At 41.8% G+C, this 72,089-nt stretch overlaps 2 protein-coding genes across 3 annotated transcripts; both read left to right on the forward strand.

Annotated features, from left to right (window-relative positions):
• Positions 1 to 9,715: 9,715 nt before the first annotated feature.
• Positions 9,716 to 18,152, forward strand: LOC147900600 (cytochrome b5-like). The gene is made up of 3 exons (XM_087376845.1): positions 9,716 to 9,874; positions 17,392 to 17,458; positions 17,550 to 18,152. Exons 1-3 carry the CDS (start codon positions 9,794 to 9,796, stop codon positions 17,801 to 17,803), a joined length of 402 nt encoding a protein of 133 aa, XP_087232971.1. The 5' UTR covers positions 9,716 to 9,793; the 3' UTR covers positions 17,804 to 18,152.
• Positions 18,153 to 33,545: 15,393 nt separating this feature from the next.
• LOC147900601 (NAD(P)H dehydrogenase (quinone) FQR1-like) lies at positions 33,546 to 51,546 on the forward strand. Of its 2 annotated transcripts, none has more exons than XM_087376918.1 (3): positions 33,546 to 34,452; positions 34,868 to 35,227; positions 50,818 to 51,546. In XM_087376918.1, exons 1-3 carry the CDS (start codon positions 34,259 to 34,261, stop codon positions 51,044 to 51,046), a joined length of 783 nt encoding a protein of 260 aa, XP_087233044.1. In that variant the 5' UTR covers positions 33,546 to 34,258; the 3' UTR covers positions 51,047 to 51,546. The 2 variants fall into 2 exon arrangements, with proteins under 2 accessions (XP_087233044.1, XP_087233045.1); XM_087376919.1 differs by having other exon boundaries at positions 33,546 to 34,205; positions 34,858 to 35,227.
• Positions 51,547 to 72,089: the final 20,543 nt, after the last annotated feature.

The following is a 72,089-nucleotide window of genomic DNA, read 5'->3' on the forward strand; positions in this document are numbered from 1 at the left end:
AGGTCACTATTGGCCCAAGCATTGTACCAAATCTTGTCCCATAAATACTTTTGCACATGCAGTGTTTTTAGAAATGCCCTAGTGAAATTCTCTTATGCCCCAAGAGCAAGAGCAGAAGAAAGGATAGAATAGGAATGGATTCTTGCCTTGGCATGGCCAAGTGGTTGTAACATGAGGAATAGGAAGAGTGGTGAGGAGGAGTAGGGTTGGCCCTCCCTTCAAAAGGTGCTATGTATGAAAGCTAGAAATTTGACTTTTGGACTTCACTTGTTGTAAATGTGCAAGTTTGAGGAATAGAAGACTTCCTTCTTTTTAAGTTTGAGGAATAGAAGACTTCCTTCTTTTCAAGTGGTTTTGTTTATGTTTCTCATGCTCTTACCTTCATGAATGCCTCTCACCCCCTTCCCCCTTTTCTCTCCATGCATTCCCTTTCCCTCTCCCTCACCCCTTCCCTTTCTTCCTCTCTCACTCTCTCTCCCTTTCCTCTTGAACATTCACATTGTTACAGCTCTGGAAGCCATTGATGTGACACTATGGACCGCATGGGCTTGCATTGCTCCCACAAGGAGTAATGGGATGAGGAGAGTTCCCTCAGCATTCCTCCAAGATCCTCTTCCCTTGTGAGTCACATTGGAGACCACACATTTTTGGTGCCATTGTCGGGGAGATAGATGTATGCTTTTGCTTGCACATGCTTCTTTTGTGGAGTTTAGTGTAGGGATAGAGCTGAGAAAGTGAAGAAAAATGAGTGAGAAGAAAGGAAAAACTCAAACGATTTTTTGGAAGTTTTTGAGTGGTTTGTTGTATAACCTAGCTTGTCATACCTTGCGGGCCATGATTTATCCTACAAAATGGCCTCCCGCGATGCCCAAGTGCGCTTCTTCCAACATCTCAATAAACTCATCTTCACAAACACATTAGTGCATACCATCTGGTATAGTTGTCTGGCAATTAACTGATATGGCACTACATCCTTAATGATTTTTGAGCCGTATCCTTGTTAAGGACATTGTCTTGTGGAAAACCATTGGCCAAAAGTTGGACAACCTCCTATGCCCATTTTGATATTAAATCAAAAAGAAATAATGGGGCATCAAGGTGATCATCATCGATGCTAGTTTTGCTAGCTCTCGCTTGGAAATCCTAGACATATGATCTGCCATAGAATGAGTTCTTCCTTGCAAACCACAACAGTGAAATCCAACTCTAATAATATAAGCATCCACCGCATGATGCATATGATCATACATGGTTTATTTACCAAATAAAGAAGTGCTTGGCGGTCTACAAAAAACACAATTTTGTTTGCCAACAAATAGTGGTGGCAAAACTTCTTCACAACATAAACCATTGCAAGGCCTTCCTGTTTCAAGGTTGAGTAATACATTTTGGCATCGTTAAGTTGGTGATTTCAAAAACATACAAAATAATCTAAATTATACTCACTTGGATGTGCCAACACTCATCCTAGTGCAAACTTTTAGTCATATATATGTACATGGAATATTAGATTCCAATCTGGTGCTTGAAGTATAGGAGTTGAAGCTAGTGCAAGTTTAAGACTCTCACATGAGGCTTGACATGCCTTGTTCCAGTTAAATACAACAAGAAGATTATACAAGGGGTGAGAAATCTTGGCATAGCTCCAGGTGAATCTTCTATAATAGCCTATATGCCTAGTAAAGTATTGTATAGCCTTGGCATTGGTGGACGGTGGTAGCTACAAAATGAGCTTAATCTTGTTGTTTAATGTCATTGTAGTCCGTGGAAATTCCATTTCTAGACACAAAGATGTCCTAATATCACCTCATGTTTACTAGCAGTTGGTTCCTCCTTTTGTCCTTATTGGGATTTCAACTCTATCTACACCTGAGAGGAGAAATGGAGCCCGTTCTTTTTTATGAGGGACCAGATGTTTCACTTGATGTAGGTGGCAGGAGTCGGATACGACTATCTTCCAGTTCAGTTTCTCACCAAATATATGAGGACTGGGTGTAGCATTGGTTGTGCTTCGGTTGAGGCCAGAGATTATGAAGGAAACATGGTGTTGAGGAAGAGAGAGAGAGAGAAGGTAGGCTAGGGTGAGAGGAAATCATACTCAAATGAAAACATAATGAAAGGATTTCATTCATCCATCCAATGATGTGACAAGTGAAGTACAAGCCTTTATATACTAGGCACACACACTCTAGTACCAAATGCATATGGGATAACTCCCAAGGTGACACGTGGCACTCACACATAAAACCACTACTAGAACTCCTAGTAATCACACCAACACACACTCTTGGGCTATGATTTCTCCAACACCCCCCTTCATAGTAGAGCAAAGAGTGTGAGACCCAACACAGCAATACCAAGTATATTCCGAGCAGAAGGGTCTCTCCAATTTGTCTCTAGAACTACTTGAATTGCGGAATCCTGGGAGACAGAGAGGGGCAAACGTCCCGGAGCCATTTGATCCCCCTCTAGTGCAATACTTCAAAGAGTAAGTTTGTGTGATAGAGACTTCTCAGTCAACTTGCAACCGGCAAGGGTAGACCATCACTCATCACCCCCCCTTACCATGAGCTGGGTGGTCAATACAATCATACCAAAGTAAAATAGAACACAATCATTTTTGGGGACATCCTAGGGCACAGTACCCTTATTGACTCCAAATACATTCATTTTAGAGGGACTACTCAAGGCTGAGAACCTTTATGGACTCAATTGAAAAACACACATCACGTAGGGCCTAGAAATCCCAAAAACCCCAATCATAATGTTCCTCAAGAGAGAGGCCATGAACGTCAACTATGGCTGGATGTATCTCCTCTGGGGCTCTTCAGGTTTAGCACAGTCCTCAACAATAAGATTGACATGGTGCTTCTCTTGTTCCCATTCCTTCTTCTTGAAGCAATTAGCCTCAACATGTACTTTTCTCTTACAACATCTACAAATAATATTTTTATTAGTCTTGCATTTGCTTATAGAAGCAAAATGCATGATCACCAGTAGAGGCAATGATTGCAGCTTCATTATGGTGGTCCTTTTCAATAAACAAAGCCACCATATCATCAAATGTGGTAGTGGCAAAGTGGAGAACTTCAAGGGTCTGCTCAAAATGATGTATCACTTGCATACTCTTCATAAGGACAACCATTTTCATCGGGCGGGCATTTCAACCTAGAGAGTTGTTGAACAAGAGACTGAAATCTTGCTAGATGGTCACTCAACTCTTCACACTCTTCCATTTTCAAATCATAGAACTTGAGCTTCAAAAAGACTTTAGAGTTGGTGATTTTGTTACCACATAATGTCTCAATGCAATCCCAAATCTCCTTAGTAGTTGACTTGAAGTCCACATGATGAATGAGAGAGTCAACCAAGCAAAGACCAATGAGAGCAATCGCTCTTGCATTCTTCTGCTTCCATATTTTGCGTTGTTGCTGATCATTTGTATGAACATGGGCTTCCTCAACGATCCCAAACTCCTTCATGTATAAGAAGCAACTGCATCTTTGTTTGCCATGTTGGGAAGCCTTCCCCTTTGAATTTCTCCACGAGCAAGGAGCTAATAGATAAGGAAGTCATGATGGAAGAGGGCTGTGTGAAGGCGGCCAGCAACTTGAGGTGAAGAACCAGCAAGTAAGTCAACTGTTCTAGGGCTCCAAAAATGCAACAACAAGCCCCATGTGTGCAAGCAGCTAATAAAGTGCTCTTGTATATGTTTGTAGCGTCTGGCTGATGTCTTTAGCTTCTCCAAAATGCAAGTTGTGAAGCTTTACTCTTCAGCTGAGTTTTTGTAAGTTCTTCTGCAATCCACGTTGGAAGTCCTTCCAACTTATTAGATTGTCTAAGGATCTATATTCTTTCCTCTCTTGTTCCAAAAGTGAGAATTGCGTGAGCTCCTTCCTGTCCAATGTCAAATTCTACATCTCCCCAATCAATTCCTAGTAGGGAATTGCTGAGTTTTTCGAAGGTCTGACTGCCACTATCTTCTACTACATTCCAATTGTTTCTTTGAGTTTTCTTTAAGTTGAGCTGCCTTTCAACTTGCTCCTTTACTTCCTTCTGGACCTGTGTACCTAAAGAGCTCTTTATCTCTCCTTTGAAATTCTCTTGAATCTCTCCCATAAGCTTCTTGTGCAACTCTTCCATCTGAGTAGATACTAGCTCCTCATCTAAAACTACATTAGGGATAGGATTGTTGAGTTTAAGCTCAACAGTTTTCACTCAATCTTCTAGCTTCTAGAACCTATCTTTTAGCTCACTATTCTCCTTGAGAAGGAGAACTTGCTGTTGAAGAAGGAGGATGACTTCATTCTTCCTAGTATTGGGCAAAGATGATGCTACTATTTGCAGCATAGGAAGGCTGCTTTTCTGCTTTTCTATCACTCATTGAAAAAATGATAGACCGCCAGGACCCCCCCTATTTGTGACATTGATATCGTGCAAATAAAATAGAATATGACTTTGACCTAGAAGGAAAAAATGTAGCTTAGCTTCTAAGGAACAAAATTGCGTTTTACGTTGAAGTAATCCGAGCAAACCTTGAAAAGTTATGCTTGATTCTTTGTCTGTGAAAAAACCAGTCTGGAGTAGCAACCTGGTAGAGCTTTGCCTGAAGGTGAGAAATGGCTAGGGGGAGCTCCTAAAGTTCTTCCTGAGTAAGATCACCTTGATGGTGACTCCAAGCTAGAATCTAACCCCCTAGTCTAGGCCATTGAGTTCAACCCAGCTAGGAGTGGGAGCACGAAGGAATAAGAGAAGGGAGAACAACTAAAGCTGAGGTTGATATTTCCCTTTAGTTCAATCAATTAAAATTTTGCCCCTTTTATCAATAATAGACTTTTAGTTTAGTGGTTCTTGGGTGGTTGGTGAACATTCAGTGGATGGTTGGAGTCCTAGGGGGGTGCTTTTCTACCTATTCTACCTACTACAAACAAGAAGCAACAAAAAACATTCAAGTTTAAAGAGAAATAGAGTATTTTTCTAAAAAAGAGGTCAGTTTGTCATTTCCATGACCTTGAAACTCTCACCCAATCATCACTTTTCAGATTTTCTATGAAGATTTGATAGCATGTAAGGCTTAGCAATGATGCCCGCCACCTTTCCTTAGATTTGTACAACTAGAGACCTCAAAAAGCAGCTACACACAACTCGAATTGACTCTCTCTCTCTCTCCTCACTCATTTTTCCTCTTTTTTATGCTCATATGCTTCTAAAACACCAAAACCAACTTCTTTGCACCAAGCTCGCACCAAGCTACTAAGTGTTGGGAAATGGGAAGTAATGGGAGAAGCACATTTGCAGCAAAAGCATACCTCTAACTCCCCGGCACAATGGCATAAAAAATGTGGTCTCGGTGGCGATTCACGTGTCATGGGGATCTTGGAATTTGCCAATGGAGCCTCCTACTTCAAAATACTCCTTGTGGGAGCTATGCAAGCATGAACGGTCCATAGGTGTCACTCAACTGGCTCCTAGAGTTGTTGCAAGAGTGAATCCAAATGAGAAGAAGGGGGCGAAGGGAGGGGAGAAGGGAGAGGAAGAGGCAGAGGGGATGGAAGGCAATGTCCAATGCCTCAAAAGCTCCCAACAGCCACTCTACTTCCAATGTCTGTGCACACACACCTCCTCTTAAACGCACAACAGCTACCACTCACGAATTTCTCATCCGTTTAAACACTCTATCTTACTCAGTGGATGGGGTGTACTCCACATTGAACATTTTGGGTTTGATGTAGCCCCAACATTGTTGAAGATCCATCTATGACTTTAGTGGGAATTCTCATCGAGACTATGGGCGAAATTCCTCCAAGAATTTCGAATACCATCTCATTCACTACGGTGACTCCATTTATCCTAAGGCTCTATTCTAGTTTAGTCCATATGATTAAACTTTAAGTTGCAGATTGCTTCACCCTCGCTTAGGCCTTTGCTTCATTGTTGCTCGATTTTATTTTATGGGTTCAAAAAGCTTCATCTACAAAGGGGAAGTATAATTGACCACTTAACGTCTTCAGAAGAAGACCACTTTCCCTCCAAATCAGAATGGTTTCATGACCAATTAGAACCTGAGAGGGAAAAGTGAAGGTTAAGTTATAGTCTCTGTACATAAACGTACTTTAGGGAAGTATAATCGACCACTTAACAACTTCAAGAGAAGACCACGTTCCCTCCAAATCAGCATGGTTTCATGACCAATTATAACTTAAGAGGGAAAAGTGAAGGTTAAGTTATAGTTTCTGTACATAAACTTTTTGTGCACTCTATGCACCAATTTATTCTTTAGCACTTTTGCTACCATAATGTAGCCTTTTTGTTCCTTTTGCATGCAACACTAAAAGTACAACACCTCAAGTAAAGCAAAAAACATTAGGCAAGAAATAACACATAAGCACATAGAGGAAAGCTAGAGAGAGAGAGGATTTCATGATTTCATTTTTACAATTAAAAGACTTTTATGTTGTTTACTTTCCTCTCTATTAAGATTTATAATATGCAAGGGGAATATGGGGAGGTATTTTGGTTTGGCTATAAGGTTTTGAAATAAAAATAATGCATGTTCTTCAAACGGTGTATCCTTTAGAATAACACTTGAATAAAAGGCTTTGAAATAGTTTTAAATGAAGCATCATGGAGGCATCACTCTTTTCAATGCTAGCACTTCACTCTTTAAATACACATGTTGGTGATTTTTCAAAGCTAGCACTTCACTCTTTAATGCACATGCTGATGTGCTGCGCTTCATGAAAAACCTAGTCATGGGTCTATTGTGCATGTTTCTTTCTTTGTGACATGATAACTACCATATAATTTGACTATTCAAGTATGAACAAGACACTTTTTAAGAAAATTGATGACTTCAAAGCTTTTAATAAGGCCACCAATTTTGAAATTCATGGCATATACAAAACATTATGCTTGTACAAGGTTGGCCTTGTTGGGTTTCAAAGCCCCAGTTAAGTCCCTATTACCAATTGTTGCTAAGTGTGCTCTTGCTTTTGGGAATGAGCTTTGCATATGCAAGGTGCTTATAAAAGGCTGAGCCACCTACAAGCACCAAAAGTACAACACCTCAAGTAAAGCAAAAAGTATTAAGCAAGAAATAACACATAAGCACATAGAGGAAAGCTAGAGAGAGAGAGCATTTCATGAATTCATTTTTAGAATTAAAAGAATTTTATGTTGTTGTTTACTTTCCGCTCTATTGAGATTTTATAATATGCAAGGGGAATATGGGGAGGTATTTTGGTTTGGCTATGAGATTTTAAAATAAAAATAATGCATGTTCTTCAAATGGTGTATCCTTTAGTATAACATTTGAATAAAAGGCTTTGAAACAGTTTTAAATGAAGCATCATGGAGGGGTCACTCTTTTCAATGCTAGCACTTCACTCTTTAAATACACATGTTGGTGATTTTTCAAAGCTAGCATTTCACTCTTTAAATGCACATGTTGTTGTTGCGATTCATGAAAAACCTAGTCATGGGTCTGTTATGCATGTTTCTTTCTTTGAGACATGATAACTACCATATAATTTGACTATTCAAGTATCAACAAGTCACTTTTTAAGAAAATTGAAGACTTCAAGGCCTTAATAAGGCCACCGATTTTGAAATTCATGGCATATACAAAACATTATGCTTGTACAAGGTTGGCATTGTTGAGTTTCAATGCCCCAGTTAAGTCCCTATTACCAATTATTGCTAGCTAAGTGTGATCTTGCTTTTGGGGATGAGCTTTGCATATGCAAGGTGCTTATAAAGGGCTTGATCACACGAGCCACCTACAAGCACCCATGTAAGGCCGAAGTAAAGCTCTAATCATGCTTTAATGATACTCCTTGAATACTTTTGACAAAAAAAGGGAGGACAATAACTAAATGTGTAAATGAGTCAAAGGTGCAACTATCTCCAATCAAGGTAACCAATGGTGTAGATGAGTCGAAGGTGCAACTATCTCTAATCAATTTGAACTTATCCCAATGTGTGCCAATTTTGGTGTTTTGGCTTATAGTAGGCATGGAAAATCTAAGAGAATTCCTAATAGTGGTATTGGGTCATGATGCCACCCTAGTTGCATTCTTGATGGTTTTATGAGTTTCTTTTGTAAACCCAAAACTAAGTACAAGGACTCTGTTGACAAATCCATTATAGAAACAGCACACTCCCGCGTGCTGTGCATAGAATTCTTTTCTCCTCATGTTTGGGTAAAGTAGTGCATGACCAATGTTCAAGTGACATCTTTGCTCACTTGTATAGCATTGATCCAAGGAGTGGGTTGTAAAGTGAGTCATGCATGGGGCAAAGCTTCAATGGAGAAATGAAATTGCACACGTGCCCGTGGAGGAAAACAAAGTGCACAGGTGTGTGTGGGCACTCCATCCTAGTATATTGGGAAGTATACATATCTTATGTATATAGAGCATCTCCTAGGCTTATTTAGGGCTTATGGTTTAATTTAGCTTGACATAACCTTTCACCTAAGCAGATCCTATTTTTAAAAATAACAAGACAACATGGTGCACATGGGCAGTGCCTCCTAGAATAGTGATAAAGTGGGTGCTTTTGGATGCAAAGGAGAAAGTAGATGATTTTTTAAGTATGTTGTGCTATTAAATGGCTTAAAAGATCTCCACAGAAGGTAGTTTGAGACTCATAATGAGATCAACCATTTAAAAAAATTACATGTGAAAATTCACAAAGGAGAATCCAATTCTCCAATACAATACCCCCTCCAAAGGACCTCCAAGGAGGTCGTGCTAATAGACCCCATGAAAGAGTCTAGGAGCATCCAATCTAAGATTGGGATCACACTACCGTGCGGCCATTCTCCAAAAGGTGGTGTGAAGGGTTGTCCTATTTGGCCCATTCCATCTCCAATCACATGTTGGTGACATAAATTAGTGCTTGATGAGTGGACCACCAATCATCAAGCTACTAATGTGATTGGAGATGGAATCGGCCAAATAGAACAACAACCCTTCGCTACCAATTTATGTCACCAATCACATGTTGGTGACATTTGTCGGGTAGTGTGAACCACACACTTGGTGGTGGTCTGAACCCATTGTAAGGAGGGAGTGCTACTTACTTTCAAAAGTAATGATCCATGAAGTATTGAGGGAGGATTAAGGATCTTGGAAATTTGAATAGAGACAAGAAACTTCTCAAACCGCTACATGATTGGCCCATTCCATCTCCTCCAATTGCTACACATTGGTGATTGGCACTCTCTTTTCTTCACTAAGTCTCGAACCTTACAATACTAAGAAAAGAAATGAAGAAAAATGTAAAGATGCAAAGAACGATAACTTAGAGCTCTTGATCAATTGCGGAGATTTTCAAAGTGAATCAAAGAGGGGGCATTTCTACACACCCATCAAAGGAGAAGGAACACAATGCCTCAAGGGGAGAGCTTAACCACCAAACAAGCCGGCCCTCCTCCAATTCAAGAGCTTGGGGGTACAAATGAGCCGGCCCTCCTTAAAATTCTATTTCCTCATCCATGGGAGGTGGGAAGGAGGAGGGATTGCTAGGTACAAAGATTCACGAGTCAGTACTGTATCTTGGGGAGGGTTGAGGATCTTGGGAATGGGAATAGAGACAAGAAAGGGGAAGAGCATCTGGGCGGGGATCTCAATGTCAAAAGGGGTTGATCAACGCGGTATGTAATTTTAATTTTAAAAAAGGGGGCGGCTTTGACCAGCAGTCTAGTCTGTGTCTATGTTAAGTTGTCACGATAAATAGCAAACAAGGGATCTTTGCTACACCATTCTTCCTCCTCCCCTCCTCCATAGCCATGTCCAAGACCTTCTTCACCCTCGCAGAGGTTTCCGAACATAGCTCCCCCCAGGATTGTTGGCTTCTCATTGGTGACAAGGTACTACTAGTACCCTTTGTTCCCTTCCACATCGGGTTTGCCTTTCCACCCTCTCTATCACTCCCTTCAGTCCAAGTCTCGTGTTTCTCCTGCTTTCTTGCCATCCCTTACAGGTATTTCATCCTGCACGCCGTTTTTGGGCAGTGTCTTGTTTAATAGTTGCCTTTTCAAGTTGTGGGCAGCAGTGATTTGCGTCCTTTGCCCGCCCTTTCGTCTATTCTACGGCCTCGTTGTTCCTCCTAGCCCAGGTACTGAGATCCCTCCACTTCTTTGATCCCCGTCCGTGAGTTCACCTCTTTCCAATCGATCACGCCAGGATTCCAATTTTCTCTGTTGCAACTTTGCCTGAAGATGCATGTGCCCGTGATATCTCACATGGATCCCATGCCTTGGTTTGAAACAGACAGATCTGGACTGTAGTGAGACTCATGCAACAGTTATTGGAAATCGCCTCTACGATTTACGATTTTAAGAAATGTCTAAAGGTCCCCGCTTGTTCGAGAGAGATAGTGGCGCTAACGTACCATTCCAACTGAGGACAATTCCGATAGAAGGCTAGTTCATCTTTGCTCGCCATCTGTCCACGTAGGGTTGGGTGCATTCTGGGCAACTCGCAACCTGTAGACAGGATGATCGCCCGATTTTTCATCTTGTAGGTCTTCCTTCGAGTTCCCTTTGCAAGGTTTTCTATTGCTTAAGCTAGTCAACTACGTGACTCACAACTGGGGACCATTTCCACAGAATCGTAGCGATTCATTTTGCTTTCATTAACGCGACGTACTCACCTTGAGTAGACTGCGGTTTGTGCTCTGGCATACAGGATCGTAGTCTGATTTTGCTTCTTATAGAGCACAGCCACTTCCTTCATATTGGACGACGCCGACTTACAGACTCTGACAGTAGCATCTTTTCCTTGGCGTTGTCACTATCAAGGTGATGCAGAGTAGCGGGTCACACACTGACGTTAGCATCCTTTCTGTATTTTTTTCTTACCTTACAATGCAAGGCTTATGTTACTTAAGCCAATTCGTTTATGTATCTTCTCAAAATTAGAGCAACAATCTTTGTGTTTGCATCTTGTTGGACTATGCCTTGTCATAATGTTCTTTAGGAAGTTACACTTTTGCCTGCTTACAGGGTTCCTTGAAGTTGCATTGATGGTGAAGGAACTTTGTCATGATGAAGCCTAGCAAATGTGACTTTCAAACATAGTGATCCTTGCAAACTGAGGTCAACTTCCACAGATTGGTAGTGATTTATTAACACATCTGCTCACCTTGTCTAGACTGCAATTTGTGCTCTCGCATATGTAGAGAGGATCACAGTCAGTTTTTTCTAGTAGAGCATAACTGCTCCCTTCATGTTGGGTGATACCTACTTAAATACAGGCAGTAGCTTCCTTTCTGTTATTTCCCCTTACTCGAGCAGCTTGCCTTGACGTTGTTGATGTCAAGAGGAGGCAGTGAAGCATGGGACATACTGACTTTAGCATTCCTTACAATGCAAGGCTTCTCTTGGTTAAGCCAATCCGTTCATGTATCTTTGCAAAATTTATCAAAATTAGTTACCTGTGTCATACTCCATACTTTTTTTTATCAAGATTTGAATTCCATCCGAGTCCCTTCGTGCTGCTCCTTCAGATTTATTTAGGTCTTTTAAACAAAAGTCCTTGTACTAAATGTCGCTTCTGCCCTCTCCTTTTCAATGTTGACCACAAATTTAAGGAAGAACTACACATATGTGAGCATTATCCTTTTTAAGCCAAGTGAGAAAAATCATGCAGTGCATATTGGGAGCAAAATATGTCTTGGGTTGTAGCTACACACACAGACCTGGAGCAAAAGGGGCTTTATACAATGCGTTTTCACCTCTATAGGAGGATTCCCTGCACACATCAGCAGTACCAAGCTGCAATGAAGGGTGAAATCGGGCCAAGTTAGTCACAGTGAGGACGAATCGGGCTAGTTTGGGCCTAGAAGGGCTAAAAAGGATATAGTTGAGGGGACTATATAAGCCCACCTCACTGCTGTTGTACCTGATGTTTTGATGTGACTTCTCCTACTCTAATCTACTCCAGCCCTCCCAATTCATAGATTCGGTGCAATTAAAAGAAATGGGCTTTGGCCTTTCTAGATAGTCGCCTGCAAAACAAATAGAAGAAGGCTCAAGCCCATGAGCCGTTGAGCATGCTGGAATGTGGGCCTTTGGGGGCTGTGTGTGGTCCTAACCCCCCTCGTGGCACCTTGGAACTATGTAATAAAAGGAAATAAAGGGGGCTGAAGGCCTCATTGCGAGCACGGGTAGACTTGGATTAGTGCCATAAGCAGAAGTGTAATTGACTGGACCTTGAATATAAGAAGGGACGGAAACCCCCTCTCCATGTCCTGCTGCCTCTTTTTGGACATGGAGAGGCCTATGCGCCACTATGAGGCGAGGGAGTGGGGACCCCCCGTACTTGGCACCTCCCTGACTCGTGGCAGCAGCAGATTGGCTGCCCAGCATTAGTATCAGAGTGGACTGTGACTACTGTGTGTTCATGGCTGTTACTGGACCCTAATCTAACAAGTGACTGTGCATCCCATGCGGATGTGATGACCTGCCCGTGTGCTCTGACTGCAGTCGTGCTGAGTTGGCAGCAGCCGACTGCTCTGTGGATTGGACAGGTACTGTGCACTGGTTTTCAGCATTGGTCGTTGCTTGGTTGGTCAAGAGATCTACTTGTGGCGTTTGGGGGGGGGGGTGGAATGTGGGCCTTTGGGGCCTTTGTATGTGGTCCTAATCCCCCTCGTGGCACTGATGTAGGGGCTGATTGCCACTTATGTAGGGAAGGTATTACCTTCTCCCCCTTTCTATAAGAGAGAGACCTCTCTCTCACAATCATAATAGAGAACTATCATCTTTCTTTCATTGTGCTTTCACACCTCTTGCAAGATGCATCTATTCTATCCTATGGGATTCTACAAATCAAACAAGAATGAGCCATACACAAACTTTGTTAGCACCTGAAACATGAACCCCATGAGATCATCTAAAACTATTGCATTGAAGCACTCCTATAACATGCCAATAACTCTTTAAAACACACAATCATCATCAATGACTCAAGTGTCAAACGAAGCCAGCAACCTTTGTGCCCAAGGGGGAATCTTCAATTGTACATGCATCCAATTCACCTCTTTTAGCAGCTTCATCCTTCTACTTTTTAATGCAAAACCTTTCGTTGTTGCCTAGCTTCCCACAATAAAAATACCCACGCATATCTTCTCTCGTATCCTTGGTTAACTTCCTCTTTTCCTTTGCAGTAAATGCATGCTCTCCAAGTAGTTGAAGTCCTTATTCCCATTTCTCCTCACTCCACAAGAGTGACACGCAATATGCGGATGAAAGGAAATAAAAGGGACTGAAGGCCTCGTTGCGCGTACCGGTGACACGTGTACATTGGGGGACTTGGATTAGTCCCATAAGCAGAAGTGTAATCGAATGGACCTTGAATATAAGAAGGGATGGAAACCACCTCTCCATCTCTTGTTAGCTCTTTTTGGATGTGGAGAGGGCTGTTCGCATCTAGGAGGTGGGGGAGTGGGACTCCCGTACGTGGTGCCATTCTTGACACTTGGTAGTAGCTGCCCAACACAACAGAACCACTCTAGCCCACCCCTACCACCTCCCGGTGCCTTCTTAACCCCTACCAAAGAGGAGCAAGACAAGTCGTCTTTTGTATCCGGTCATCAATCTACTGAGTGGCTACTAACTTGTCCTTAGATGCTAGCCCACCTTGTTACCGAGTTACCGAGAATGCCGGTCTTCGAGCTTGCTTGCTAATCGGTTGTTTGTTGCAATCGTTGGTTTACATAGCCATTTGTCGTCCTAGACCTGCACACAGCAGCAGCAGCAAGCAAAAAAATTTACAGCCCAAGGTTTAGACCCTTTGCTTCTAACCTACCTTGCAATGTAGGGTTTTAACCCAACCCTAGTTAGGTTAGAAGTAAAGTTCTAACTGTCCTATCTAATCCTAGGTGTTCTAAATGTTCTAGATGATCTAGGGGTGTTAGGTGTCTTAGGCGAACTGGGAGTCTTAGGTGATTTGGGGTCTTTGGTGATTTAGAAAAACAAAAATTGATTGGATATATTCTAGTCTTACAAATAGGGGTCTTAGGTGACTTAGGTATACTTATATTTATTATTTAACCCCTAGAAAACCATTAGTCCTTTCATTTAGTTGGGAGGCTTTTCTAGCCTTTTTCTGGGCCATTTTGGCCACCATAGTGAAGCCTCACTGTCGTTGGTTGAACTATAGAAGGCGTGCAATACCATAACCCCATGGGTGTCTAGAATACAAGGTGAGAATGGGATGGCTAGCACACATGTGGTGACCATGGGGCACACATTCTTGCAGTGTCGCTATCAAAGCATGTGGATCTCATGCCATAAAGGCAGATTGCACAGTCCTGCAATTCAGGAGCATACACTGCAAATGTCTGATCGTTATAGTTTATTACAGCTGCTAATACTCAAAGATTGTGTGAAAGAGTACACAGTGGAGCATGAAAACGACAACGAAAAGTTGATGATTGCTACGAGAGCCTCAAAGAGCAATAGTGATAATGATTGTGTAGATGGGCATAGTGATAACGGTGCTGAGCTATAAAAGAAGACTTCTTTACCTAGATAGACTAATGTCTCTGGGTCTTTTTTCAATAGAAGTTTTTGAAAAAAATAATGTCAAAGTTCTTTTCAAACTTCAATACACCTAGAAAACTTCTCTTTTGAAGATTTGAATCTAAATAAGCTCCATTATATACAACTTTGTTGGATCGCTTCTTAAAACTAAAAGCTTCCTTTCAAAGCAAAGAACTCTATCTAAATAAGGAACTCTTGATTTCTATTTTTACTTCTCCCTCTCTTGACAAGGTAGGCTTGAACTCAATTTTGAAGTCTCCTGAAGTAATGGATTCTCTCCCTCATTATGTGAGAAGAATTTGGAAGCATCCAGTAGTAGCTTGGAAGTATGTAAAAACTTTAGGACAAAAGGTGTTCAACTATGGAGAGATAGGTAAAAGGATTTCAGAGCATTCAAAAGCTTCTATTCTTAGAGAACCTTGTTGTTGTAAAAGTAAGAGATTCCAAAGCTTTATTGATGCTGATTTAGGACATGTAGTCACAACTGATACTTCAATTTCGTTTTGTAGTAACTTAAAAGAGACCTTTTCATGAAAGGCACAAAATTTCAATTGTACTCTTTTAAAGAGTCGTGCCTTTTAAAAGCTATTGATAAGGGAATCTCAAAGTTTGCCTTGCATATAGAAGAAAGTTTAGGAGTTCAAAATATATTATCAGAAAAGCAAAGTAACCATCTTTCTAAAGAAGATGAAACTCTTCTTCAAAAATTCCATAGGAAATTTGTCATGTCTTATAGGGACAATTGTTCCAATTAACTTTGTTTTTATTTGCAAAAAGTTTTCCTTAGAATGTCTTTTGATAGAAGTGAACTCGTCTACCAGAACTTAATGTCTTTTGATAGAAGTGAACTCGTCTACCAGAACTTACGCCCCTGCCTTAGTTTCTCAAAAGGATTTGGTCTCAAAACACCGGAGTTTTTGCAAGTCTTCTGGGTTTCTTTGCAATCCAAGTATCCCTTTTCTCCGTGCTGCTTGGATGAGTTTGGGAATGTTCCTGGATTCATCTAGTTATATATCCCTTTTCTTTGTGCTGCTTGGAAGTTTCACAAAACTCCAAAAAAGCCAAGATTTATTGCAGCTGCTTGTGACTACTTTGATGGATGTCTCTAAATGGCTAAGCTACTGCTTCAAAGCCATGTTGCCTACCGTCCATGAACTTGGGGGAACTTATTAAATCGAAGCATTCAGGAAAAAGAGTCTCCTACTCTCCTTCAAACCTATGATTTTACCACGCTTTACATAAAGATCGAGCTGGAAGATCTGAAGTTTAGAATAGAAAGCTAGTGGCTGAAGTTTTCAAACTGAGATTTGACAAAGATAGATGCAAAGTGCTAAAAGTTGAGAAAACAGCTTTATGTTTTGACTTTTTGTGGCTAAATAATAAAGATCACGACATCGATTCTAAAAAGAAAAGATACACAAAGGTAGTAAGTGTTGAAGATATTTGCTCTTGGATAGTTTTTCTTTTAGATAATCTTTACATCACAGTAGGTGATTCTTTGTTTCAACAAATTATAGAAATCCCCATGGGCACTAATTGTGCTGTCTTTTTATCAAACTTTTATATTTTGACTCATGAATTTGAGTTTATGCAGCGTCTTATTTCTATCAATACTTGCCCTATCATTTTACATAAGCTTAGCCTAGTTAGGCGTTTTAGAGATGATTTATTTGTACCAGATGTTCCTGACTTTCAAGACTTGATGTACAAAGATGCTTGTGCTTTTGGAGAAGGAATCTATCCTCCTGACTCTTGTGAACTGAACTTCACTTCGAGAGGGGATGCTTGTGCTTTCTTAGATCTTAGACTTTCTCAGTCTTCCGTAGGATTAGAGGTTCATATATATGATTAGAGGTGGTGTGGCAAGTGTGCTACAATGGACTAAGTATTAGGGTCTATTTAGTGGATCCATGTTTGTCTGAGTATTAGAGGCTGATTCGGCTTGATTTTAAGAGAATGCTTTTAGTGCCAAAGGGGTTGGAGATATTAATATTAGCATCAGAGTATTACCAAGCATGTGGTAATACCAATATATTTTAAGAGAATGTTTTTAGTGCCAAAGGGGTCGGAGAACTTGATTGGAGATATTAATATTAGCATCAGAGTATTACCAAGCAGGTGGTTACACATCAGATCAGGCTTATGGTTAAGATAGAGTAAAATTTCGTCAATGGGGCAGTGTCTTTACTACTTGTGTGCATTACTGAGGGTACAAGGCTCGTAGGTATGTAAATAATCATGTGGTCAGGAATGCATTTGTACATATCAGGTTAATGGTCTGTATATACAAAATGGAGCAGTTTTGCATCAGGTATAGCTTCAGCAAACAATATGGAAGAGTAGAAGTGTGGTGTATATTTCCAGAGATCTGTGGTTGTTTGAAAGTGACTGAATCTCCTTCAGTGTTTTTAAGGTCTGTTTGCTTGGAGGATTTGAATGGAGAGGATTATTTATTAACAGGCCAAAACCAAATGTTACCAAATAGTTTTCCTGAAATATTGGGTTGTAACATATTCTTACCAGAGAATTATGATATCGTTTGCCTCGTGAGAGTTTGAGGAGAACATTCATGGATCCAAAAGTACAACAGAGATAGTATCATGTGATAGGTTTCTAAACGCATTCTTACCAGAGAATTATGATATCGTTTGCGTCGTGAGAGTTTGAGGAGAACATTCATGAATCCAAAAGTACAACAGAGATAGTATCATGTGATAGGTTTCTAAACGCTGTTGAACTTCTGTGCAAGAAGTATCTCCCTGTGCCTGAGAAAATCTCCTGGGGGTGCAAAATTTGCAGGATATTTATGTGTTTGCTTTGCTTTTCATCTTTGTCAGGTATATGATGTGACAAAGTTCCTAGGAGAACATCCAGGAGGAGAAGATGTTCTTTTGTCAGCAACAGGTATCAAAGCTTCTACTTAAAGACATCCCCTTGCATTTATGGTAAGCAGGCTTAATACATTATTGGGTATCGTTTTATAATGACTCTGCAGGCAAGGATGCTACTGATGACTTCGAGGATGTTGGACATAGTTCAAGTGCGAGAGCCATGTTGGATGACTACTATGTTGGGGATATTGATGAGTCTTCTATTCCCAAGAAACCAACTTACACTCCTGCCAAGCAGCCTGCATACAATCCCGACAAGACCTCCCAGTTCATTATCAAAATATTGCAGTTTGCAGTTCCTCTTGCAATCTTAGGTTTGGCTTTTGCTGTCCGCTTCTATACAAAGACCACTGTGTAGATGAGAATTTGTGAAGGATTTTACATTCTCCAGAGAGTGGGTCAGGAAATTCTTCTGCAATGCTTCTGTCAGCAATGGGAATAATCAAAGTAGTGTATTGACCTGCCTAATGTTGACCTATGGATCTCTCTAAGAATCAGCGCATTGCAATTTATTGACTACATGATTGCAGGATCAAAGAAAATGTAAAGGTTATTTTTGTCACAAGGGATGAGGGTTTATGCATCCCAACATCGCGTCAACTTGAGGTCAAACTATTTGCATTTCCTTTTGATTTTTTCACGACCTTGGAAAGGCTGCATTATTGCACTTTGGAGTTAAGGAACTGATTCTTATGTGATTTTCCACACATGAGCCTTAACAGTTTAATGGTGTTTTGTGTTTTTTTTTTGAAGACGTCTTTCAAAAGCTACTGTTTGTATAAAGACTAAATAACAGCAATGAACATGAGCAAAACTAGAAAATGGACAGTCATAGTGTTGATAGAAAATGAAGTCACACCTCGAGAAGTTGTGTCGAGTGTTGTCTTGTGATGTCAGTACACATAATAAGTATTGTTGTCTGTTCAACAAATGTCTTGTGGGATGACCATCTTGCTGTGCAATAACATTTCTTTCGAAATCATGTTTGTGTGGATGTGGCATGGATGTCAAGTAGCTAGACAATTGACATCTGGACTGCGACCTTGCTGTCATTACTAGCCCTTGCTGTCATTACTAGCTCAAGCTTAAGAACTCAAAATTATTGCTTCATGGGTAAGTAAAGTGTTGGTTTCAACCACTTTGGATTAGCTCTGGCATATTAGCTGTAGTAAGTAAAGTTCTCTAGGGGGACATATTAGCTCTGGCATTTGTACGCAGGGATTTCTTCGTTTTGTGATACTAGTTGTGAATGTCACGAAGGAATGTCTTTGATTATAACAACGCTGCAATGGATTGCAAAAGAACTTATTATTGCATTGGCTCTGTCGCAGTTTTCAACATCAGCTTTTGGAAATTCAGAATAGTGAGATCAGCCATCATGAGTTTTTGGAGAATGTTCTTTGTTTTAGAGAATCAGCATGGTTTATCTCTGACTTTTTCAATAGATGAAAGCCCACGATGTCTCTGGACTTAAATTGGCCTGAGGGGATAGGAGGGACTTAGGGGATTAATGCTATGAGTATAAAGCTGGTAACATTGTGCTCAAATGAGCACTAAATTTTAAATCTAGTAAGAATTTGAGAAAACACCATTGCATGGCACGCAATGGAAAAAAAGCATGCACAAAAGAGGGCTAAACTTAAGAGTGCTTTTCATTTCAATTCCAACATATACAAAATTTTGAAAAAAGCAATACATAGTCCTCATGGTTTGCCTTGAATTCAAAGGAATTGAGAAGTCCGGCAATTTTATGGTACAAGGATATTTCAGAAAAGATGAACTTTTGGTATAGCTACACAACCAAAAAGTGTACATGCACTCTCACTTTGTGACTGCATTCTCTTTGGTGTCAACACCATCATTTTCATTATGATCAAGGTCATTGTCATTGAAGTTGATAATCAATCCTCCTCGGCACTATGAACAAGAACATTCTTTTCATCCCTATGAAGGCATAGTGCTCCTTCCATTTGCAAATACGTGAGTCTAAGGAGGAACCAGCAAGTTGTGTGGCATAGGACTGAACCTTCTGAAAATCATAAACAAGTCCTCAAGGTCAAGAACAACCAACTCATGGTCCTAAACCGTTGCAAAACATTCGAAGTCGCCTTGAACCCTAAAAATGGAACCCAAAAAGCACTAAATTGATCAAAGAAATGGGTTTGGAGGTCCATATTTAAAAAAGTAAATTTGATTATTTATCTATAAGAAATAAGCCTTGGACTTCAAAATGTTATGTTGTTTACTATTCCCCAATCTAACATCTTCCCTTGCTCCCACTGTCGTCGGATTTCCAAAACCCACACCTACAAACAATGTGTCCCTAAATCCAAGGAATTAATCAAAAGTTTCTATTTGAATACTTTTTTTATTTAATGCAAATTCATTTTAGAAAGACTTTAGTTTCGAAAAATGTGCACAAAATTATGTAATCAAATTTCCTTTGTTTGTTAAGTATTTATTGCACGTTGATCTAATCTCGTGGATTGGATTAACATGAAGCCTAGGAGAGCTATGCATAATTCCAATCCCAAGGATTAGAAATGGGGTGCATCCTCTCTTTCGTTGCATGCTATTCTGATCCCTTTGGACTTGCAGGTGAAAAAGCTGTAGAGGCCCTTTGTTGACCCTGAGATTGAAGGACACCCTTAGAATTCAGAGAGCCACATCCACTACATCTGGCAAATCTCAAGGCAAGAATAAAGATTAATACTTTTGCTAATGTGGTCCCCTTTTTAGTAATAATTGACCCAATAAAATGTGGTCTCCTTCCTAGTAATTGATCCCATGCAATGCCCTAAGAAGGGCAATTTTGATCTTTGAAATGCCAACTCCTATGACTATTTTGTGATTAGAGGATGTCAGTGCAGAGGCTCTAAGGAATCTATGCATAGAGTACATTGACTTTGTGCATTTTTAAACAATAGTGTGTAAAATATATGTAAGCCTTACAAAGGAAAAGGCCACCCCTCTTGCTTGGGACCACAATAGTGATAATGACTTATGTAATTTATCCAAAGGATCCAATTTTTCCACAATGAGTACCATGATTTCATTAGTCCTAAAGACTAGGTCACTCTTGGATTTAGGATCTAGTGCTACAAGGAGATTGGCCTCGCTTTTTATGAATTTAGATGCCACGTGGAGGTAAGACCAGTTTTTTCAACTAGCTCTTAAATCAGGTTTCATCTAGGACTTGCAACACGAAGATATTTTTGTATGTGGAAAAGAGGTGAATTAGAGGGTCAAAAGTAGCTAAAGGAAAAGGATGATTCAAACATCCTTTTACAAGGAAAGAGCACAAAGACAAATGCCACTCTAAGACCTTGTCCAATGAAATGAAGTCCTCTCTTTGAGGGAATTTGTACATTAGAGTGATTGGGGTGGTTCAAATCTACATCACGTGATTGGTGGATGAGTATATTAGATATGGATTAGGTGATGAGGACTTGGTTTTTTAATAGATGGGTGTTCACCTCCTTGTCTTGGGTCGATCATTTTAGTCTTCCACGTTTTGAAGGTGATAGTCAATATGACTTGATATGTTGACTTTATTGTGTGGTTCTCCATTCTCCTCTCCTTCCCTTGTTGAGTAATCTCTCTTTCCCTTGTGGGTATGCTCCTCTTTGCACACTCTCATTTTGTAGCATGATATCAGAGCAAGATTGCTCTTCTCCTTGCCATCCACACACTTGCCATTTGTAGCCTTTGCTGTCCATACTCTTAGTGGTTGTTTTCTTTTGAAGTCTATCCACAATTGTGTGTTATGCTCAACTACTCTCCAATAGAATTTCATGCTGGACGGTTGCTTATCTTTAAGCAACGAGAGAAGGCTATTATCAACGATGACTTGGAAGGGTGCTACCATGGTGGTTGTACTACAAAAGGATTTTGGTACAAAAGCTGTTGTGTTTCTTTGTCATTGCTGGTATGTGGCCAAGAGCTCCAATAATTGCTAGAAAGCTTTTTACATATGTAGTTGATCTTGTCATCATTTTTTGGTTTGCCAAAAGTAGGCCTTAGTGATGGTTGAATGTTTCAAATGCCAAAATTAATTTTGGCTTCTATTTCATGGCAAATTTTTCCATTGGCACACATGCCCTCGTGCAGGTTGGTGGGCATGTGAGGGAAGCGACTTGTGCACGCTTGGGCTCACCATTTGTGGGTTTCAAGGTCCCAGCTTTACCTCTCCTCTTCAATTGTGGCATTGTACCTCCGTGTTGGGAGGGTTTTTGTAGACAAGGATAAGGAAGGGATGGCGCCATATGTTCGCGTAAAGTTGTGAATGGCAAATTCGATTTGAAGGGGTGGCACCATGCGTTTGCGTAAAGCTATGAATGGCAAATTCAATTTGCTGTAGAGATTCACCATGCATGTGACGATCTACTGAGGAAGGTGTTGCGTGCTTGTTTTCCATCTATGAAACAAGGTTTTTCGGAGCTTGGTGCTTTGTAAGTTTGTTGTTTGTGAGTTTTTCGTCCAGCTATGGCAAAGCATCAGTCAAGTTTTCACCGACCGTCAGAATTGTGAGACAACTACGCTAGTTGTCCCTCAGTCCTTTGTCCAATAGTACAAAGACATCATGATCCCTAAAGGTTTTTACTGGATAGAAGCTGCAATACCAGTGAAGAAGGGGTCAAGCGAGGGTGGAAGTTGCTATTTCTCATTGCAATTTGACACGACAACACTTGTGGTGAAAGCCGAACCATTCGAAGAAACAATCCACTTTGTCAACGAGACAATAATTGCCAACTTTGCAACCCAAGCATCCTAGACCTTGAGGATGAAGCAAGGGATATTTTCAACTGTTGTGGCCACCATAAGCGTAGTAGTGATAAAAGTTGATGGGGAGGGAGGTGCAATTGACCAAGTAACTATTGCTGATGGCCCTCGCAACGAGGATCGTACAACTGTAAGTTTGATTGTCCATATGATCTTTTGACCTGGCCCACATTGCCACAATTTAAACTTTCATGTCTTTCATAGTTCCGCATTTGTCACGGAGCGCAACAATGTCGGCACGCGTTGCATAGCGCAAGTTGGTGACGAGTCATTGAACATGCACGTTGTCTTTGTGGATGAATTGGCAAGCCCCCCTGAGGTAGCGCCTCTCCACACGCGTAAACAAAAGTGAGCTTACATCCAATGGACTGCTAAAAATGAGGCCATGCTTTTGGCCTTGCTGGAAGGCATGCATCTTGCACCTACAAAAGGCATTGCGGAAAGGTACATGGCCATGTCACCAGGATGCATGCACTTGATGCAAGCGATTACTGCGAAAATTTACAAGAAAAGAAAAAATTTGGCAAAGTTGATTAAGAAAACAATGAGCATTGCCCTATTGAACTTGCTACCTCACAACAATTGCAACAACCTAGTGAAAAGCAAACATCCTTCAAAAATCTCGTCCAAGGTAAACCAACAAAATTGTACTTGAGAAGCATAAACGACACACCTTCACTTCCTTGTGTTTGTTGCGGATCATTGGAATTCAAGAGGAAAATGCATCTTGCAACCTCAGCAACAATTTTGTTTATGGTTCAGCATGAACTTGTTTTGACAACCACTTTGCCACGTGGCAATGTGTGCAAAATGTGCCATGGACAAATGCGCAAAGGCAAAGTACCCACATATGCTTCCAAGAACATGCCATTCCATGCACAACATTAGGCACAATATCGATCTAGTCATGCAGGTTTTGGGCCTCAAATGGCTTAGGATAGAGGTAGGGCGCTGATATCATCCAAATTGGTAAGGATAACACAAGAGTCATTTGGATCCCATATATGGATAACACAAGAGCCATTTCAAGACAAGAGGAGGTTGAGAGAATGCCTTGGCATCATATGGGCCCATGTGGTTGTAACAAAAGAGAGATGAGAGAGAGTGGTATAAGGAAAAGGGTTGGTCCTCCCTTCAAAAGGTGGCTTGTATAAAAGGCCAAATGGTTGACTTTGGTCTTCATTGTTGTATGCACAAGTTTGGAATACAAGCTCCCTCTTCTCTTCCAAGAGCGTCTTTGGGTGTTCTCTTGTTTCCCTTGTAGTGCCTTTGTTTTTGCCACTCCATCCCCCTTCCTTCTCCTCTTCTCTTCCTCTTCTCCCTCTCTTCTCCATCGGGCCCTTCCCCTCTTTCTCTCGTGGAAACACATTGCAACAATCCCAGAGCCGCTTGAGTGACACTTGTGGATGGCTCGTGCTTTGCATTGCTCTCACAAGGAGTAGCTTGGAGTGGAGGGTCCATCGGCATTCCTTCAAGATCCCTACAACATGTGAGTCACCATTGAGACCACACATCAGGTGATGTATGTTATGCTTGCATGCGTTGTGCGGTTCATAAGGTGTTGCAAGCATTTCATTAGTGTGGTGACACTTGCTCTAGGTGACTTGTAGATGTTTATTATTGCGATGCTCTCAAGGTGTGGGTTTTTGAAAGTTGTGAGCAAGCATTCTACACCCTCCTTGTGCATAAAGTCGTTATAAATCAATTCATAGGAGTTTTTGTAGTACATAGCTATGCCAAGTCCTCGTATGCCACATTCATGATTGAATCCCGCAACAAGGATGTCGTGGCCCTGTCTTTTGTGTGGAGCTCTTGTAAACATAGCACAGTTGCTGCAAGGACACTCCGAGTTGTAGTTATGTTGTCCTTGTGTGCATGTAATGACCGTGTGTTGAGGTACTACAAGGAGTCTTAGCTGTGTTCATCGAAACCGAAGTCTAGCTGGATGGTGTGCCATGCACGGTCCTTGCGCAAACGATTGAGCTCTTGTACAACTATCTAGTCGATCTTGATTTTTTTTGTTCCAATGGTTTCAAGATGTATAAGTTAGTTGGGTCTCGTACACGTGAGAGTGCAATGTTGATGAGCCCGTGTCCTTTTATTCCTGAAGGATCGAATGCAAGAGAGTCCATTGAAAGGCCTTGTGCGCAATGGATTGTACTTGCTGTCGCTAGTTGTATTGGAAATTGTTTTTTGCAAACACTATTGAGGTGGTTTTTCCCAATTTGAAACTCTCGTGTTATTTGCAAGATTGGGGTCCAGGACTGTGGTGTTCCTTGGGTGAAGAGGAAATTCCATGTTTTGTGTGTGTTCCTCCCTATGTTAGGACTTGTGAATTCAATGCATATGCGTCCATTGTTGCTGTTAACAAGCACAACCATGGACCACGGTGACAGATCTGGCCCTATGGGTTTTGAGCCGCAAATGGCTCAACGTCAATCTGGAAAGCAAGGCCATAGTGGTTCTCAAAAAACACCACGATCAACAAATCTACAAACCATGGTGGGCTACTTTCTCTTCAACTTAGAATTCAAAGAACCAACAACTTACTCATTTGCATAATGGAGAGACCATTGCATTGCATAAGTATACGCATAATGCAGACTAACACTTACAACTACAATAGCAGACTAACACTTACAACTACAATAGCATTCCAAAAGTTAGGGTCTTAGTGGAATTCCCACCTTATTTTTATAATATGGGCATGATTCAAACACCACCAACTCTTATTCTTTGCTTTAAAAATTCACATGCTATTAAACCAAATACCATAAAATAAAGGCAAATTAGCAACTATCAATGGGTCTATATAATCACATGCCATACAAACAAAAAACCAAATATGTGTCTCACCTAACTTACGCTAAGCTAACCCAATGTTAACTAGCCTAACCTACCTACTGCTAACTAGCATAAGCTAACAAAAACCTAACCTAACCTAACTTTGCATTAACTAACCTAGCCTATTGTAACATTACATGATATAACGTAACATAATGTCACTTGTGTCAAAGTGGGAAGGGGAGGACCGAAGGGCAGGCGAGGGGGGAGAAGGGCTGACGGCATAAGGGCAAGCTGAGTGGGAGGGAGGGATGGGCGGCAAAAGGGGGGTCTAGGGCAAGCTAAGGTGGAGGGAGAGATAAGAGGCGGCAAGGGCCAATGGCAAGATAGAGGTGAGGACATTTTGAGGGGAAGGGAGAGATGGGAGGTGGGAGGGGAGGCTAAGGGAGAGGCAGAGATGAGCAACAACAAGGGTAGGTAGTGAGAGGGAGGCGAGGACTGGTGGGAGAGAGATGGGGGGGTGAGGGCAGGTTGAGGGAGAGGGAGAGATGGGAGGTAGGAGGAGCTAGGTGAGGGTAGGCTGAGAGGAAGGAAAAGATGGGAGGTGGGAGGGGAGGCGAGGGCATGTTGAGGGGGAGGGAGAGATGGGGGGGGGAGGGCATGCCGAGGGGGAGGGAGAGATGGGAGGTGGGCGGGGAGGCAAGGGTAGGCTAAGCGAGAACCTAGTGAGAGATGGGAAGCAGTGAGGGCAAGTAGGAAGGAGAGGGGAGGGAGGAGTTGGGTTAATTTTATAGGTAGGGTCTTATAACTTAGGTTAATTTACATGCCGGGGGAGGGGGCCAAAATAATAGTAATTTGAAATTTGAATTTAGTTTGAAAAGGGGGATGATATATTTAGGCTGTCTCCTGGACCAAAGGGTATTCTCATGTTGTATGAGACTATGAAGGTCTTGTCAAGCTTTGGAAGACTCCCTATGGATTCCAGCCAAGAAGCTCTCTTTCTTTGTCTCACTCTCTAAGGTCCCTTGGAAATATTCTCCTTTACATGACTATCACAAAGCGAGTAGAATTGTTTCAAAGTGCTTCTTAAGAATCTGGCATATGACATATGATAATACATTTGTCAAAATTTTAACACATGATGCATGATGTTACATGTCTCAAAATACTAAGAAACATTGGTTTGGACACTTTTAACAACTAATTATGTTGTCAAGGTTCCGCTTGCATGGGACACAAAGATGAAATGGAATTAGTTGGCTATTTAGACAATGTTGAAGACATTTATGTGTTTTACCTATTGAGCAAGGAATCAACATTACCCTTGAGATTGGCATGGTTGTCGAGGGCTTGGGTTGAAATTCACACAACCTGCTTTATGAGTGATTCTTTTGTAATTGATAGGATGTCGAATTTAGTTGAATGCAATTTGGTTGAAATAGAGACAAATTAGTAAATATTGGGCAAACCATTAAAACTTTGATATTGTGTGAAATGTTGTCATCGTTAAAACAAAGACGAATTATCAAATATTGGGCAAAGTATTAAAAGTGAGTACAAACATTGCATGAAATCTTGTCATGGTTAAAAAATACATGGGAAGAAGGGGCATTTTGTCCATGGTTAGCCCGCGATTCTAGATAAGATAATGAATTTCCAACTAGTAAAGGCTTCATGGTAGATCATTGCCATTATGAACATAAAGTAATAGTTGGATCAGCTTGCTAGGGACAATGGGTCTATAGCACCAAAGGGTGCCCACATTGGGCCCCCATACTAGCCTAACCAAGGCACCTCTAGAAGGGCTGCCATGCAGTAGCCAGTAGGTCTTCAAGGGCCCTGAACAAGCCTCCTCTTGGGAACTCTCGCCATGTAGCGCACCACTATGGGCTGCCCTCTAGACCTCCATACCTGCTCTAGGGATAGCTTGATCCACCCTAAGAGCTCGGCTATCCATCAACTGGCCTGGACTCTAACAACATGCTCTAGTATGCACCCAGCCTAAACATATACTACACTCACAAGGGGGCGAGTACACCCACAACCAAGGCCCGCTCATGACCTAACCATGGTATATTAGGAGATGTTGACCTCCAACACAACTCTTAGATGTAACGTCATATCCAGGGAGCTGGGTGTGCTGCTAGAGCAACTAAAGGAATCCATTGCGTGAACCTCCTTTGTTGAGGACCACCACACGTACTATCAAAGAAGTCCCCCTTTTGGCACGAGCTATCTCGGCACGATCACTTGAAAACCTAGTATTGCTACTCCTAGGCCATAGGTGCTAGACATACTTCTCTGGTCCGGTACTCTACTGGTATAACAATCCAATTGGTTCTGCCACCACCAATGCAAGGTTTGCTTCCCTACATGGGCATTATATCACAGAGCTATATGGCCCTCCTTGAAGCCCCCTCTTAGGTCCAAACTGGTATTCTGACCCCATATTGATGAACCTCTATGCTCTATAAAACAATGGGCATCCGACTGCTCGCTAGGATCAATTTGTGATTTCTAGAGTCTTGCATTGGCAATCATTAGACTCCATCCGGATCTCCAAGAGCTCAACAGAAAATCCGCTACCACAAACAAGCAAGCAATCCTCCATCAAGAGTTGAAATGCCTGCCGGCAACACATCTTGCTTCTACTACTAGATATCAGAGGAGGTGCCCCCTCACAATGTTGATTGGAAGCATGAGAGTACAACTCAAGTTGCATGAGTTGCTTGGCATAGGGGATGCCTTCTAAATTATTGTGAACTACTTTGCATTTCGCATTAGCTTGTGCATCTTTCTGGTAGCTTGCCGCTAATGTGGCAAGTAACTCCTAGTGAATATAAATCGGAAAGCTTTTCAATGCTGACGCTTGCAATTGGAGTGCACAGGCAGGTAAGGCCAAGTAATCAACTGAGAACCAATGAAATGATTATCGGATTCCTTTGGGATCATGTGCTTGTAACTCTAGAGAGGTGGCCCTAAGGCCGATGGTAGCTTTCTTAAACGGAATGCAAACACTTGCAACGAAAGGTGTTGAAAGTTAAATTCCATTTATTAGAAGCCAGATGCTGTTGGCTTTATGACTCTCTCTACCGTGTCTGGATTCCTTGACGTTGAGATCACGTTGAAGAGTGGATGTGAGCTTTCTTTGTGGTTCAGACTAGTGTTGTTTTGGCAGTCATCTTTCAAGACTAGTGTTGTTTCTATAGATCTCTTCTTCCAAGAGGGTGTGTCTAGCTTTTGGTCTCTTTCTACTGAATTTTGTTGTTTGCTACTATGAGGCAATTGACACTATCACTTCAAACATCAATAATTGTTGAGTTTGGAGGTGGATGGGATGCAAACATCAATAATTGTTGCGATCTGATCAAAGTTTGCAAAAGTGTCAATGATAACTATTGCCAACTCATAAGATCATGGACATAGTGAATCATTTTAGATATAATAAGATGTTATTTATACGCACTTTTATATTTCCATAGTCGTAATTTTTTGGAATCTTGCAAAGGCAAAAATTGTAACTACAACTGCTCGAAGATGTGTGAAGATGATTACCTTGATGGTTTGAACATCTTTGATCGTTAGATTGTGTATAGCTTTTGTGCTTGAATTTATCATCTTTAGGAAATTGCACATATGCTAACCAACATATCCAAACATGCAGAACATGAGGAATGCATATTGACTAATCATGATTGTTTTTCAGATTCCAACATTCCAACAAAGAAATAGGCGACTTCTCGTCGAGCTGTGGACATCACAAAGGATACTCCACGTAAGTAGAATGTACGGTCATTTCAATTCTGAAATGTTTCTGCACCGTCTGTTGCTCTGGTCCGCATTAATGCGCTACACCTCCAACACTGGAGGTGACTATTCGAAACGGGGGGATGGCACGTTCCCCTATGATATATAATTTTTGGAGAGACATGTGCCGGCTCTCCACCATACATTACGTATGGTTTTTTTTTTTTACCACCTCATCTTGAGCACGCACACTTCTTCGCACATTCTGTTTCCGCAAGGGAACATTACATTTGCTTGGTTCGACCAACATACTAATCATGTCTGCAACACTTCTGTTTTCGAGATGTTTACAGCCTCCAAACGAGTGTCTTCTCCTAAAGGTACGCACAACAAAATGTATTTGCTTGATTCAAGTTATTTTATCAATTCTTTCACCTTCTAAAGATAGAGGTTCAGTCCATTTTGTTTTTCCTGTTGCGTTTAGACAAAACCACGTGAGTGAAATTGTAGCAAAGTTTCGGACGGTTTTTATTATTAATCCCTGTAGGTGTTTAAACCCGAACATAAGACATCAATTCATGTCACGATGTAGAAATGACCACCGGAAACTCCTTCGAACATGACCATTCGTCAACGCTCAGAGCAGCCAGAGGTTGAGCTATTCAACTTGATATAACATCAAGAAAGATGTCCTTGAGGCCAGCTACGTCATCGTGGTTGACCATCGCAGATACATACAAGCAATGGGTTAGTAATTGCGCGGCTATTTTCTCTAGCCTTCAAATCTGCGGTGTCTGTGGCATAACCACGCTACTGTCTGCAAACCAAAGGATCGTTTCTTTGCAAGGCATAGGCATCTCGAGCCACAGCGCCGCACTCGGAAACATGATACTTTTGGATGCCTGCGAGAATATGGGCATGCAAGTGACTTATTGGAAATGCCAAAGCTGCACACGAGATGCCCAGCGGAGCAGATACATTGTGCGGTTGATGCCACAGTACTCTCGGCAGTTGCTTAAAACAAACCACCTCCACACGCAATTGCTAAGCATCATAGATATATCCATTTCAGTTACCACGACTGCAAATGCGATTGCTCGTGGCACACTCGATAGAAGGTCACTTCTAGACAAAGGAACTTGCTAGCGACTGACCACACGGACCAGTTGATCAATACGATATTGCAAAAGGTTGCGATCATCCGAGACTGCCCGATGGAAGCGCCTAACATCGACCAGCAAACCATCGAAGGGCCAACACGCGCGAGGATGTTGGAAAAAATGGCCGAGTTTCGCACCGTCGCCAATGCCGCATTGACAATAGAACAACAAAGAGTCTTCGAAAGCCTAGCTTCAACAAGCTCGGGGCTGCACGTTGTCTGTGGAACACCAGGTAGCGGCAAAAGCTTCTTGATACGGTACTATGTTTCGCACCTGGTAGCGCAAAACAAAACGGCAATACTCTGTGCATCAACAGGGGCGGCTGCGACGCGGCTGAGCGGGATTGCAACCACTGTACACTACCAATTCAAGATCCCTGTGCGCAGCAGTCAGTACCCACTGAACATCCATGAGACGAATGAGCGACACCTCGCAATCAAGGAAGCCAACGCGATCATCATTGACGAGATGTCCATGCTAACAAGGATGACTTTCGATCTCGTGGTAAGACAAATCGTCAATGTGACTAATGGCACATTGCATGAGCCATTCAGACACAAAATGCTCATAATTTTTGGTGACCTGGCGCAATTACCGCCAGTCTGCAAACACCGCGAGGATCTCTGCGAGCCGTGCCACATCACGTCCTCCGCGCATCGAGCTCAAGCGAAAATGTACCACATGCAATTCTCGGTGCGACATGCACGAGACATGCCGTTCCTGGCATTCTTGCATACCATAAGACTCAGGACGCCCACAATTGACGAGATTTCCGACTGTTTGGGGCAGTGCATTGTCGACAAGGAAGGTGAATGCCACTTCATCGATGCCGAAACAACCATCATTTGCACGCACAGAGTCGATGTCGCTACCTTCAACGATGAGCTTGTGGAGAAATTCAACACTCCCGAGATGATTGTGCATGTTCAAATACACAGTAACGCCGCGAGCGAACCAGCTCTCAAAGAATGGTTGGAGGACAAAAGCTTCAACGAGATAGGAAAAATTTGCATGGGGGCGAAGGCAATGATAACGGAAAACATCGACCTCGCAATAGGTGCCACAAATGGAGCAATGTGCAAAATCAAGAGCATCAATGTAACTAGCAGGGGGGAAATCAACGGTATCACTGTCGTCGTGGACACAACAGTGGCCGTGCTCACATTACGACGCTCGAAGCATCAGCGAAAGGCAATAAATGGAAAATGGTTCCACAAGTCCACATTTCCACTAACCCTAGCATACGCTATCACGGGACACAAATCCCAAGGCGCAACCATATCCAACAAAGCGCTACTCATATTTCGAGGAGTGTTTGCCCCTGGCCTAGCATACGTGATGTTGTCCAAAGTGACTGAGAGAACGAGGCTGCGCATACTACATTGCCCACATCCAGACATATTCAGACCAATTCCACGAGAGTTCTCACAGCCGACAACACAACCACGCGCATAAAGGTATTCACTACCAGAGATTGAAAAAGGCAGAGGCAAGTCATGAATATGTTACGTCAAACATGCGTGCAAGGAAAATGGTTTTAATATCTTGTCTGTTGTCGAGAACAGGTGCAGAGAATCAGAAAGCTCGGGACATTGCAACATAAGACATGGACGCAGACAAGGTAAATTTCACCAGCATGAAAGAATCTTTTTTTCTTGAAGATTTAAAAAGACGGCTCATTTGAAAAGACGGTGTAATAAGTCGTGCCTGCAAGCAGCTATTTGAGCTATACAAAAGCAACGCGAAGGCAACAAAACCTCCACCAGCAAAGAGGAGGTTCTTCCTAACCACAAAGCAATTCCGGCTAGCAAACAATGCAGGAGAACGTCCGAGAGCTTACATCAACGGCTTCAACACGTATGCGGAACTACGCGACTTCATTGACAACTGCAATAGGCGTTTGCCAGCTAAAAGAGAGCCGGGAGGCTTGAGATTCGCAAATGGTATGTAATGCTTCCGAAAATTTAAAAAAACCGCAACAATTGAGAAAAAGAATTAACGAGTTGCAAGAACAACAAACTCATCATGGATTGCACTTCTCCTGCAGGACTCCTCAAAGAGATCCTTGTCGAGCTTGACATTGAGTTCGATGAGACCGATAGGATGATGGAAAGTTTGGAGGGGCAGAAGCTACTAGACACGAAGACGAAAGGGATCACAGCGTATGCATGCGAGCTGCTGCATTACGGGTACAACGTATCCTTGGAGTTGCTGAGGGACACGACGCGCGATCAAGGAACGGCTATACTTGAACAATTCATGGAACAATTTGGAGGGACGCACGACGCGACGCACCCGGTGACGACAATGGAGAAGCTTACGTATATTTTCGACAGGGACTTATACGAGGAGCGCTTCGGTATTGGAAACAATCCTTTAACGCCAACAGAGAAAAACCAGGGCAAGTAAATAAATGCATTCTATTATGGACCTCAAACGAAAAAAAAAGGACCGAAAACCTCGATGACTAACGTAATTGTCAATGTTTACGCAGGTACGACATTGAAAGACGCGAGCCTCGAGATGAAGGAGGAGCCTCCACTGAAGCGCCCGCGCAAGGGAATCGTGCGAGCCTCGTCGTCTACTGCATCACGTGCAAGCCCAACAACAGAAAATACATAGGGAGCATGACGGACCTGCCGCGGAGGATCAAACAGCACAATAAAAAACCACTGGCGAAAATGAAAGAGGACTTGCAGCTTTACAAGCCCTTCAAAGAATCAAAGTTTTGGAAACAACAGACACTGTAGACAAAGCACGAACTTTAGAGCAGTACTACATAAGGAGCCACAACACAGTAGGTCCATTAGGTTACAACACGCTCGAGGGCCATCCGGCTAGAGCGCGGAAGTACTATTTCCTAAAGCGTAGGAACATAATTTGACCCAAAAAATAAACATTTGTGCCTTCGAAAAAAGGGATCCAATGAAGTTGCAAATGGTGCTGGAACTTTTGTCGTACATGCAATGCAGCTTTGGGTTTGGATTATTCCTGTCACAGTTGCATGCTTCTGTCTCAATTTGGTTTAGATTTATTATTTATACATTTCTGAAATACATCTCCCGGTCGTTCGCTCGAAGTGGAATGACAATAGATTTGATTACAGTGCAAAGAATAGGAATTTGTCTTCCTTCGAAAAAAAGAAAAACTACGTTTTACTGTCGACATGAACGACATCAAGTGCAAGCAGAACTGGATGATAACAAAATCTCTACAAAAGGTTGCATGCAATTGAACATCAATCTTCTGCATCATTTCTGACAACGTCACTCATGTGAACCTCACCAAGATAGCAAAAGAGAGAAGTATTCATCAAGAGCCCAGCTGGCCAAGCAATCTAGTTATAAAAATAAAGCAAAAAAAACTCCAGAAAGTTGACATCAAAACTTTGTAGGTATCATTGGTAAAACCTTCAAGGAAAAATAACTCCGATTTACCTTCTAGTTTTTTTAAATTTAAAGGCAGTGGCTTTGTAGTGAGTGTGAGAGCATGCAAATAACTATGAGACCTTGGAAAATCCTAATGGATCTTGGGAGTCCTCAAAGAGTTTCTTTTTTATTATTTCTTACTAAACAAGGGACAAGAAATAATAAACAATGGAGAGTCTCTAAAGACCCGTAAAACCAGCCAAGTGCTTGGGTGCATACATCCACCCTTGTTAGAACAATTCCAACGATAATACAAGCCACAGACTGGATCATCTTCTCAACGATTCTCGATCTTTTCGTGTGTGAATTCGGAAGCTAAACAACGGAGAATTTGTGGAAAGATGGTGGGTGGGTTCCGTTGCCGATGATAGATAGGCCAAACCAGCGAAGCGGGTGCTGGAAGTTTTGAAGGCGATGTGGCGAATTGGGCAAACAGCATCATGAAACAGTCAGAGCCTTGAATGTGAAAGTGCCCTGAGCCCTGAGCTCATGCAGGGGACGCCCGCTTTTCCAAAGCGCATGTGCGAGAGGTACCTTTTGCAGATGGCAGTGGTTCAGCAATCGGACTGGGGGCCGGGCTTCTGGTCGCTGTCTGCAATCCTCAACGTACCATGGGAGCTCGCAGAAAGTGAAGGAGTAGTAGCTGGACTTTGACGCATTTTTCATGCTCTCATTGCGATCTGGTTGGGATCCTATCTGATCGGCCAGAAATCTCTCTGCTCACTTGCTCTACAGTCGGTGCGTGGAATCCTAAGCAGATTCGCTTGTTGTCGGAGAGGATTTGTTTAGCATCCCTGAAAGAAGATGATTCATCGGGTTCTCCGGTCATTCCGGAACCCAAGCATTAGCACTTTGCTAGGTGAGAACCGTTTAAAGCCGGAAAATTTCATGTTTTGATTGCAATTCCACATAATGGGAAAAGGCACTGGATGCATCCCCAGCACGTTGGGAAGGAGGCGGCCACGAGTGTCTGGAGCAACTGCGGATAGGATTGCTGTTGGGGGAAAAGTTTTGTCGGAAGATTCAGTTTCTTCGAATTCTCCTCCTGCGCTCGATGCCTCCTCGTCACCCTTGCCATCGTGGCGCACAAGTAAAATATATATAGTGTAAGCTTGGAATCTCTCTCGTAAGGATCGCATAAACGAATGACTGGACTGAAAGCTGGACGAGAAGATCACCGTGTCTCCACATGATTTGACTTCAATTTAAAAAAACGCTGCTTTGAAGCATATGATTATGATCATAGTCGACGGGAAAGTCTCCAAGGAACATGGCAAGTTCGCAAGGGGAGAACACCTGGTTTTATCCGGGCATTCAGCATAAATAGTTAATTTGATTGACACGTCGTAGAAACGAATTGAAGACAACTTGAATTTGGAAGCACGTTTATAGGCTGTATGTAGTAAACCTGATATGCCACATTCAACAATTGTCTAAAGCTGTTCATTTTTTGAATGTGTTTGTTACTGCGTATAGTATCTTATCCCGTTGTGCTTTCAAATTCGCATAAGCTGGGTGCAGGTTTTATTCCATGTATGGACATGTTGAAGCTCTAGCAAAGCAGATGAAAGGAGGAATGGACAGTATCGAGGGTGTGGAAGCTTGTCTCTTTCGTGTTCCAGAAACACTGCCCCCCGATGCCCTGGACAAAATGCATGCCACACCAAGAGATGAGTCGATTCCAACTATTTGTGCAGCCGAGTTACCAGCTGCTGATGGGTTTGTTTTTGGCTTTCCCACCCGGTTTGGAGCCATGCCTGCCCAAATGAAGGCATTTTTTGATTCCACTGGGCAGTTATGGGAGGCGCAAAAACTGGCAGGGAAGCCAGCTGGTATTTTTGTGAGCACGGGCACACAGGGGGGAGGGCAAGAGAGCACAGCGTAAGTCGTCATCTTTCATTTTTTGACTGTAATTCGTCAAATTCCGCTAACATCTGTGATGAAAGTGATATATCATCGGTTGTGGCTGTAAAACTGTATTGGAGTTAAAGAAAGCACAAGAAGCTTCTTGGATCAGTAATGGTGTATACGGTTTTTAGTTAGATACGAGTGGCTGGAATCAACACAGTCTAGGCCCAAGGAAAGTAGAGTCACTCAAGTACAACCTCTTATACAAATTGCATGGTAGTTATGAATTGTAGTATACTATGCAGATATTTGGAGAAGGAGATAGGTGCGTTGTGTTTCTTATACCATTTTGAGTTACTTGTGACTAATCTTATTTTCTTGAAGTGATGCATTAGGCATATTTGAAAATTCTTGGTGCATCCTGCTTTGAAACACCTTTTGACTTATACTTTGGGAATAGACCTTACTTTAGCTACTTGCTTTGGCTGTGAAATGCTTTTCCCTGGTTGCAAATATTCTCTTCGTGGCTTCTTGTATGCAAAAGAAGTCTGCCGAACTCCATACATGTGGGCTATTTGCCCAGCTCCTTACATGTGTGATCTTGTTTTTGGCCGAAGTTTTTTCATATCTTCTAGACTCGCGGCGCACAGGATGTGGCCGAGGGTGCAGCAGCGTTCGGGGCACCACGCGTCCCGACCCGACTGAGGGGCTCGAGGCGCTGAGAATATCCCAAGCGTCTTTTAGTGCCTAGAAATTTTGAGGAGGAATGCGACGAGCAAAATGCAAGAAGGCCAGAAGAAACAGCAGATAACCAAGAAAGACGCAGTCCAAATGAATGCACAAGCTGAGTGCTTGTCAAGCCACTCATGTGCATCTAAATATGAAAGAAATGATACATCCCAAGAAGGGGGGCAAGTAAGGACTCGCCCGTCCGAAGTAACAACTAACTGCGATACAATCCTCAGGTACAGCTGCTCACAATCCCTCCCTCAATTCAGTGTCTAAAGAGTGGAGTTGAGGCTGAACCTGAGCCTCCCTTGAAAGGGTACCATCCTTGATACGTTGAAGAAGATTCCCCAAACTGTGAATCAAGGTCGTCATTCAGCAGGGTCCTTGCCTTTGGGCTCTGATACCATGTTAGAAATGACCAGACAGAGGAGACCAGCTGGCGGAATACTGATAGATAGCCCACAAGTGTTTATTTACGGAATCCAAAACTTCTTTTCTTTGTGTACATAAGTGCAAGTGAGTAAATCAACAATGCTCCACAAAAGATATCGAACCAACAAAACTATATTTCCATCCAAAAAGGACACAATACAAAAAGGAGTCCCACCAAATCGTGGTCCTGTGTCCTTATCCCAAAAGGTGTTGTCCTACTACCTCGGTGGCACTTCTAGATCCCTAGGCCTACATGCTCCTCGTTGAGCTTTTGTAGACTTTAGTCACCGTGCCTTGATCCCTGCACCTCGCTGCCCTGAATGTCAGGCTAGGTGTGCAGCCCCTTCCAAGCCTGCAGTTCCTCAGCCCCTCTTTTTCCTCCTAAATGTAGAATTCTGGTCTGCGGCTCCAGTCTGCTGGGTGATCTGCTGCTCTAGTGGATGCCAAAATGAGCCCCAAGGGCTCCCCTTTTATAGGGGCTGGGAGCCCCCAAAACTGGCCGACTTGAGGGCCTATTTACACCGACCCAGCCAGCTCCATAAACCGACCCACTGGTTGGCTCTATTTTTTAGGCCTTTGCAGGTCTGCCTGGTCACGTGGCAGCCTGCCACTGAGCCAGGCAGTCCTGCCCATACCCAGACCTGTCATAGGCCTTCTTTCAGGCCCATAGCCTCTCCAAAACGGGCGCAATCCTGCTGCACCCATTCCTTCTCCTGTCAGGGCCTTTCCAGCCCCTGGATCCCACACTGCTTCTGCCTGCAATCCGTACTGCTGATATGTCTTTCGACGCTGGAATCTCTGCGCAATCATGATCCCACCAATCGCTGACAGCCATGTGGCACCTCAGTACCCCTGTTGTCCCACCATGGAGGCTTAGAACTGCAAGGTAGGTTCCTCTGTATGCTGGCCCACATGGCAGCCCATGTGCTGCCCATATGGCAGCCCCATGCTTTCATATTTTGCTCTATGTATGCTGCCCACATGGCAACCAAAGTGCTCCCCCCCCCCCCCCCCCCATGCTCTCCTTATATGGTGGTTTACAGATGGGGGGGTGACCATACAGATTCCAACATGTGGACACTGCAGGGGTTCCTTGTTAGAAATGACCCAACAGAGGGTACGCACAGCGGAAGACTTATAGTAATGCCCAGGAGCTCACACAATGTGCGTGTGGGATGTGGAATCACAAACTTCTTTACTTAATGTCACATAGATGTGCAGACTCATCAATAGACAATGAACCAGCTAGATATAGAAGACACCAAAACTTATATATTTCCGTCCAAAACTATGGACACAATACAAAAGAGAGAGATCCAGAGTCCCACCAATGGTGTGGTCCTCTGATCTAACCACAAGATCCTTCTCCTATCTGCCGGCTATCTCTAGACTTGAGTCTGCGTGCTCCACCTCGAGCGTCTGTAGACTTTCCGTCCAGTGTGTTCTTCTCGACCTTAATGCCTGTGAATCAGCCTAGGTGGGCAAGCTTTGCCTGCAGCACACAGGTCCCTGTTCCACTGCTCCAACCTGCTTGTGAATGGCTGCTCCAGAAGGTATGATGATCACAACACCTTGCTGCCCTAGAAGACAGCCAAGGTCCAGCCTCTAGGAATTCAGTCAAGGGAGTGGCTCCTGGCTGCTCCTGTCTGCTCCTACTTTTGCTGCTGGATGTTGGATGATGATGATCACAGCACCTTGCTGCCCTAGAAGACAGCCAAGGTCCAGCCTCTTCCTGGCTAAGTCTGCAGCACTTGTTGCACTCTCTCACCTCCTGTAGATAGGCCCAGAGAGTAGGCTCCCTGCTGCTCCTTTCTGCCCTGGAACTGCTGGCTATGCTGGATAAATAATGGGGCATGAAGCCCCTCCTTTTATAGGGCTCAAGGCCCCCTTGAACCAACCGACCAGCCAGCCCTAAATGGGCCGACTGGCTGGTCTGTAGCAGCCCTAACCAACCGACCAGTTGGTTGGCTGGTTGGCTGCCTATCCAGCCCTATTTATGGCCCTTTGCTGGCCCTTTGTTCCATGCAGGGTCCAGCCCCTTTGCTGCTGCTGTCCTGCCACCTGCCAGCCCTGCTTGCAGGCCATAGACCTGCCCATATACTTTGCCAAGGACCCCGTCATGTAAGCGCCTCTGCCAGGCCCTTCTCCAGCGCTGTACAGTTCCGTACATTGCTGATGTCATCGCGCCTTTCATAGGGTCCTGCTGCAGTCCACTGAGTGCCTCATGCCAGGCCTGATCCAAGACACTGTGTCCCCGCCATCTTCCTGCACATGAGCTGCTCCTGATGCAGCCTTTCATCCTTGGGATACCCCACCAACCATGAATGCTCCAGATCTGTCCCAGATCCACACATCCAGGTAATCTCTCTTTGGGCACATCCTGCCCTAGGTTTCCCTCCCCCACGCTCTCCTCATTTGGGGGCTTACAGATGGGGAGGTGACCTTTCCAACATTCCTTCTATTGTGGAGGATTGGATCAAAGGTTTATAAAGCTAATGAATGGAATGGTTAATGAAAAATGTAAGAATGGTTTATATAGATGCTTCTGCAGGTTGCAAAGGGAGGAACATCTATGAGCTGATCACAAAGGTAATTTTGCATAATACTGGGCCATTAGCTTTGAGCTTTGTGATAAGAGTCCCATGGAAGAAGCTGAAAAATGGGACTTGGAACCCGAATTCAATGAAGGTCTGTCCAAATACAGTGCAAAATTACTGTCAGAGAATTGGAATTTCGTTTCCCTTAGTTGAGAAGATTTTCTGAAATTGTACATTCAACTTCTGCAAGAGGACATGGATTCCTATGAAAATTTTTGGGAAACGTCTGCAACAGGCCCGAGTTACCCAAGGGGAGGCCTTAGATGGAAATGGCCAGGGGCTGGTGATGCAAGCTTTAGAGCTGGGATCTGATGAAGAAATTAGCCTGTGATTACTTGATGAAGAAATTAGCCTTATGCTTTGACTTTTTGTGGCTAAAAAATAAAGATCATGACATAGGTTCTAAAAAGAAAAGATACACAAAGGTAGTAAGTGTAGAAGATGTTTGCTCTTGGATAGACTTTCTTTTAGATAATCTTTACATCACAATAGGTGATTCTTTGTTTCAACAAGTTATAGGAATCCCCATGGGCACTAATTGTGCCGTCTTTTTAGCAAACTTGTATCTTTTCACTTATGAATTTGAGTTTATGCAACGTCTTATTTCTATCAATACCTGCCCTATCATTTTACATAAGCTTAGTCAAGTTAGGCGTTTTATAGATGATTTATTTGTACCAGATGTTCCTAACTTTCAAGACTTTATGTACAAAGACGCTAGAGCTTTTGGAGAAGGAATCTATCCTCGTGACTCTTGTGAACTGAACTGCACTTCAAAAGGGGATTCTTGTGTTTTCTTAGATCTTAGACTTTCTCAATCTACCATAGGATTAGAGGTTGATATATACGATAAACGTGAACAACCTGAATATAGTGGTTTACACATTATAAAAATGCCTCACATTGACTCAAACATTTCTGATTTGGCAAAATATGGAGTCATTTCTTCCCAATTCCATAGATTTTCCCGCCTTTGTACAACTAAGGAGTCTTTTATCACTCATTGTAGTAATTTGATCACTTTACTATTACACAAGAGGTATAATCCAAGGAAAATAATGAAAAAAGTTCGCACATTCTTAGATATGAAGTCTTTTATCTATGGTGTTTCGGCCTTAGGTTTGTTTAGAATGATTGAACTTAAGCTGAAAACAAAAAGCGGGGAGCTGAATAGCCCGTTTTTCTTTTAGTTTCAAAAGAGAGTTTGTTTGAGTATACTTGTGCTTTCTAAGTTAGAAATGTATTTTTGCCTCTTTGCAGAAACGAGACATAAGTGTAAAGTGCCATTTAACTTTTTATGTTTTAAATAAGAGAGAGAGAGAGAGAGAGAGAGAGAGAGAGAGAGATTCTAGTTTTTTGGAAGTTTTTGTTTCTTGACTTGCTTGTTTATTTTTGCTTAAGTCACCTGCTTCGTTTCTTCTTTATTTCTTGTTTTCATTCTCTTTTGTTTATTTGACGTATTTTAGCAAGCACTGGGTTTGCCCAAGAGACTCCGCGGGTCTTTAGAAACCCAGTATAGCTGCTTATGCTTGGGCACTGATGACGACATAAGTGTTGCTTTGCTTGCTAAGTATGTCTTCCTTTTGCTTTTCATAAAAGTTTTTGTTTACCTCTTTTTTCTTCTCTTTCATTTTCTCTTTTATTTTCTTTGTAGATTTTTGATCTTTAGAACAACAAAAAATTCTAAATTTGTATGATTGGACTTATTCTAGTCTTACAAAGGTATATGTGATTACTTGAGTAGAGCGAGCCGAGTGTCCTGGTTGGAAATACTTTCAAGCAATGTCCCATGTGGCTGTTTGAAGGATGTTGCTAGTAGGATTATTGTTTGAGTGAAATTTGAAATCAAGCGGTTGTTTCATTGTGATACACTTTCTTCTTGAAGGATTTTAGGGAGTTGATTGCATCCCACTAATGTGCAAGCCATTATATAGCATTCACTATCGTAGGTGATAAGAAATGCAAGGTGCACTCGAGATCAAATACCTTACCCTTTGCACTTGGGCAGCCCTAATCAATATACTATTCATCTTGTTTCAAAATTCTAGAATCTTGTCCCACTCCATGGTGGTGCATGTGTGCTTGGGGTTCCAAGGTTCAAAAAATATTGTGACATGACCCCCGAGCTCTTGAAACCCGGACCGGCAAACAAGCACAAAGAACCAACCATAGAAACAACTAGAATAGAGCACACTTGCTCACCACCCAACCTTGACGTCCGCGAGTGAAGGACTTGTGAATCTGGGACATCCCGTCCGAGCCATGGGCTGAGCTGCTGGCACATCATCCAACCAGTTCCCAACCAATCTGACATCCCATACCACTAGGTGGCACCCAAAGGCCTTGGAACTGCTGCTGGATCTTGGGCTACGCTAGATTGCAGGTACACGTTCGTACATGATTTAGGATCAGATCGGGAAGGAGGAACCTCACTCTCTCCAACTTACTCTCTTGACTGCCTAGCCCCAAGCCTCCCCATGCTTCTTAAGTTAGTCTTGTGTGACCAGAACACACATCAAATACGATCCATGAACATGACAAACTCCCCCTCCTCCAAGAACTCGCTCCCAAGTTCATAAGAAAGTCCAGAAACTCTCTTTGAAGGGTAGAAAATGACTCCCATGTAGAATCCTCTCTACATGATGCTTCCACTTAATCTTGTATTCCGTGATTGTCCTATTTCGGAACTGTCTTTCACGAACTCCAAGGATTCATTCAGGTTCATGTGGTATAAAGATTAAATCTTCAACCTCTATAATCTCTTAAGGAGGAACAATTTGATCCTCAAAACCCAATAATTCCTTTAGTCTACTGACATGAAAAACTGGATGCACTTTTACAATAGGACATAATTCTAGTTCATATGCAACTTGTCCAATTCTTCTTTGAATCCTGAATGGACTTGAAACGACTTAATCTGTTTACTCCTAACTGATTTACGATTCATGGGCATAGGCACCTCAATTTTCCTCCCAACCAACCTCGGTGGTAGCAAGCTCTCAGCCAGATCAGTTGTTATGTGAAGCTCTTACCTACTAAATTCCACCAAGCCCCAAAATTTCCCTAGATGGATCTAGTATGCCACATGTCTTCTTTCTAGGGTCCCTCCTTAATGCATCATTTACCCCTCCATTGGGATATCATCAAAACCATTTGCCCCTAGGCACATTTAATGCATTTAGGTCCCTTAGCCTTAGATCCACCTAGTCTAGTGCCATGTCACCCTCACCAAGGACCTTGACCTTTATTTCTTTTTTATCATTTACATGAAGCCCAAACAAATATAATACAAACATTGGTCCTTTAAAGGAAAATGCCAACTGACCCTTCCGAGGTCATGCTACCTCGACTTGAGCGTAACATTCCTTCCCTCTTTAGGCATCAGCGTCCTCAATGATAAAGTCTGGGAACACTCTCTGTAACTGGTATACGGATTCCTAGGTAGCTTCTGATAGAGGTAGGCCATGCCATGCAACCAACACCATGGGTATCTTTTGATTGCGTACTTGCATTGTTCCTCGGTCCAGGATTCCTATTGGTTTGCGTCTTGCATTATCCTCTATCTCCTGAAACAAAACAACACCCTCGATTAGTGAGTCTCCTGTATGCAAAAAATTCTTTAAACGAGAAACATGAAAAACTGGGTGCACCTTACAACCCTGTGGCAATTCTAATTTATAGGCTACCTTGCCTATTCTTTTTAGAATTAACCATGGCCCACAATATCAAGGTGATAACTTAGCACACTCTCTTGCAGTCAAAGACTTAGGGTGCGAAGGAACTCTGAGAAAAACTTTTTTCCCTTCCTTAAATTCTCTAGCGGATCGGTTTTCATCCGCATACGCCTTAGCTCTATCCATAGCTTGGCGGATATTAGCTCTCGCAAGTGCTAGCATCTGAACCACAAAGTTCGCAGCACTAGGCACTTTCTGAGGTATTCCAACTATAGTTGGATTCGTTGGTCTATAACCATAGTTCAGCTCAAACGGACTGAACCCTGTAGAGAAATGTTTTCTATCATTATAGGCAAACTTTAACAATGGCAACCACTTGTCCCATGTATGTTGCCTCAATGACACATATGCTCTAAGCATATCCTCTAAAATTTGGTTAATTCTTTCCATCTGACCATCCGTTCTGGATGATCCCCACTACTCATTCCCAACTCAGTCCTTAGTGTCTCAAATACCGCAGTCATTTTCCGCAGTTCAAAAATGACCGGTAAATTTGACATCTCTGACTGACACTATGTGCAAATGAAATATATGTCTAATACAAAAATCCGCCACTTGCGGGGCACTAACAAACTCTCTAGTTGGAATGAAGTGAGTCATCTTGGTAAGACGATCAACCACCACAAGGATAGAATCATACCCACCTCGTGTTGTAGGCAAACCTACAATAAAGTCGATGGAAATGCTCTCCCACTTACCTAGTGGTATCTCTAGGGGCTGTAAAAGTCCGGGTGGCTTCACCCGCTCTGCCTTACTTACCTGACACGAAAAACAACGTGTCACATATTCATGAATATGCTTTTTCATCTTTGGCCAAAAGAAATCTCACTTCACGAGATCATATGTCTTCTCGACTCCTGGATGTCCCACACATGGGCTATCATGGCATTGTTGAATGACTCTCTGTCTGAGATCGTTTTGATTAGGTACTACTACCTTGCCATTTCTTTTCAGCATACCATCCCTTATGGCATATCTTGCATAAGTTTGGCCTTTTCTGAATGCCAGGTCATCCTTTTCCCCGGGTTTTAATACATGAGCCTGGGTTTTAATACATGAGCCTTAGGCCAAAGGCTCTAGACGAACTCGTCCACCTTTTGAGTTTCTCTAATCTCGGTCATTAGAGCACTCTCTAATACCGTGAAACTCATATTATGCATAATGCGTGACAACGCATCAACAATTTTATTATCCTTCCCTCTTCGGTATCGTCAAATTAAACTCCTGCATGAGTTCTGCGCACCTAGCTTGGCGGCCTCTCAAGTCAGGTTGTTTACAAAAATGTTTTAGAGTATCGTGATCAACATCAACATAAAACTCTAACCCATACAAATAATGTCTCCATGTTTTCAGAGCATGGACAACAACATACAACTCTAATTTATGAGTTGGCCAATTTCGTTGAGAGCGAGAAAGCTTCTTGCTTTCAAAGGCTACTGGCCTTCCCTCTTGGAGGAGAACTGCTCCTACCGCAATGCCACTTGCATCGGTTTCAAGGAAAAATGGTTTCTGGGAATCAACTATTTTTAACACCGGTCCTGAGACCACAGCTTGTTTTATGGTGTTAAAACTTTCCTGTTGATTCTGTCCCCATATAAAAGGTACTTTATCTGAGGTCAGATTAGTCAATGGCGATACTATTTCGGAATATCCTTTGATATGCCTTCGATAAAATTGAACAAATCCCAAGAATGATCGCAAAGCGGTCAAACTCTGAGAGATTGGCCAAGTCAATATCGTAGCCACTTTCTTTGGATCCATTTCTGCCCCCTCAGGAGTAATTATGAATCCTAAATATTCAAGTCTTACCATACACAATATAGTTTTCTTTTTATTTACATAAAGACTGGCTTTCCTCAAAGTACTGAACACTATTCTTAAGTGTTCATAATGCTCTGTAATACTTTTACTGAATACCAGAATATCGTTAATAAAGTGTACTACAAACTTTCCGATATACGGACGTAGTAAATCGTTCATAAGCATGACGAATGTAGCTGGAGCATTGGTAAGTCCAAAGGGCATTACCAAAAACTCATAATGCCAAACCTGCTTCTAAAAGCGGTTTTATGCACATCCTCGGCTCTAATACAGATCTGATGGTAGCCACATTTAAGATCTATCTTACTGAAAATTACGGCCCCATGTAATGCATCTAGCAAATCATCGATCCGAGCCATCGGATACCTGTGCTTAATAGTGATATTATTCAATGCTCTGTAATCTATACAGAGGCGAAAAGTATAATCTTCTTCTTCTTTAATATCACTGGCAAAGCAAAAGGTGAGAAACTTGGTTGAATCTGCCCCAACTTGAGATATTCTTCCAATTGTCTTCCCTCCGCTTCTTCATTAAAACTCAACCTATTGGGAGGTCTATTTACAGGTTTTGCCCCCGGGATTAGTTCAATCTTATGCTGAACATTTCCTCTAGAGGTAACCCATAAGGTAGCTCATTCCTAAAACGATCAGAGAACTCCTCTGCTATTTGATCAGCCAGCTTGGTCATCTCTCCATTTTGGGCCATATCAGTGCTAGCCGAAGAATCATCAACCGGCTCTACCAATGCTGTACAAGGAAACAAAATCTCTTCTTGAGCTTTTCGAATTTTCATCACGGAAACCAACGGTCCTTGAGGTATATCCTTCTCACCTCGTAAGACATACAGCACATCATTCATCTTGAATTGATAAATGTGCTTTTTTCAATCTATGGCTGGATTCTTCCTAGAATGCCAAGCCTTGCCTAGGGCTATGTCTGAATTCGAAGCTCCAACTGGGTAACCCTTTGGTCCCATACTTCAGTTGAACTTCCGTCTGCCATCCTGACTGTATATGCATAGTCAGATGGGCTAGTCTTTAGTTTCAGCCTCTTTACGAGCTTGGAGTTAATTACATTGTGCGTTGATGCTGAGTCAAACAACACAATGGCATCATGATTAGCTACTTGCCCTTTCATCTTGATTAACTCCGTATCATTAAAGGTTGTATACCCTGTGGTTGCGGGCTTTGACAGGATATTATCAGGTGCACTAGTTACTTACTTAGCAACAGACACACATAACAAAAAAGGTACTGACCTTTGAGAAGATCCCGCTAGCTGAATCTGCATCTGTTCTGCTCTGGGACTTCCCTCCATTTCCACGTCGCATTTTGAGACCACCATCTCAGCCATCCGACGATCCTTGTTTCGTGGACAATCTTTCCACTGGAGAGCATCAGGGGATTCTTTAGTGTGTTTTGTCTTCAGGCTTTTAAACATATCTTCATTAGCCTTATCTGCTCTTCCGGCCCACCAATCCCTAGTGTAAATTTTGACCCGGTTGGTTGCTATTTCGGCTTCTGCCCTGAGTTTGGCTCTGACTGTCCTCAGTTGTTCCTAACCCTGTTTGGTGTTGTCACTCTCAAAGAGAGCCAATTGCTTTTCAAGCTTATGAGTTCTAAACGATCTAGCTTAGCTCCTCCAACTTTGACTTCTTGGAGAGCTAAGAAGTCAGGGAAAATCTTGTTTGTTCTCAACCACCTCTTGAACACCAGGGGCTTCAAGTCATTTGTTAATCCCTGAACATTAACTGAGAGACATGTAAATTTTTTTTGACTCATCATTGGGTGAAGCTTTTGTTCCTCAACTTCTTGAAGTTGATCGGGCTCATTTGAGGGGATAACGCAAAACCTCTAGATAACCTCCTCTTTTTTCTTTTTGCTAAACTCTTCTTGGTCCGGTTGTCTAGGTGGGAGCTGTTCATCTTCTTTTCTAGCTGGGTGGCTCTTTTCCCCTTCACTATGGTGAACGGCTGTTCACCCTGAGAGATGGTTTCGAATTCGGCTTGCTCTATTTGAGCTTCAAAGTTATGGGTGTTGGGTACAAAATCCTCTTCTCCTGAGCTATCTTCCATGTTCTCTTCGCTGGTTCTCTCTTCTACTATCTGTTTATCTTTCTTTTCTATATCTACCCGACTCTCTTTAATCTGATTTTGTTCCTCTTCCTGTGGCGAAGGGTTTGGTTCCTCAACCCTTGTTTTATCCAGTGTCTGTGGCTCCTTGCTCTTCTCAGCTTGCTTCTCTTTACCATGGTTGTTGCAGGTGGGATAGTCTTTAATGAAGTGCCCTCCCAATCCATAGAGAAAACAAGAATTCGGGATATTTTTATAGAAAACTTTTTGTATTAGTTTCACCTCGTCTCCATCTAGCAGGCGAATGGCACTGGGAGGATCTATGGATAGGTCCATCAGCACACAGGCTAGCGGGTTTCCTCTAGGACTTATGAATCTCTCCGTTTCTACTCCTAGAAACTGGCCAAGGGGTAAACAGAGCGCTTTTAACTGCGGAAAGAGCGACAGGGGAAGGTGTGGGAACTCTACCTAGATGGGCGCTTTAGTGGGCGGATGTAAGTCAGGATTGAATGAAGGTTCCCTCAACTGGACGGAGAGGGGTTGATTCCTTATCATCCACGTACCTTTCTGCACTACTTCCGTCGCCATTTCTGCCTTTTCAAAGATAAAGGCAATATAGCCGTTTCTTAGGAAATGAATACTCGTGACGTTTAATCCTTTGCGCATCCAGAAGTTCCTAATCCACCCCTCTAGGAACATCGCAGGAGGACACGGGCCGTGGATGTAGCCAACTACCGCACAAGAACAAAGCCATTTGGTTGTTTCATTTAGCATTCCATTGTGAACCTTCACTGTCGGAAGCTTACCTTTGAAAGAGCCTCCATTTGAGCTAGCGAGCTTTTCAGCCAATCCTGTGCTAGAAGAGTCGCCGAAGATACGCTTGGCCCTCGGGGAGAGCTATTCCCACATGGTTTGCTTTGGGGCTTGCGGCGCTTTAAAGAGGCTTCTACCTCCGCCTTGAATAGCTCCAACATAGGATCCTCTCTGCACGTCCTGCATGGGAGCCCCTGCTTGGGTCTGCTGCATTGGATTTTGTTGTGGTGCTCCATTGGCCTATCGTGCTTGTTTGGGCGCTTAAAAGGCGACACCTTTAGAATTTTCTATCGTTTTCTTTCCTGAGGACGACGGGTGGTTGTTGGAGGCAGATTTGAAAGAGCTTAGTATTTCTCTGAAAGCTGCATCGCCAGCGTTTTGCATGTCGCTGTCCTCCACATGGAATTAGCTCTCTCTTTGGTTCGCTCAAGATCTTGCATGGTGAGGTCTATTTTGCTGTTGTCTTCATGATTCAGAGTTGGCAAGTCTTGTCCACTCGAGTAGAGGGGATTACTTTGGCAGGGTGAGCTCCCACCCTATCTTTGCCGCCATCACTGGGGGAGGTCTTGTCGCCGCCATCGCTAAGAGACACCCTATCCCTACCGCCATCGCTAGAGGACACCATCAGAAACTTACCAATTAAAACATCTTTGAATACTATCTAGATCAATGCTAACCCCTTCCTTTGAAATCTTGTGTCCTAAGTAAACGATTTTCGAATATATTAACCGGGGGGGGGAACCCTACAAAAATTGGCCAACTGTGGGGGCTGAGCCCAAGGCACTTTATTTATTTTTTTTAAAAAGTAAACGATTTCCTTTATTTAAAAGTCATATTTACTCATCCTGGCATACACTTATTCTGTCTTAATAAAATTAAGACAATCTTGATGTGACTAATATTGTTCACTAACAACTTGCTGTAAACCACGATGTCATCCAAGAACACAACCACAAACTTGCCCAAATATCTGTGGAACAAGTCATTCATCATTTGCTGGAAGGTGGCTGGAGCATCGGGCACAATCCAAAAGGTAGTACGAGGACTGACCATACCTAGTCAGGAAGGCTGTCCTTTCTATATGTTTCATGTAGACGCAAATCTGGTGATCGCCGTTACGCAAATGAATCTTAGCAAAATACTTCACTCTTGCCAATTTGTCCATTAAATCATTAGATCTAGGGAGAGGAGAGTTATTCTTAATTGTCACTTTATTTAATCTTTTATAAACAACACAAATTCTCCATATATATATTATCCTTCTGTTTTCTTAATAAAACATATGCACCCTATGTTAGAATTTTACCCAACAAAGGGTACACACAGCGGAAGACTTATAGTAATGCTCAGGAGCTCACACAGTGTGCATGTGGGGTGTGGAATCACAAACTTCTTTACTTAATGTGCGTCACATAGATGTGCAGACTCATCAATAGACAATGAACGAGCCAGATAGAGAAACCACCAAAATATATTTCCGTCCAAAACTATGGACACAATACAAAAGAGATAGATCCAGAGTCCCACCAATGGTGTGGTCCTCTCATCTAACCACAAGGTCCTTCTCCAATCTGCTGGCTATCTCTAGACTCGAGTCCACGTGCTCCACCTCGAGCTTCTGTAGAAGATGAGGAACAGAGTGACAGCTTTTTAGGCCCCTTGTAATAAAAATAGCATGGGACGAGGGAGCACAGCTATTTTTAGTCAATTTGATTAGAATGACACGTGGCTCACAGCTTGAATTAGGCTGCCACGTGGCTCAACCAGGGCTTGGATTTTGAAATGATCCTGCTATGCTGCCTACCTAAAGATCATGGAGTGCAATTACAAGAAATAAGGCAAGTGATAATGTTTACAAAAATACTTGCCATAAAAGGTTCGTTGGCAGCTTTTGACTTTATACCTTGTCCCGGTTTCGGCTTTGTTCCTTGTCCTTGCGTGGAACCGTTCCTCTTTGGACATTCTGACTTTGTATGCCCGCGTTCCTTGCATATGGATCAACATGCCTCTTTCTTTAGACGTAATGTATGTAGGAAGCGGTCTTTATTCCTCTTTGTCGAAATCTACTACTTCATGGAAGGGCTTCCTGAGATTGTCCCTCCCCGGTGCTAGAAGACTGCTTGAAGAACTTACATTTGTTCTTCCCACCTGTATGAGAAGTGGCTGTCCCCTTTGCTGAGGGGTCATAGTATCATTGTATATGCGCGTATAATTCATGGCCTCTTGCAAAGTGGTACTTTTGTTATTCTTAACCTGAAGCTTATAAGATCAGGTAATCCATCGACAAAGAATCCCAACAAGGTGTGGGATCCATCTTTGTTGCACGTGTCTGCAAGTCTCTGAACTTTTGTAGATAATTTTGGAAAGTGAAATTTTGTTTGGCCATACTAAGGGCCTTGAACTTGCCCACAATATATCAGTCTTCCTCCTTCAGGAATTGTTTCCTAAAGGTTTCTTCAAAGTCAGCCCAATTGGTGGGTTTCAGCCGTCCACCAAAGAGGCTTATTTTCTGACAAATAACCTACTGCAAGCTGATTTTTCTTGTCATTAGAGTAGGGGTGAAACCGAAAGTGTACCTGCCAATTATGTAGCTAGGTATCCACAGCCTCCTTGCTTCTCGCTCTCCTCTCCCGAATAAGGATCCAAAGTGATATTTGGGATGTGAGAATGTTGGGCACTTTGTGGGAAAGATGTTAGGTGAGTAGCTAATCAATGTCACTCGAGCAGTCGTAAACTCCATGCGAATGACTTCAATATTGATGTGACCCCTCTTGTAAGAGTGACAGAAGCTGGATGCTTATTCCTATGGCAGAAGAATTCGTGTAGCTGAGCAGGATGGAGCCAACAAAAAAGAAAAAAAAGACAATGTTCATAATGGCAAGTATATTGCCGAATTAAAATGGTGCAAATATAAAATACTTTATAGCACGGTGGCAAGCCACATTACAGAGGTTTGGACGATGAGAATAATGCCAAAAAAATTTCAAGCAAGGGCAGCATAGCATCCAATTGCATGGGGGTTCATGTATGATGGGAGAGAGGTAAAATGCTAGGCAACAGGTAACCTTTCATGAGCCAGATTATTTTGTTCTTTAGAGCTAGCTTGTTTGCTTTGCAAAGATTTTATCCACAGAAGGTCTCCATATAAGAAACCTACTTTCATGACTTTCTTACCTGAAAAGCAAGATCTTATTCTTAGTTAAATGTTTTGTTTTAGCTATTCTGACGTATTTAGGCTGCTTCTTCAGATCTTTTGGAGTTTCCTTACTGCATTATTGTAGCATAGATTCTTTCTTGTTGCAATTAATTGTACTGGTTAAAGCTTTGAACCATTCTGTTTTACACACTGTATTAGCCTGTTTTTTCGCTATAGTTCTTCAAAGGATTTCTAAAAGTTTTTCTATGTGGTTGCATTCCCAAAAAACAGATTGACAGCAATTACCCAGCTGGCTCATCACGGCATGCTTTTTGTTCCTATTGGGTACACTTTTGGTGCTGGTATGTTTAAGATGGACGAGATAAGAGGTGGATCACCATATGGTTCAGGTTCGTATTCTGGTGATGGATCACGGAGTCCCAGTGAGGTGGAGCTTGCATTGGCTGAACATCAAGGCAAGTACATGGCTTCTGTGGTTAGGAAGCTTATGAGTGTGTAGTCTAATAGGATTTTTTGGATACTTGCCAGGCGGTTCTCATATGTTTCATCTTGCTGTATGTTAGTTTTCCCCTATTTTTATTGGTTGAAGTCACATATTTATGAGGCTTCTGACATTGAATTATTCTTTATTTGTCATAAGCACTTACATCCTATTCCAGTCAACAAATTTCAATACATTTCTTGGAGTAACAAGAACTGTAAGAACTTCATCTAGGCAGTCTCTATGCATACACTAACCTAAATCCCAGAGTCACTCATTGGAGGAAGTTTATTGGTCATTGGGAAAAAACTCAGAGACCTGGTGATTGCTTCAGTATTGGAGGGATACCCCCTTCTAGGATGCAGTGGCACCTCAAAGTATGACTATCCTCTATAGGGCTTATGAATCACCCCAAAGACTTGGACATGATTCAAGTACTTAACAAGGGATAATGGGTGCACTTGAATGCTCTTCAGGTAGCTCCAAGGAGTCCCATATATGGATAAAATCAAAGGATCATATGGCATGAAATGAAAGGAACATATGGCATGCAAAGAAAAGAACATGTGGCATGAAATGAAAAGAACTATGTGGGAACCCATCGTGCTGTACACATCAAGATATATACCCTTTGTGCACCGAGATGTTAGAACTGAGAATATGAAATTTGTAAAACTTGAGCTCAGTCATTGAAGGGAAGAGCGACAGGTCTCATAGGACACAATAGAGTGCCAACCATTTACTAGGTTATTTGCTCATCAGGATAGATCCGTGGGTCTCATATCTCTATGTCGAGGCATTCGATTTAGAGCATGGTGTCAATTAAGCTGAGGTCCTCTAGCTTATGGGCCAATAAAAAAGTTAGGGTCGTGTGTCACCTTAGTTAAGGTTTTAAGTTTTCTTTCAAAATGCATTTTGTTTGAATTTTTAATAGTGTAACTCATTCATCTTTGCTCGGCTTAGTTCTCTCCATTTCTTTACTTTGTATAAGGCCGTAACGCAGTCTTGTATACGGCACAGTATTGTAAACTTGGGGGCAGAAGTGACCTGAAAGCAAGAGAACATGAGTAAATGCAAAAAGCTCACTAGCAAAACAATTTTTGGATAAGCTTATAGGATCAATTTAGGGGTGGAGTAAGTAAGGATATATTAGTACCTAGGTGTCAGGTTGCAAGAACAATGGAGAATCTTTCCATTTGTGTCATAATTATTACATTGATGCCATGTCCTTTTTAAAGAGCTTAGATGGTTCCCAACCTGAAATCTCGTTGTTGATAGGATGGTGGCATTAGATGGCATTACCTCGGTGGAAGAAATAGTGTACTAGGAAATTCATGTGTCATGTGGGTTGGTTGTGCAGGAATCCAATTTTGTAAAATTTTTAGAGTCCACAAAGCCTTCTTCTTCCATTTGCACTCATCAAAGATAAAGAGTCTTGTCCTCTTTTTAAGAACAAACTAGATTTTGTTTTATTGGTGAGCTTTGCTATCATGCACATTGTTGAGTCTTGCTTGTGAGGACTTTGTTTGAAGCTCTATTCTAATGTATTCATGTTGGTATTAATTAGCATGTGGATGTTTGTTAAATTGTAGAATGCAAATGTTACTCTAGTATGAGGGTAGGCAGGTCAGTTACAATTGTATTGCCTATTAAGTACCATGGAGGAATAACTTAGGTAGCTTGCATCCTCATCATAAAATATATGCTACTAATGAACCCTCTCAGTAGAATAAACACTTTTTGGATATTTCTAGTAGTTGGATCTTCCCTAGCTTTGGTTGCCTAGATGGAAGCAATTAACACGACCTTCACATCCGCCAGTAGCTGTCGTAGCCACCATGCTTTTTTTTTTATGTTGATAATTTTACTAAGGGACCTGCCAGCGCTAGACTTACCAGTGGAAGAACACTACCAGTGGCTGCAAGTAGAGATCACCTTTAATTTGAACGAGGACCCTTTCTTTCCTCAAGTCATGTGGCTATATATCCGTGTTAGAAATCTTCTTGGTCATCACATACAGACCTTTGAAGATATGTTCTTCTCATATGGGGGCCTTACAACTTGAGCACCTTGGACCACTGGTGGTTACCACCGAGAGGGTGGGGCATTGAGCATATCTAACATACACAACTTTCTCTTGATGGTGGCAGGTTGAGCTCTTTCACCGATTTAAACAAAAAAATCAAGAGTGCAGGATTCAATTGCAGTCATTTGAATATTTGAAGCCTCTATTTGTGTTCAAGTTAAAGGACTGCTACACCTGTTGCTATGAATACCATGTGTAGATGTCCTTTCTAAAAGATGCTCTGAATGCAATGCGCAATAAAAAGTTTGGCATTCATTTGAAATGTCAAAGAAAATGCATTGTCTGTACTAGTGATGACATAAGCAACATATGTTCATCTACTCTGCACACTTACAAACATGTCACTCATTTGTGGGAGTGATGACATAAGCAACATATGTTCATCTACTCTGCACACTTACAAAGGTGTCACTTATTTTGTGGGAGTCATTGATTTTTCCAACACAGAATGATGCAACCTTCCATTGTAGGAAGTCTTTAATGGATAAATGCACGGATTGTGGCATACAGAAGTTGTCCTCCTGTCCCTTAGAGACAATGAAGGAAGGGAAAACCATCATTGTGAAAGTATTTGAATATGTGGATATTGTAGACAAGCATGGAAATAAGAAGAGGAAAGATCTCGTGAACAAAGACATGCAATGTTGGGAGTTTTTGCAATTCTTGAAAAGTAAAATGAAGCACTCCTTTGTGATATGTTCTATAGATTTGTAATCAAAGATCCTTTGAAGTTTGGATATGCATACAAAGACACAAGTATATGCTCATCCAAAACCAAATCACACAAAATGGATATAGCTAATGGATAGTGATCCGTGGATGTTAGTATTCTATTATGCTGATGTTGATGATGCATATGTGATCTCAATGACATTATGCACACATACACATGCTTTGTTTTATAATGCTCAAGTTGCTTGATCATATGACTATTAGCATGATAGTAAAGAATCGTTTGGTTACAAGTCAATTTGGCAGGTTGAGAACTCACTAATGGGTCAGATTGAAACCTATGAAGGGCCTATGAGATGAAGCATGAAAGAAAAGGGATGATGACTCAATTGTGTCATATAGTGTTCCCCAGAGGAATGTGTGGAGAGTAGATGGCTCATACACGAGTATAACTTTTCACACTGCTAGGTTTTAGAAGTATTTGAGAAAGAAGGAAGAAAAAGAGATCCTAATCAAAGAGATTTGGGAGGGAGAGAGAGAGTGATATGATATTGATAATGTTTTCTTTGTTTGTGGAGAAACAGAGTATGAAGAGAGCATATCGTAAACTAAGTATTTCAAAAAAAAATTATGTTTGTTTGTGTGAGGGGTACCTTGGAAGACAAATTGAGAGAGAAGTATTCTATGTTTTTTGTAATAATATTTTATTTGTTTTTGTGAGAGGTTTAGTTAAAGGAGAGAGAGAGAGAGAGAGAGAGAGAGAGACTTGCAGAAAAAGAGAAAGAGAGGAATAGAGAAAGAGAGAATAGAAGACATAAATTTGAAGGGTCTTTGGAAGTAGAAAGAGCTAATTTTAATCATATGGTACAAGGGGAGAAACTATGGAAGTAGAAAATGATAGATACAGAAGTAGTTTATAGCCGGTTGTATTGAAGAATGTTAAGGATGAGCATGGGGAATGGATTCGTTAGCTCTATAGGAAATATAATCGTGGGTGCTACAAAGTGGGTCGGAAGGATACAATGGACATCTCCAAACATTGGAAGGGAAGGATCTTAGATTTTGAAATTTCTCTTGACAATAACACAGTGACATAGATATATATTCAGCATGTAAAGACCCATGCAAACATATATGTGCATCCGAATGCAGGACTTCCATATCATGACAATAACACAGTGACATAGATATATATTCAGCATGTAAAGACCCATGCAAACATATATGTGCATTCGAATGTAGGACTTCCATATCATAGGCCCAATTGTAAGTTTTTCAAAGTGTACCAATACTTCATTTGCTTTTTAGAGAATTTGCATTTATTTGGGGACGTCGACACTACTGTCTTATGCCTTGTATTTGTTTTATAGACTTATATCCATCTACTTACAAAGAGTGGGAGCCTACAGCATGCATAACTGAGGTGTTGCATGTCCTCCATGTTGAGATCGGAAGTCTTCAGTATGAAGGTCACACACCATTAGAATTAAAAAAGGACAGGATCTTGTTCTATGACTCAATGTTTATTGTACCAGATGAAGAAGGACAGTATGGTAGATTAGAATCTCTATCTTTTTCCTCTTTTGATAGTTCAGAATGGCCGCTTCCAAGCATGGAGATAAGTGTATCATATAGATAGAATGTGTAATGATGTGAAAAATGCTATGAAGCCAACTACTAGTGGAAGAAATGCTAGGTTGAGCTGGTTTCTTCCATTTCCATGCTTTGTTGATTTCTGTGCAGATTGTAGGCGATTAAGGAAAATTACAGGGCTAGCTGGAATTACAGATCGCTAGGCTATAGAGAATGAAATCATGTAGCCCTCTCTGCTGCAGCAACAAGCAAAAAAGGGATTTGAGCCAAGCAGGAAGAAGCGTAGACTAGAGTAGCTTATGCATTTAAGCTTTGATGATCTTTGTGATACTACTCAATGTAAATAAAGAATACCATTTTTAAATTATTTTGAACATTCTTTCCTTTTCTATGTTAAGTAAAATTGAGTATTATTTCCTTTTGCATGTTCTATTGTGATTTGATGTTTTTGCTTTTGTATACATCATTAGAAAGTCTTTCGTAAGTAAATTGAGAGTGCATGTAACTAAATTAATAGATTGCAAATAGATTTGAGATTGCACATACAAAGACAATTCTAAAAAAGACATTTTATTATATTGATGCCCGTAGGGAGAGTACAAGGTAGCTGCCCGTAGGGAGAGTACAAGATAGATGCTCGTAGGCAGAGTACAAGGTGGAGCATACAAAATCCCTAAGTGCCCTTGGGCTTCCTAAATTGCATGTCTGCGACAGTCACCGTGACCCTTTTCTTATGAATGGTAGCCAACTGGGTGTCATCCATGAGGTCTACTATAGGTAGGCCTCAAATGCATGCTGCAAGGAAAGCAAGGCATCTCTAGACATATGATAGGGAGCCTCCACAACTCCACGCATGTAAAACCGGGACGTTGGGATAAGGTTGAGGTCCTGCATGACCTCGTGTACCACCCTTGAGAAGCTGGCCATCGGGATGAGCAGATCAATGGACTTCTGAAACTTTCTGATCTCTTGAAGTGCCACTGTCCTTGGCTTGAATCTGTATCACCTCATTGGAGGAGAGCCTCTTTGCCCTTGATGTGGAGGGCCTCTTTGACCTGCACTTGGAGCTCGGGCACCTCTCCCCTATTGGCATGTACCCTGATTGTCTATTCTTGCCTTGGCCCTGCGCTCTATTATTCGTTGTTCCTCTTCTACATGCTCCTACTCTGTGCTCTCTGAGTCATCCATCTCTATCAAAAAATCTTCTTGTGCCTCTCTGTCCCTTCTCTTGTGCCTTCCTCTGTCCCTCTTGCTCCCTGTCTGGCTTCCGGATTGGAAGTTTCTCCCTTCGACACGGATCATCAAGGGAAGAGGGGTTGAGGCTATTACTCTCTATCTTTGAGTCTAGAGGTGGGTTTGGCTATGCTAGTCTCCATGGTGCCTTGATCTTGGGCCTCTGGCCATGGGGGATGGAGAGAGTGTGCGAGAGAAAGGGTGAGGGTGCGAGAGATAGGGTGGAAATGTCAGGGCCAAGTGTGAGGTGGTGTGGGAGTAGAGAGCTCTTTAAACAATGAAATGAAAGTGAGGGCGCATTCTCTTATATAGGGCCCAAAACCCTAATTTTTAAAATTACTTTTTTCAATTAAAATCCTTAAAAATTTAAAATTAGTGCAACCTTGAGCTAAATACTTGTAATTAACATCCAATAACACAAAATTTATCATTTATATTGTAACTCATGTCCATTATAAGTTGGCTTTATTGCAAATCACATAACTAAAATTACAAAGAAATTCTGAGACTTATGCATGGGCATCCACATTGGAAGAGTCTACACCATCATTTTCATCTGTCTCCACCCATATGTGCCCTTGTCTATGACAGGTTGCATGCCACCTTGCATGATTCTGTCTTGCATTCGATGAGTTGTATATTCTTCTTCGACATTCCGCATTAACATCTTACACTGCATGGGACACTAAGGACTCTTTGAATGCTAGTGTTGTAGCTGCTCTTATTTCGATATGCCTATACCACCATGGAACCAATTGAGCCATTGGGCTTGACTTAGTTCTACCACCCCTATGTTGGGTCACTCTATTATATGCACAACGTGATTGCCAATGCGATCTTTCCATGCCCTGAAAGCCCTGAGTGGACCACACTCCAATGCTTCCATAATTCCATGCCATGTATGGTGCATGAGCATATAAAATGTGCTGCCAAATAGAAAAACAAATCGTTAAATATAGGACCATTCAATATGCACATCTCAATGTCCAAGTTAGAGATTACCATGTACTGTGTGAAATGATTCTTTCCCCAAGCTATCTCCATATAACGGCTAAAGTCATTCACAACATTGATGAATGACTTTCCCCAAGCTATCTCCATATAACGGCTAAAGTCATTCTTTCCCCAAGCTATCTCCATATAACGGCTAAAGTCATTCACAACACTGTGCATCATCTTCTTTGAATCTTTTCTTTTGTAGTAAGCTACCAAACTATCAAGAGCTAACCACACTGGTGCCTTTTCCAGTCTTTTTTGTCCCTTTCCCCCTCATTCACAACAGGCAGTGTGTAACTTTCTCCATACATCAAACTCATTAGCACATTTGAGCTTGCTTTGCAGAAAGGAATTTTAAAGCCTTGACACTACCAAAGCTTGGCTTACAAGGAACATTGCTTGTTTTTCCAGATTTTTTCTCATCTTTTGTAATCTTTACTTACCCAGAGTGTAGTCCCATATCTTAAAGAACCTTTTTAATTCTTGCAATCATCCTCTCACTCTCTTGTTGGGGCTTCAAGTTATATGCATCAATGATGTACAGATGCACCAACTTTTCAATTATTCTCACAATAGCATGAAGCGCATAAATGTGTACTCACTCAAGAGAAATATCAAGAATTGGGCTCCATGATGGATCTTTCCCTGGAGCATCCCTATCTGGTGTCTTAGTTTGATCTATCTCTGCAAGTTCAAAGGCCCATTGCTTTTGTTTCTTTTTACCACCCTTCGCAGGTACTCTCGTTTGCATGCATAGTGGACAAGGATGGCTTGTATTTGCTCCATGTGCCACATTAAACATACATTTAATAGTCTTGAGGTTAACAGCTAGATGCCATTCTACATGGTAGGATCCATAGCCCTCAACTTCAAGTAGCTTACCATTGTTATGACCTTTGATCACACTTGGGATATCGGTTTGGTCAAAAAACCACTTCAAAATTGAATGTGACTTTCGGTACCTGCAAAAAAAAGTCACATGTTATTTCAAAATATTCTAAGTCTTTTTGCATTATTGCATTAAAGTTCAAATTTCCATCATACCTCAAAGGCAGCCAACCACCAAATCTCATGTTCTAATTGCACACTAAACTGTCTTGCATCATCAAGCTCAACTTCAAGGTCCAGTATTCTATTCATCATTGTCAAACTAACTCTTTCTAATTTTTTACCTTTGACCACCTCACTTTCATTAAGCTTTAGTACAATCTTCAGAGGACCATTGCATTCCTCCATAGGCATATCATAAAACTTCACCATGGCTTGCAGAACTCTTCAAACATCCATCACAAAGTTATTGTTGACTATCAATTCCAATTCTTTAGTCCCTCCAGCCTTTGTTTTCAAAGTTAGTATACCACATACATGCTAGGGCTCACCGCGACTAAAACAACTATGCCCAAATTGAGTGCATGCCTGGCCTTATCAACATCAGTCGATTTAGGAAGCAGGGCTTTAACTTTTGCTCTCACCGAAAGACATGTTGTTTTTAAGCTCTTAAATATGAGCCGATATGCCCTTGTACTTATCCCTACAGTACCACAAACTCCCTATGCACTAGTTGGCATCAAAATGCTCCACAACTTTATTCATTGACTCAGATGTTCTCTCTGATTTTAGACTTTTGAATTTTGGATGTTGTATAACAGACTCCAACATTTTTTTTGTAAACACTTCACCCATAGCACCGTAGTGTCCATCATGGATAGACATGAGTTTTGAAACACTCCTACAAGCGCTCACTCGACACTTCCAGTGACCTTGGATATTTCATCCATTGGATGCAATTTCCTCATACGTAGTCTTGGACCCATTGGAGTATCCTTCATGAATGATAATGTTTTTTCTAACTTCTTGATCTCATCCTTCAGAGTTGTGTTTTACATCTATAAGTGAATTGCATTTATAGTGCTCTCTCCCAATTAAGCATCTAATGTTTGAACCTTTACCTGTAATTCCTGATTTTTCTTCTCTATGCCATCATATGCAGACATTTGAGCACTTGTAGCTTGCATAGATGATACCAAATGTTGATTACAAGCCTCCAACATTGCGATCCTTTTGTCCCTTTTATTAAGCAAAGATTGATATTGGCTATGAAGGCTACTTGCTCCATGACCAATCAACCTTCGACAATATCCTAACAAACCATTCCCACCCTTACATAGGAACTTTATTAAGCTAGTCAATCTATGGAATTGAGGAGTCTAACAAGTTTGTGGATCTACTGGTTATATTTTCCCTTCTAACCATAAATCCATATGTCCTTTTCCTTGATTTCGAAGAGCTACTAAATCACTTTCACTTGCTAAGGAGGATTCATTCCTCTTTAAAAATGGTGCATTCTCTGCATCTATTTGAAAATGGATATCCACCTTTTTTAAATTCCGAGTAGCTTGCATGATTTCATGCACTTTCCACCTAATATAATATAACATTGACATCAACAAATAATATACAAACATGACATGTTTTAAAAAAGTATCAAACCAAGAAAAATGAAAACCCCAATTGCATGCAAAATCTAACGATTGAAATCTACAAATTCAAAAAAACATTTACTTATCATCAAACACTGTTAAACTATGTGAATGAGCAATCCTCTATATATTGCAAAGTTATTTCAGCCTTTATCCTTTTCTTATGGTTCATTATGCTCATATGTTTATTTCAAATCTGACTATGATCTGCTCAAATCTATTCAGGTTTGTCCATCTTACTATCAATGGTTCCTTTTCTTTGCATCCTCATAATCCTTGACATCATTTAATAGTAGTTGCACTAATAAACATATTGTCCCTATAGTAGTGTATGTTGCTATAATCTTGGATTGAATGCCTCTCATTTAAGTTACATGTTGTGATTATGGCTGACGCATTATTGTGAATGCATGAGTCATCACATTTTGAGTCTAGAACTGAACCATGCTCATTTAGACCTAAAAGAGTGGTTTTTAGTGGGCATCCCTTTAATCTCATGAATGTTTGAAATCTTGAATGCTTGAAGTTGTGAGTACATATGGTTGTCATGCATGCCAAAAATCCTTAAAGAAAATGGGCTAGGGCCTTGTTTATGTCAATGCATAATGTGTGTCCATGGCCAAATTGATGCTTATATGTTATATTGTAATAATATTACATTGAGAGAAACATTGCCTTACTATACCATTCCACAAATGACAGTCTTATTTGGTCGTTGCATTCCAAGAAGGTTGTTAAGAGCACACATGAAAAGGAAAAAGTTTCAAAGACATGAAGCAAGAGTTGAAATAAGAACACTTCAAACGAGTCTATTTTGCAACACGAAAAGGAATCCAATCAGTCTACGATTTCCAAACAGGCAACATAAGAAAAAAAAAGAATGAATTATGTTAAAGTGAATATTTATATACAAAATAAGTTGGTATGCACTATATGCCTTTGCTTCCATCTTCATAACTCAGTCGAGTAACTGTATTTGACCATATACTCCAAAATGTCAATGGATTCTGTATCATGGAACAGGTCATGCTCAAATGGTGTTGTGTAGGACTGTCGATCCTCCATTTGAAGCCAGACAAATAGCCATGGTGTGACATCGTCCATCAAATAGGAGCACATTTCTTCAAGACCTTGCATCTCAAACTTTGGAAGTACTCTCCATGTTCCAGATGCGTCTCTACAAATCTTGTATAAGGAGTCATCCAAAATAATACTGTTGGCTGCTGCCGACAAGTGCGTGAACTGGTTCCAAACGATTGGCAAGTCCTTGAAGATAACAGGCTTCTCATTCACAACAACTCTCCATTTCTATTCACCGTGAGTCCAGCATTATAACAGTCTTCCTGAGCCATAATTGTTATCTTTTCAAAAGGTTGTGAAAAGCATGCACGAAGGATTTTGTTTACTTTTGTTCTTCTAGATGTGCATCAGATATATAACTTCATACATTTAATAAATCAAAATGAGCCATATAAAATCAACATACAGACATAAATATCCCAAAAATTACTTAGCGTAAATGGCTTCGATACAATAGCTCTGTGCTGTGCTCTACACACCCCCATATACAACCCAAATGGCTTGGATACAACAGCTTTGCGCTGCACTCCACACACCCCAGTATACTATGTTGTGGGAATGACCCTAGAACCTAGGAGATCCTGGCCCTTCTTCCTTAGCATCCTTTTTAACAGGTGACCCGAGGGATTGTTGTCTTGGATATCCGCAATTGCAATATCTTCTAGGTTATATCCTGCATCTATAAGGTCTTTTCACAATGTTATCAAACTTTTTTGCAAGTCCATCCCACAGTTCTAGAGTTGAAGAGTGTGCAGCTCTATTACATATTGATGGATCTACAGAAAACAACAATCCAACAACAAAAGCTGAAATAAGTGGAGTACCTATAGCTAGTATGTTTCTATCAATAAAACATTAGCTTACAATTGTTATCTAACTAGCACATGAGTAGAAGTCTGCCAAGTCAGTACTCTCTACATGAATGCTCACTAGCTAACATAGGGTAGTTGGGACCATACATGTACCACTTTGCACCCAGTAGCATAACTTGTGTTCTGAGTAGAATATCTAATACTCCAGTAAAGTACCATAGGTGGCTCTGGTCTCTCTTGAACCTATTCTCTCTTGCGCTTCCTTCCCTCCCTAAAGTTGTGGAGCCCCTCGCCACTCCTTCCCATCCCAGCCACCATGATGGTCAGCTTGTGCAAGCACATCGCTCGTTATAGAATTTGCCCTTCCTGCGCTACTCACTAAGGCTCCCAACTATATTTTAACTTCACTTGGTTTCAGTTGAGAGCAAGACCATGCCTTTTTATGATTATTCACATACTCTTAAACATTGTTTAATAAAATAAAAATATCAAATGAATATGAATCATTCTCAAATGTGTGTTCTTTCAACTCATGCTATCTTGTCAATGCTAAAAAGCACAAAAATCATAGTAGGTTAATGTGCTTCCACCCTTTAGGATTGCAAGGTTGGTCTTTAGGGCATTAGCTTTACTAGCTCTAGTAATGGCGGTCATAAGATAGTTGGTAGAGTCCCAGAGCACTTTGCACCATGCCATAAAATTGTAGATGATGGGGTGGTAACAGAGAGTCACCAGTTGCGACAATGCCTTGAAGTCATCTTGGAGGTTGTCCATTCATGATCTTTCCATTGTTAGGTCCTCTTGTGTATGTAGCATCTCCTGTTTGAGCTTCTTGCACATTTCCACTACCTATAGTCCAGATACTGTGACTAGTAGGTGATGAGCATGCTCTTTTTGCAATGCGTTTGTTATTTGCTAGAGCTGTCATGAGGTTTTGGAGTATCTCCTCATGTTATAGCCTGAAATCCTCTAGGCACCGATGTAGAACATTTTGTGCTGCCCGTGGTGAGAGCAAAGATTGATTGTAGGAAGGCCAACTCCTTTATATCAAGGTTGCAATCATGGCATATCAAATCTTGGTACCCTTCAATGGAGGTGTACATATTTGATATACAATACTCCATGGCTTGTTGATACAAGTTTAGGATGAAGGGGGCTTGGAGAGGCATTTTCCCTTGAGCTGCTCCTTACTATTGATAGGTAGTGGGGTGTTTGGCTCTTGAGCAAATCTATCACTTGCTCATCTAGAACAATTGGTCGCTTAATCTTGTGTTCCCTTTTCCTATGTTCATGTGATTCAGCTGCTTTTTTCTACTCCTCCTCTTCCCCAAGCCTCTCCTGTTCCTCTTGTTGTCTTAGGAGTTCGTTCATGTCTCTTGCCCTAGTGGCCACAAGAGCTGTCTGGAACACTAGGACGTGTTGATCGCCATGTAGGAGGTAGTAACTTATGGTGCCACTTCCTTCCGTGCAAGGGTAGTAGTCAAGGTGACCATGGTCCTGTTTCGGGTCCTCCCAATCATTGGGTAGTCCTCCTTCAACATTTGATTGACTAGAGTTATACAAGGTGGGGGAGGGGAGTTTGTGGTGCCCTATCCTGGGGTGCCAACTCAATATGTAATATGTTACTACCCTCGTCCAAAATCCATGGTATGGGGGGACAAGGTTCATATGTAATATGCATGGATTTCCTTTTTAATTTTCAAATATGCAAGGGAAAAATATGAAAATTTCAAGTCCCCCCTCCCACAGAATATAGGGTATAAACCTTGAAAAATATGCAAGATTTTAAGATTTGTACATATTTTTCGTAATATGTGAGGCCCAAGGGGAGTTTCTTTTGGATGAGGGGGGGTAAAACAAAAAATACACTAAAATATGAAAACCCATCTCCTTTCAAATTAATGTAACTCTTTCATGTGTTACCCAAATTTCAAGCTGTAAAGACATATTTGAAGCTCTTTTAGTGTAGAACACAACCATGTTAATTTGAATAATTTCTACTCATGGCATATTGTTAAAATCATCTCATACTCAAGATTTTGATAGGTTTTCTTACTGAAGGGAGTTTGCACCCCAGGTGCCCTATACTGCCTTGAATTGCCAAAGGGGCACCTTGCATGTTCATAGGGTTGGGTGGGGCCATCAAGCTAATGGGGGTCTCACTTGATAAATCGGTTGGGGAACAACCCTCGAGAATTGACATTGGGAGGTGTCATGGTCTCCCCATCTATAGCAATGTATGTAGTAGAGCGCTTGCCTTGCCCTAAGGCAGGGGCACTCATTGGAGGGATGATTGCCATTGCATACGCTGCACCACATGTTGTATCTTCTTGGAAGCAAATGGGGGTTATTAAGTGTGTCTCCTTGGAGGTCCCTGAGTTCCACTATTGGCCCAACTGATTCAGCAAATTTGAGGCCAACTTGCTCATATCCAAGCCCTTGGGCTCGTTGTTCTCCTTCTTGTGATTTTGATACCTCTAATGGAATTGTAGTTTTGTCCTGGACAACCATATTCATCATATTATCACTTATATGGATAGCAACCTTGCTACAAAGCTCGACGAAAGTGGGATTCAAACCCATTGAGTGATCATGTAGCTTTAGGTTTGCCAATCTGATAAAGAAGCATTGCAGGCAATTGTTCATTGCTCATCCTCTAATATGGTTCGGAATGGGAATTGAGGTGTTTGATCCCAGTTTAATCCTAGCGATGTAATCTCGAAGGGATTCCTTGTCATTTTGTTTCACCTCATATAACTGGTTAATCGAGCTCCACATGTCCATTGGGGGTGAACCCTACAATGAATGCTTTCTGTAACACCTCCCAGTTGACCTTATCTTTTGTGTTGAGGGCCCTATACCTTTGGCCCACCTCGCTATCCAGACTAAGGCTGCAGGAGTGAACTGTCGGACTCTAGGAGGGAGCAGTTGGGCATCTACATGGAGATTCCTTGCATTAGACGGTAAGGTGGAACTTGTGGGGCTACTTAGCCGGCGAATGTTGAGGGCACCTAGAACGTTGGAAGTTCATAAGAGTTTCCCCCTTGGTAGTCTCATGTGTTTCCTCAGCTAGGGTCTTGCCCTACAAAGTTCCTCATCCATGGGTCTTTGTTTGCCATGCATTCTAATTCAAGATGCATCGCGAAGGCTGTGGGACTTGAGTCCCCAAAGGCAGTCCCTATGCTGCATTTATCTGCTATGCACCTTCAGTAGACTTGCGTAGCTACCAAGGGCGAGCTTCTTTGTGGGTGCTATGCACTACCTAAACTACCTATACCAAACAAAAAAGAGCAAAAAACATCCACTTTTTGTGCATGAATGAGAAATTCCTACAAGTGGGGTTGTCCACCCTCAAGAACCATTTCCATTTTGGGGTGCTCTTGGTGGAGTTTTCTATCAGATACACCTTAGCAATCTCCTAAACTACCTTCCTATCACTTCAAAACACTAACAAGCATAAAAAACAAGCTTCCCATGATGGAAAATTCCTTCCAACAGAAAATATCAGTTTTTTACCTTTTTTTCATCCAAATACACACTTCATCACTCATTCTGCTCCAAGTCCACTATCACAACTCCAAGTTAAGCTTTAAATAATGAGCAATGGGTAAATAATGAGAGAAGGTAAATCCAATGCAAAAGCATACCTTGAACTCCCCGGTAGCGATGCCAAAGATGTGTAGTCTCAACAATGCCTAATGTGTCATGGGGATCTTAAAGGAATGCCGATGGAGCCTCCAATCCAAGCTACTCCTTGTGAGAGCAATGCAAAGCATGAGCCGTCCGCATGTGTCACTCAAGCGGCTCCCTAATTGTTGCAAATGTGTTTCCACAAGAGAAAGAGGGAAGGGGGATAAGGGAGAGGAGAGGGGGAAGGGGAGAAGAGAGGGAAGAAGGGAGGGAGAAGAAGGAGGGAAGGAAAGAGTGAAGGGGGATGGAGTGGAAAACACAAAGGCACTACAAGGGAAACAAGAGAACACCCAAAAACACTCTTGGAAGAGAAGAGGGAGCTTGTATTCCAAACTTGTGCATACAACAATGAAGACCAAAGTTAACCATTTAGCCTTTTATACAAGTAACCTTTTGAAGGGAGGGCTAACCCTTTTCCTTTTTACACTTTCCCTCTCTTTACATTCACAAGGCTCTTGGGCCCATAGCGTGCCAAGGCATCTTCTCTATCCTTTTCTTCCCTCTTTCTATTGTAGCTCTTGTTGTTAGCTTTTCCATGTGTCAAAAGTAGCAATTGTGTTAACCATATAATAGCGTTTGGGACAATCTGGGAATTAGGAGGTGCTCCTGCTAGGGCATTTGGGATAATCAAGGCATTAGGAGGTGCTCCTGCTTGGGTCCCAAATAGCGCTTGTGTTAACCTCGCCCATCTAGAAGGTTCCAACTAGAAGGTTCCAGCATTGCCTTTGTCTTAAGCTATTTAAGGCTCAAAACCTGGATGGCGAGGTTGATCTTGAGCCATTTGCAGGTCAAAACCCATATGGTCCATAACTGTGCTCCATCCATGGCTACAGCATCCGTTAAAGTAAATCATGAATCCTAATCACCTCTAATCACTCATTACCATGCATTCTGTGGCTGTGGCTATGGCTATTAACAACTTTGGTGGCTCTATGTCAAAACATTACCCCCTTGGTGGCCAAGGATATATATCGTTGATATCAACAATGGTCACTCAGAGTTGGTGAGACAATCCAGTGTCCAGGCTTTGGCTACTAGATCTTTGAATAGAACATCAATATCCAGTGTCATCACAAAATTGGTGTGGTACCTGGCTAGCCCACTCTTGCCACTTCACATGTAGATCTTTGCATACATAACAGATATTATCATGCATTAACTTAGCTTCAATTATGTGTCTACTGATTAAATGCTCAAGCTTCCACAAAAGTGTGTTGTAGTTTATGGGTAGCTCGAGCATAGTAGGTTGGGCAGCTGATGTACTCGGGTGAGAATCAACCGACGCTCACTCTTAAAAATGTTGTGTAATGGTGCACTCCTCGACAAAATGGTTGAACTCTCTGATTTCTCGATCATATACCAAGATGATTGGTTGCACAAGTTCCAAAACTTCTTGATGCAAAGAGTGTGAGGGAGCAAACATTTCGATCACTTCAGTCTATTGTAATGGGGATATCCTCAACTAGAAAAATGGGATTGGATTCTACCATTTTCTCGATCTGCATCTCTTTGTTTTCTGTCTCTGCCAAAAATTGGACTTGCACTATTGCATCCTCAAAATTGCAGTCCATCTAGATTGTCTGCTAAGTACTTGTTGCTTTGCCTGGCTGAGTGCAACATAAGAAGGGCCTGTGTTGTGATCCCTTCTTCCCCCTTTGTTTGTGAGGTACCTCCCCTGGCCATGGAGTGTTGGCCTGACGTGCCCACTTGCTCACTCAAAATAGAAGGACAAAGACCACCAGTTTGACCATCAGCACCCTCATTGTCTGGGGCTAGTCAACAAGGCAAGTTTTCTGGGTGCTTATTAGGGTCTTGGAGGAGATGAATTAAGTACTGGAGGTGTTGATACTTGTCTAGCTTGGCTTGTATGATTGCATTCTCCTCCTTTAATGCCTACCCTTCTATGTATGCCTCCCTTATGTGTGCATTTTCCTGCTCTAGAGCATTGAGCTAGTCTTGGGGTACGTACTATTGCTAATCCTACAAGACTTTTTTCTACAAACACCATAGGGCATGTTGTAGCTTTACATTTCTCCCAACAATAGCAACAATGTTTGCATGGGTCTTGCTTGAGATATCCTTCAGACAGGCCACTTTGCATGTAGTCTATTTGCATCTTAGTGTGTGCGTGCTACAACTATACTTGGGCCTAAATTAAATCATCATAAACTCCTTGCTTGCCCTCTAGCTGCTCCTCCAGTAATTTACACTCGACCATCAAATCCTCCTGGGCTTGGCGTAGGTTGGAAGTCTGGTCTTCAAAAAATCTTATGACCTCCTCTAGATACTTTTCTTGTAAAAACAATTTGTGCTCGAGTACCTAGGGAGGGATCCAGTGGTTGTCTAGATAATTGAGGGCCTATGTTGCATGGACCATATTCTCCCTGAGCACCTATCACTAATTGTCTATGGCAACCCGGTCCTGATGATCATCCTTTATAAGAAGCAGGTCTAGGGGAAATGGTTCTACAGACACAAGACTTTGAATAGGTGAAGGAGGTGGAGCCAGAGTAAGCAGAGCGAGTGATGAGCTACCTCCCTGTTGCTCAGTCTGGTGTGATGGCTCTGCATCACCCGCTCAGACTTCCAACTCCTTGGGCATTTCTTCCTTTTCTTGTCTCCTCCATTTCCTTGCTTTCGGAGGTGTCCTAGCTATTCCCCTTTGAGTTCTCTTGCTTTTGCCCTTTAAAGGTTCCCTCATCAATGTTCCCCTCGTGGTTATCCTGTTTTGACTCAGAGGTGCCCTGGTTGATGTTCCCCTCTCGCCTGTTTTCTGTCTCTTGCTACTCAATGAGCTGCTCATCCTGCTCCTAGTCCTATTCCTACTGTTCCTGCTTCCGTTCCTACTCCTGTTCCTAGTCCTTTTCCTACCCCTACTCCTAGGCACCCACCCTTATTCATCCTAATGATGTTATTCCTACCTGTCACATTCTTGCTCACCCTGTTGAGTTCCTGATGGCTTGGCTCTACTTTGAAGAAGGTAGTGCACCGGGCCAAGGCATCCGTCTTGACATCAACCAATGGTAGAGCATGTAGAGATGTGGGACGAGATTGCAGTGGGTCTAGCCTCTCACAACTAGTTCTTAAATGCTTTTTCAAAAATTTTGAACCAGCCACTCTAGTGATGACTTAAGCCACATATTGCCATGACAGATAGCCTACGCTTTTCTTTAGTCTGATGAACTTGGACAAAAGCTTGCAGGTGCCCTTCAATCCCTCATCCTCAGGCTTATTAATCAGATATACATGTGAGGATGAGTAGCTTCCTCCTTCGAAAGCATCACACCACTGGTGTTCACCAACTTTGCAAAAATGGTGCATTACTTCAATCATAAGGCCTTATTTAGAAACTTTGAGGTGATCCTGACATGTGTTTCATTGATGATGAGGCTATGGTCATCCTCATCGTAAGAGTCAAGGATCTCCTCTACCCACTCCTCATTGTAAACCCCTTCTACAACAGCCGTGCAAACTTTAAAAGACTACTAGCCTCTAGGATGCCCGTAAGGACATCATTAGAGAAGTCTTGAATTGGGTGTGGGGGTGACATGCAAGAGTTTCATTTCCTCTTCTATCAACTGGGTGTTCTATTCTCTCCATGATGATGAAGATAACATAACTGGTAATGGAGAAGGAAGATGGCTGGCGAAGAGATTGGGTAATGAGAACAGATTGGCATAAGAGAGATAGAGAGCTCAAAGAGGATGATAGAAATGTGAAAGCCTTAGCAAGGAGAAGCACAAAGAGGGCTATAGAAGTCGAATATGACAATGACAAAGTGTATTAAATTTGCAAGGGAGGTGGAATACTTAGAATAAATATATATTCTTTGCCATTGACTATGCTACCAACTGGGCAGAAGCTAAGACACTTCAAGACAATACAGCTCAGAGTACTACTAAGTTCATCTTTTAAATTATTATATGTAGGTATTGATGCCCTTTGCACCTTGTCAGTGATCAGGGGACACATTTCCTCAATGACATGATGCAGTTACTCAAAAAGGAATTCAAAATCATTTATACATTCTCCACTACTTACTATGCTCGTGGGGTAATGGTGAAGCTGAGTCAACTAATGAAACATTGGAACTCGTTCTTACCAAGACAATACGTTTCACTAAGGTTGAATGGGATGCCAAGCTACACTCTGTTTTATGGGGCTTATTGCACTTCTAACAAGATAACTACAAATGTTACACCCTTTCATATGGACTTTGTCTTAGAGGTAGTTGTTCCCTTAGAATTTTTTGTCCTAAGTCTTCGAGTTGCTATCGAGCATCATTTAGGTGAGATAGAGGCAATCAAGGGGCGATTGCATTAGCTAAGCCACTTGGATGAGTTACGCCTGTGACCTTCCTAGTCACAGATGGTAATACATTGCAGAAGGTAGGCCTGGCATGATCGTAAGCGTTTGAAGAAGGGTATGTTTGTGTTACTCTATACTGCTAAGTTGGGGCCTATCAAAACCAAATTCAAGACCCTACCGATGACTGATGGAACTTTTTGACAATGGGACAATACAATTCACTGATTTGGAAGGTAGTGTGTTCTCCAAGTTGTACAATAGAAGCAAAGTAAAGCCATACCAAGAAGTGAGTTCTACAAACAAACGAAACTCAAAAAAAGATAACTCGGCTGACAATGCCATTATAAACTTTTTAGAAGACAGCATGCCAGCTAGCTTTTTAATTATGGTGGAACAAATGCATCATGTTTTGCCACATGTCATGATTAACGTTGAGGGCTTATTAATGCAAAATCATCATAAAGAAAGGGAGGATCATGCAACCATTGATTTAACATGAATTGCAGTGGTAGATTATGATTGACTACCAAATGGCTCATGCAACCATTGATTTAACAGGAACTATAATGGTAGATTCTGATTGACTACATTTGGTATAGATTTCTGGAGAGAGCTTGTTAGGATCCCTGTTGTCAAAGGTTATTGTAATGGTTGTTTTTAACGTGGTAGAGTCCCACCAATATAACAGCTGAAAACTATGGAGAGGAAAAGATGTGAAAGGGACAACCATCTTAGACTAGAGAATATATCAATTGCCACACTTCTCACACAAGAAGATCTAAAGTGTAGCATAAAATATTCTAAGGTGTAGCATAAAATATTCTAAAGGTGGGAAGTCTCGATAGAAGGTACTCTTCCTAAAGAGTTTTATGCTAACAATTGAGACTTGATTGGTAACCTCCTCATGTGCATTGCTAATGTATATGGTGCAATAGCCACCTCATCAAGCATGTCAGTAAAGGTCTCATAGCATTATTCCCTAGGAAGATGGATTCTCTCAAACAAAATGATTGGGGGTCCATCACCCTCAACATCTCGAACACGATCATTGCCAAAGCTCTTGTGACTAGGATGTCTCCTATTTTGCAAAGAGTCATTTGCAAGAGACCCAAATCAATTCCCAAAAAAATAGATTCATCATAGATTGATGTCTTGCTTGAATGTGATGGCCAAACACAACGTATCCTTTGTTAAGATTGATTTCATGAAAGGCTATGATAGGGGATTCTTAACTAGAGTAGTGGAAAAGATGGACTTCACTTCTGATGCCACTAATTGGATTCACAATGTCTGGTTGGTGCCTACTCTAATGAGACATACAAACCAAACCTTATGATTTCTTTTCCATTGCTTGATTTTCCTATTAGGCTATCCCCTAGCCCCCTTTTTCCCCTAATTTTCATTAAAGTGATGGGGTGCATTCTAGAGATAGAAAAGAATTCCTTTCCTTAACTCTAGTGATGATACTATTCTTTTCAAGTCATTAATTAACGACAAATCAAATCAATATTGTTAGCAAGGTAGTGGGTGAGTCAAATAGGTGAAATAATATCGTAACTTGAGGCATTTCTTGCCTTAACTTTAATAATCATATCATTCTTTCGAATTCATTCTAGTAGAGACAAATCAAATCAACATTCTCATCAAGCTAGTAGGTGATTCAAATAGGTCAAATAATATCGTTTTTCTTGAAATAGAGGTAGATGAAGCAAAAAGATGATTGATAAAATGATAAACAAGTTTTAAATGCATCAATCACTAGGCTAATGAATTCTTGTCTCTTGTTGGAAAAATTCAACTCATTAATACCATATTGGGTGCTATGTCAGCTTATATTTGTTTCCTTCCCTCTTTCAAAGGCAAGTCCTTAGTGACAAAATTGGTAGAACCCTCCTCCACCAACTAGATTGAAGTGCAGGAAGCATTGGGGCAATATGCAAACCCTAGGGACATACGGCTCGCCCACAAAAAATACAAGCAACTAAGGGAGCAAACACCAGCTCAACAAACCACTTTAATAGAGGAGCAAGTTATAGATTTCCTTATTTAGGCCACTCATAGGGGCCACAACATTTTCACGTGGCATCAGGAGACTCTCATAGAGGAAGTCG

The sequence above is a fragment of the Dipteris shenzhenensis genome, chromosome 7, assembly GCF_047967505.1.
Source record: "Dipteris shenzhenensis isolate YYH24624 ecotype China chromosome 7, Dip_SZ_1.0, whole genome shotgun sequence".
NCBI lineage: Eukaryota > Viridiplantae > Streptophyta > Polypodiopsida > Gleicheniales > Dipteridaceae > Dipteris > Dipteris shenzhenensis.

Bases quoted from the DNA above. Each gene is read 5' to 3' on its own strand.
- LOC147900600 (XM_087376845.1), top strand. From the start codon at position 9,794: ATGTCCAAGACCTTCTTCACCCTCGCAGAGGTTTCCGAACATAGCTCC. The intron at 9,875-17,391 runs GTACTACTAGTA...CATCTTTGTCAG, and splicing joins GGCTTCTCATTGGTGACAAG to GTATATGATGTGACAAAGTT. The intron at 17,459-17,549 runs GTATCAAAGCTT...ATGACTCTGCAG, and splicing joins TGTTCTTTTGTCAGCAACAG to GCAAGGATGCTACTGATGAC.
- LOC147900601 (XM_087376918.1), top strand. From the start codon at position 34,259: ATGGGAAAAGGCACTGGATGCATCCCCAGCACGTTGGGAAGGAGGCGG. The intron at 34,453-34,867 runs GTAAGCTTGGAA...AGCTGGGTGCAG, and splicing joins ACAAGTAAAATATATATAGT to GTTTTATTCCATGTATGGAC. The intron at 35,228-50,817 runs GTAAGTCGTCAT...CCCAAAAAACAG, and splicing joins GGAGGGCAAGAGAGCACAGC to ATTGACAGCAATTACCCAGC.